General features: G+C 44.0%; 4 protein-coding genes across 6 annotated transcripts; 2 read left to right on the plus strand and 2 right to left on the minus strand.

Moving 5' to 3' along the window:
• The first annotated feature begins 5,837 nt into the window (after window positions 1-5,837).
• LOC119354937 (RPM1-interacting protein 4-like) lies at window positions 5,838-9,441 on the plus strand. The gene is made up of 4 exons (XM_037621703.1): window positions 5,838-6,762; window positions 7,510-8,001; window positions 8,112-8,285; window positions 9,180-9,441. Exons 1-4 carry the CDS (start codon window positions 6,757-6,759, stop codon window positions 9,201-9,203), a joined length of 696 nt encoding a protein of 231 aa, XP_037477600.1. The 5' UTR covers window positions 5,838-6,756; the 3' UTR covers window positions 9,204-9,441.
• Window positions 9,442-9,965: 524 nt separating this feature from the next.
• On the minus strand, window positions 9,966-12,688 carry LOC119354938 (violaxanthin de-epoxidase, chloroplastic-like). Of its 2 annotated transcripts, none has more exons than XM_037621704.1 (6): window positions 12,547-12,688; window positions 11,930-12,130; window positions 11,596-11,768; window positions 11,343-11,439; window positions 10,868-11,259; window positions 9,966-10,784 (listed from the first exon to the last, which is right to left on the minus strand). In XM_037621704.1, the coding sequence occupies exons 2-6, from the start codon at window positions 12,116-12,118 to the stop codon at window positions 10,271-10,273; spliced, it is 1,365 nt and encodes a 454-aa protein (XP_037477601.1). In that variant the 5' UTR covers window positions 12,119-12,130; window positions 12,547-12,688; the 3' UTR covers window positions 9,966-10,270. The 2 variants fall into 2 exon arrangements, with proteins under 2 accessions (XP_037477601.1, XP_037477602.1); XM_037621705.1 differs by having other exon boundaries at window positions 11,930-12,177; window positions 12,547-12,652.
• Window positions 12,689-38,178: 25,490 nt separating this feature from the next.
• LOC119354939 lies at window positions 38,179-44,662 on the plus strand. Of its 2 annotated transcripts, none has more exons than XM_037621706.1 (12): window positions 38,179-38,364; window positions 38,442-38,535; window positions 38,648-38,711; window positions 38,819-38,920; window positions 39,035-39,099; window positions 39,364-39,447; window positions 39,841-39,968; window positions 41,623-41,839; window positions 42,767-42,822; window positions 43,118-43,225; window positions 43,804-43,987; window positions 44,192-44,662. In XM_037621706.1, the coding sequence occupies exons 1-12, from the start codon at window positions 38,282-38,284 to the stop codon at window positions 44,312-44,314; spliced, it is 1,308 nt and encodes a 435-aa protein (XP_037477603.1). In that variant the 5' UTR covers window positions 38,179-38,281; the 3' UTR covers window positions 44,315-44,662. The 2 variants fall into 2 exon arrangements, with proteins under 2 accessions (XP_037477603.1, XP_037477604.1); XM_037621707.1 differs by having other exon boundaries at window positions 38,180-38,364; window positions 39,889-39,968.
• Window positions 44,663-44,918: 256 nt separating this feature from the next.
• LOC119354940 (stearoyl-[acyl-carrier-protein] 9-desaturase 5, chloroplastic-like) lies at window positions 44,919-48,525 on the minus strand. The gene is made up of 3 exons (XM_037621708.1): window positions 48,221-48,525; window positions 46,076-46,577; window positions 44,919-45,771 (listed from the first exon to the last, which is right to left on the minus strand). Exons 1-3 carry the CDS (start codon window positions 48,334-48,336, stop codon window positions 45,211-45,213), a joined length of 1,179 nt encoding a protein of 392 aa, XP_037477605.1. The 5' UTR covers window positions 48,337-48,525; the 3' UTR covers window positions 44,919-45,210.
• Window positions 48,526-71,472: the final 22,947 nt, after the last annotated feature.

Genomic DNA, 71,472 nt, shown 5'->3' on the forward strand with positions numbered 1-71,472 from the left:
GAGGACGCCAACTATGGCGTTTCTTCAACGGAGCACTTGAAAATTTGGGGAGGCCTATCCGGACTGGGTCGGGAAGTGCGACGTCGTCAATATAAAACAATTCTGAGGTCCACTCTTCGGAATCTTTCTTTGGTGTGCCGGATAGGTATCCGGTCTCAGCAATGCGCCATATTTCGGCCCAGCCCACTTCAAATATCGATCCCACGTGGTTGCGTGGGACAAGACAAAACAACCTTCTCCACATATCAAAATGGGCCTCACAACCCAGGAATGATTCGCATAAAGTGACGTAACCCGCAATGTGCAGAATGGAGGCTGGGGTAAAATTGTGTAGCTGGAGGCCGAAATACTCCAGAAGCCCTCGGAGGAATGGGTGAATTGGAAATCCCACGCCCCTCAGCAGATAGGGGACGCAGCACACTCATTCTTCCGTGGAAGGATTGGGGAAATCCTCCGCCTAGGTTTTGCCGTTGAAGGAAGCCAAGCCTGCTCGAACAGGGACCAGATCCGCAGGGGGGAGAAATCGATGCGTTTGCAACTTCGCCAATCGACTGTGGGACACGGAGCACCTCTCCCACTCGCCTTTCTCCGGGTTGGAATGGGAGGAGGAGCTGGGAATGTTGGCCATGTTGGAATGGTCTTTCCTGGCAATCTCGGAGGATTTTCTCCGCATGGTGCCGAATGGATCTGAGACCCAATCTCTTTAAATAGACGCTCTTTCTTGCATGGCCATGGTGTTATTTTGCAAAGAATACCCTGACCATCTGCATTCACCCGACATGTGGCAGTTGAAGTCATCTATGCACATAAGCCGAGGGGCGCGACCTTGAATTAAAAATCGAATACGTTACTTGGAAGTCGTCGGAGGAGGAACCCGCCTTGCAATGCCGAAGACAATCTGACAATCTGTGCGCCGAACACCTCGTCATTGAAGCCTGGTTCGGGGGCTACTGAGGGAGTCCTGGACTAAGGGGTCCTCGAGCGTCCGACCTGTTAGCCATGGGCCGTACTAGTGGACTGTGAAGATACGAAGACTGAAGACTGCACCCATGTCCGGATGGGACTCTCCTTGGCGTGGAAGGCAAGCTTGGCGACTAAATATGTAGATTCCTTTCTTTGTAACCGACCTTGTATAACCCTAGATCCTTCCGGTGTCTATATAAACCGAAGGACTTAGTCCGGAGGTGGATACTCATTATCATAGCCATACAAGCTAGACCTCTAGGGTTTAGCTATTACGATCTCGTGGTAGATCAACTCTTGTAATACTCATATTCATCAAGATCAATCAAGCAGGACATAGGGTATTACCTCCATAGAGAGGGCCCGAACCTGGATAAAACATTGTGTCCCCTGTCTCATGTTACCATCGACCTTAGATGCACAGTTCGGGACCCCCTACCCGCGATCCGCCGGTTTTGACACTGACACCCTCCTTAAGCTCTATAAATATATCCGGATCCTCTTCAAATCCGGGATCCAAGTCCCGAATATGGTCCTCTGGCTGTGGAGCGGGACTATGGATCCCCGCGATGATCTTTCTCCATTTCTGTTAAAAATAGCTGGGTTAAGTTCAACTATGTACGACTCGAGAAGAGGATTAAATAAGGCTACTAATCGAAAAGCTCACCCAGTCACCAGGGTTGTACATGGAAAGGCCTTCTCGGCATTTAAGATGAGTAAAATCTTCTTTCTCCCCTTTGTAAAGGTCAACCAACATGGCGGCCAAGGCGGCAAAATTGTCCGGACCCTTGCGCCTGCAGCGTGATGCGTCATCTTCTCCGTTGTAATGCCACATGGGGAGTCCTCTGGATTGGAGCGGCTGAACGCCTCGCGTTATTGAAATCGCCATTACCTCAATTATAGATAGTCCAGATTGGGCGAGTATTTTTATCTTGCTCATTAACTTCTTAATATCCGCACTGTCTTCCTCGTCGAGGCTTCGGGGGCGCCAACTGGAGCGCTTCTTTAATGGAGCGTTGGAAAATTCGGTAAGGCCCCGACGGATTGGGACTAGAAGAACCACGTCTTCAATATAAAACCATTCTGAGGGCCACTCTTCGGATGCCTTCTTCGGAGTGCCGGATAGGTATCCTGTCCCGGCGACACGCCATACTTCGGCACCGCCCACCTTGAATATGGATCCCTTTTGGGAGCGAGGGACGAGGCAGAAAAGTTTCCTCCATAACTCAAAATGGGCCTCGCAACCTAGGAACAGCTCGCAAAGAGCGACGAAGCCCGCGATGTGCAGAATGGAGCCCGGCATAAGATTGTGCAGTTGGAGGCCATAATACTCCAGGAGACCTCGGAGGAAAGGGTGGATTGGAAACCCAACGCCTCTTAATAGGAAGGGAACGAAGCACACTCGCTCCCCTTCAGTAGGATTGGGGAATTTTTCCGCCAGGGCTTCGCCATTGATGGAAGTTAACCCCGCCCGAACAGGGACTAGATCTGCGGGAGGGAGATACCCCTGCGTCTGAAGCTTGGTCAGCTGGGCATGGGATACTGAGCAGCTCCCCCAATCGCCTTTCTGAGGGCCGTGGGGGCGTGAGGAAGAACCGGGAATGCCAGCCATGTTTGCGCGATTTCCTATGGCAAGCTCTAAAGATTTTCGCCTAATGTGGAATGGCATCTGAGATCCAATCTCCTTAAATAGGCGCCTTCCCTACGAAGTCAGGGTGTTATCTGTAAAAACACTTGGACCCTTCATATTTGTCTGACACGTGGAAGCCGAGGCGATGGTGGCGCAGAAGCCGAAGGGTATTATATTTAATGTGAAGTCGAAGCTTTCCGAAGTACCAGGGGGAGCCCACTTTACGAAGCCGAAGATATAGAAGCCGGATATTGCGTCGTCGCCGAAAAGTCAAATACGGTTCTTTTGATCAAATTGCTTTGAAGTATTCGGAGGAGGAACCCACCTTGCAATGTCAAAGACAATCTGCATGTCGGACACATCGTCATTGAAGCCTGGTTCGAGGGCTACTGAGGGAGTCCTGGATTAGGGGGTCCCCAGGCGTCCGGGCTATGTGATGTGGGTCGGACTGGTGGGCCATGAAGATACAAGATAGAAGATTTTCCCCCGTGTTCGGATAGGACTCTCCTTTGCGTGGATGGCAAGATTGGCGTTCAGATATGAAGATTCCTTTCTCTGTAAACCGACTCTGTACAACCCTAGGCCCCTCCGGTGTCTATATAAACTAGAAGCTTTAGTCCGTAGAGACGATCACAATCATACAGGCTAGACATCTAGGGTTTACCCATTACGATCTCGAGGTAGATCAACTCTTGTAATCCCTATACTCATCAAAGTCAATGAAGCAAGAAGTAGGGTATTACCTCCATCAAGAGGGCCCGAACTTGGGTAAACATTGTGTCCCCTGCCTCTTGTTACCTTCGATCCTCAGACGCACAGTTCGGGACCCCTACCCGAGATCAGCCGGTTTTGACACCGACACCCGTCCTTTGCGGAACGCTTTTACGCGTTATTCTCGATCTGTGTCCATCTGCGGCTCTTTGTGGCTGTGGCCTTAGCGGACTTGGGCGTGATTGCCTTCCGCCGTACCTTCGGGGCGGTGGAGCTCGAGCAATGGGATGAATTGCTCGAGTGTATTGCCCTCCATCCCCCCTCCCTTGAGGCCGACTCGTTGTCTTGGCATCTCGAGTCAAGCGGCAGATTCTCGACTAGTTCCCTACACCAGGCGATTGTTCCCACCCCTGGCCTGGTGGAACTATTGGTGCTTTGGGAGATCAAACTCCCCTTGAAAATCCACATATTTCTCTAGCAATGGTTCCGAGTCCGCCTCCCCTCGGGCACGGAGGTCCGAAAACGTAATGGCCCTGGGGATGGCCTCTGCCCCATTTGTTTGGTACCGGAAGACTGCAATCACATCTTCTTCCGGTGCCCTGCAGCACAGTTCCTATGGAGTTGCTTCCGTGAGGTGATTGGCGGCAATTGGTGCCACGACAACCTCCCGGACTTATTTAGGGAGGTCCTTAGGCTCCCCGGCGCTAGTCGCGCCCCCACTTGGGTGGCTTTGGGTACCCTGGCATGGACCATATGGTGTACCCGTAATAAACTAGTCATCGAACGCATGATTCCATGGCATGTGACTGATGCAATCTATAAAATGTGTGGCTCCTTACAGCTCTGAAGACCGCTTAGCAAGCGGCGCGACCGAGACATCATTGACGACATCATTGCGGGTCTTCGTTCCTCGGCGTCGGCTTTTGCTCCACCACCTCCCGGGCCGGATTAGCTCTTTTTTAGCTTTGTTTGGGGCTTGTCCTGCTGTGCCCCCAGTGTGACTTTATGACTTGATTGTACTTTGTACTGATGTGTTGGATGATTGGTTCGTTGCTTTATAATATAAAGCGGGGGGAAATCATTTTTTCTTAAAACTAGCGGTGCAACAGAAAGTTCGCGTGTAGCTCAGGCTACATGGAACCTCTTATCCTCAACCCTCCAGACTTTCGGAGGTCTCCTCGCCGCCACAAAAAAACTTCCTTCACCGCCGCCCTATCCACCGGCCGCCGTCGGTGGAGGCCTCCAAAGACTAATGGCGGCGGCCGAGCTTCCCACCTCGACGCCCCCACTTTCCCCTCTCCCCCTACCCCTCTTTCTCTCCCATGCCACTGATCTGCGCTGCATCTTCCGGCCGATCGCGGCTCCTCCATTTGATGCCGAGTTGGTGAATATCTTTCGGCTGGTCGTGGCTCCTCCATTGATGCTACGTTGGACGAAATCTCCTTGTGGACGCACGACCGTTGCAGCAGCCGCTCTTCGAGATCGCCTCTCATCTGATCCTGCGCGAGGTCGCGGGATCCCGGGATACTCCACCCACAGGGCGGCCCAAGAGTAGCAGACGAAGCAGGCAGGTGAGGATCCAATGCAGCAGCCACAACGCACTGCAGCAAAGCACCGGTGGCCTCGTCATGCTGGGAGCGGCCGGATCTAGCCTCCCCATGTCCGGCAGCTGTGACGACATGTTAGGAACCATGGCTACGGTTCGGTTCTATCCAGGTTGGGTCCATGTGGCGACTCGCAATGGTTGGGCATCGGTTCGGGGCCTCCATCTTAGGATACGTCATGTGACGGCGCCCTCCATTGGTGGCTAGCGCGGTGAAATGCAATCTAGAATGACAACTTGATGCAAAGGGTATGATTGTGCAGCGGTGATAGTGGAATTCTAGCCCATCGCATGTAGCTGATGGGATCGCAAAAAAGTTGTGACGATAATAAATGATTGACTTTTATTTTGTGGTGCTTCTCGAGCTCCGGAGTGAAAAACCTAGGCCTGACCCAATTTGGTTATACCTGGCAGTGGTGATGTTGTACACCGTTACCTTGTTGAAAGCATTGCTCGGGTATGCTCGGACCTGTTTTTCAGAGTGAAACCCTAGATTCGGCTTTAGTAGTTGGATCCGATGACGGCGGCGCCTGAGTGTCGTTCATATAGGCAGTGTGTCAAAAGATGGTTGGTGCGGATATGGTTATTGATGTAGTTGGTGGATCGCTTCATGGTTTGTTTTTTGCTTTTTCCTCGCTTAGGTGTAGCTTTGGTCTTATATGACTTTATTTTTTGTCAGTGTTTTGTGTGTGTGCATTAGTGTTGATTGTATGCATCCCAACTATACAGAGGCCGAACATGTGTTCATTTTGTTTGTATTCGCTTCATGCTTAATTTGAGTCAAAAAATTTGATTATCCTAAACGAAAGGGAGAATGCCTTTTTTTTAGGGAAGGAGGGATAAAGCCAATTTGATGCGATGCGAGCGAGACATTAATATCTCCGTACCAAATTGAAATATTAAAATCAGACAGAGAAGCTTTCAAGACTTCGAACTGACAAGCAGTGGCGCTCCTTCCCTCGTCAACGGCTTTGTCTTCTTCCTTTGCTCTCCTTCCCTCCCCCTTCTTCCCCAACCTCCCCTCCCCGTTCTGAATTCCCATCTCCTTCTTGCGTTTGCTTGTATATATCACACACCAAACACCCTTCGGAGGCTGCGAGGTCGGAAGAAAGAGGAGCCACCTTTGACTCCTCTCTCTAGTGGTTTTTGTGGGGATTTCGGGTGTTGCGAGAGGATTAATTAGTGGATTTGTATTCTTGGAGATACAAGTTCTTGGAGAGGCTGCTAGTTCTTGGAGAGTTTTTCCTTTTCTTGTCCTGAGAGAGATTCATGCCCAGGAGTTCACCCTGAGGAGCTGGTATTGTTCTTTCTTCTGTCTGAGGGTTAGCGTGAGAGGATCCACCTTTGAGTTGACCGACCAGAATTCTTGAAAGAAATTTTGTTGGTTTTCGCGTGGATCGGTCGTTAGGTTCGTTGATGTTGGCTCAGTTCTACTAGCTGGAAGGGCGGCTGGGGCACCTTGTGTGGAGAGAATTTTGGTGCTTCTCTCAAGAACCGTGGGGACAAATTAGCCCCCTCGTTTCTTGATTTCTTGTGGGGGATTCGATTTGCTTGTTTCCTCCAGGGTGCTGCCTTCAGTCATTCTTATTTTCTTGATAGATTGGATAGTTTATCCTCTGTAAAAGAAAACCACAAGCTTTGACTTTCAATCATTCTTGGGAGTTGGGACTGGGAAGGTTTGGATTGGAAGGGGATATCTATTGGTCCTCCGTTGTGGTGAACTCGATCTAGATTTCTTCTGTTGCCTCAATTTCTTTTGGCACTCCTTGTGCTTTCTTGTGGAGGAGTGTGGCCTGTTTTCCCAAGAATTTGAGAGAAAGGAGGGGACCCAGCATTTTCTAAGAGGCCAATGGCGGTGAGTGGTTCATTTCTACTTTTTCTCATACCAAGTCATATTCTTAGTGCTGGAGAAATCTTTAGTTGTTGGTGTCTTGGTCCCCTGGGCTCCTCGTAAAGCATAATGCATTTTCATATGACGGAGGGCATATGTGTTATCCCTTTGTTACGTTAGCTAATTAATTAGGCATAGAGAAGCTTCTCATTTAAGCTTAGTTAGGAATATACTCTTATTTATACCATTTCTTGTTCAGGTTGGAGTAGTATTTTCATGTTTGTGCAAGTTCGGTCTGAGACATTTCTGTCCGGGAACCGCAGGGAGTCATCTATATTGGTCAGCAAATGCTGTTACATGTGGATACAATCATCCTGGCCTAGTTAACACAAAATACTAAAATCTAATTTTTGGGCTTGAGCCAGATTAGTGGCATAACCTATACTGATTTGAATTGCCAACTAGCTTATGCAAATTTCTTATTAATGCAATTCGGTTAGCATGCATCATGAAATACATAGTTCTTTTGTATGAGCATCTATCAGTTGAGGACTAATAATAATCTCATGTGTATACTTGTTAAGTCCTCAGCATAGTTTTTTAAGGGTAAATCCTCGGCGTAGTTGGAACGTTCTGAAAGATTTGTTTGTATTTGTCAAATGGTAATGCCTGATAACCGGTGGATTCTTCATTTCCTTGTGAACCATAGATCATGGTACTCCTGAAAATGATGTCAAGATGTATAGTAATTATCTCATCTTGTTTAAACAGCAACCACGCATTCCTGCATTTGGGGACTGGGAGAACAGCGAGGACGTCCCTTACACCCAGAAGTTCGAGGGTGCACGGAAGAACAAAAAAACAGGCGTTTACTCCAATCCAAACGAGCCAGGACATCAGCAGCCCGACCCCCCTCGCAGGTCACCGCTGAACCCATCAGCATATACACCTGAGCCCCGAGAACAGGCTCCAAGGACTCCACTCCATGGAAGAAGGCCTGGAGCCGACCCCCATCACCGTGAACCCGCGCCACGACGGCACGCAAATCCTCCGCGGGAGCAAGGGGGCAACGGTGGCAGCACTCCCAGAAGCCCTTACAGAAATGCTGCAGGGTCTGCTTCACCGATGCAGTCAAACAGTTCAGCAAAGCCGAGGAACAGGGCAGCTGGAATGCACACTCCAGAGAGGAGGCCTTCGTCCGAAGCGCAGGGCCAGCACACTCCTGGAAGGGGCAGAACGAGGCAGAGCAACCAAAGCTACAATGTACTACCACATTCTATTCCTTTGTTTCTCTTCTTTCTTATTGGTCCGGGAATATATGTGTCTGAACTTTGGAGATGATGAGCTGTTTGCTTTTGCATTTCTGAATCCAGCCTGACGATGAAGTGGCTGTTCCACCATTTGGTGAGTGGGATGAGGCGAACGCGGCATCAGGCGAAAAGTATACGGGTATCTTCAACAGGGTGAGGGATGATAAACTATCGCCCGACTCTTCTGCCAGGCAGCAGTCATCTGGCAATCGCAAAGACGAAAATAAGGTGCAACAGGTATGTAAAAGCAACTCTTTGAGTAAGCTGTCCTCAGCTTCTGCTACCATCGGTTTGCTTATCTTTGCTTGACTTCAGAATTTCGACTGCATATCACTTATGCAAATTGGAAAAAAAAATCATGAATGCATCTTCGTAAGGGAATTGGTAGCCTTACTATGATATAGTGTATACATGGCAAAACAAAATAGGAATAAGCAATTTGGTAATAGAGTTCTGTGGCCGTCAGCAAGACAGCAGGCAATTATGTTTGTATTCTTATCACAATTTCTTGCAGCACATCTAGCAGAATAAAAATGTCTACAAAATGTGCGAATGCTGCTTGAATAAATTGATCAAGTACCACAAAACAGCCCAGTCACATGATGTTAAACCTCATCCTCACTCTAAACAATGGGTACTTCATGCATAAATATTGCAATGATGATTCGTAATGACCTTTCAATCCACTATACGCTAGATCGCTAGCAGATGGAATAGTAACCTTTTGTGAAAAAAAATTAATGAATAAATAGTGTGTTTTTTTGCGGGGAATAAATAGTGTTGTTAGCAACTTCAATGTGTATGGTACAGCCAAATTCTTACACAATTTATCATACTTAATATGCACACTTGTTATACTAGTAAAAAATGATAATATTTTGTGCAATCTGCTTTATTTGTATTGGTTATTACGGCCTTATGGGTGATCTCAATAATTTGGAGTTTAAACATAATGCTATCAGTGATGTCATTATTGGATCACCACTTTTTGCATAAAGGCAAAAAATGTGTTTGTATCTTTCTAGTGGACAATATGCTCAGCACAAATAGCATTATCTGTTTCTATTTCATTTGCCACATGATATTTCAAAGACATTTTTTCGTTGACTGAACTTTCCCTCTTTTCTCCAGACATGTCCTTGCTGCATACTTTGACAAAATGGGGATACGGTCACAGAGAGTTCTGATAAACTTCCTGGGTTACTTGTGGAACAAATAGCCGTTCTTGTGAAGAATTTGTCACCAAACTATATATTCTGTATACTTTTCAATGCTTATTAGTCATTACTATTGGTGTGAGTGTGTACCTATGATTGCATTGTTCTACAATTTATGTTCTATGCTTATTTGGAACATATATATGATGCCATTGAGATGCGTGCATTGTGAAGTATGTATGCCGTGAGCAGTTTTCCGTGTTCTTTTTTCTTTTCCATACCCCTCCCTCGCTGGGAGTCAGGTTCCATTACCACGATGATAACGGAACAGTAACGAGAAGTTTGCACATTGTTGGGAGCGAGATTATATGTATATCTGATCGGTTGTGCTGTGCTTCATAACGGTTGCACTAAAATCAAGTATAAAATTCTTGTAGATTGTATTAAACCCCCTGAGTTAACCCCATATGTTCATTCCCTTGCCAAATGGACGCCGTTGTTTAATTTTTTTATGTCAGTTTTGTTTACAAGAGCATAGAAGTCCAAAAAAAGTTTCTCCGTACCCCCCTGTTTCTATTTGAGCTACCGCTGAAAAGTGATTTTAAACTTGCTGAATACCATCAAGTTTTCTAAAGAGCTTCTTATGGAGAAAAAGTTAACAAGATTATGAGAATTTTTTGATAATAAATAACATTTGGTATGGTTAGCATTTTACATAAATTAAGAACCTAAATTGCCATAAAAAAAGAGGAGAATAACGGAATTTGAACTATCCCCAGAAACAGGTATATAATTAACCCAGAGTATAATAGGAACAGTTGTATACATTTATATACCTCTTTTGGACAAAAAATTTACATACTTACTGATGCTTTACACAAAAGCTAATCTGGGAACATGTTGCGCCAGTGGGTAAAACATTATCAGATTCAAAGTTTTGATTTCTGTTGGAGAATCTGTTACTGTAGGTACTGTCTCGACAATTAGAAGCTACTTTGCTCACCACTGGATGGCACCCTGTTCTGCAATCCTCCTTGCATAGGCAGGAGTGGCTGCTGGGGGTAGCTATCTTAGCTTCCTTATCGGCAGGGAGCGGCTGAAGAGCTCCTCGACCTCGGTCGCCTCCAAGTTCAGCTGATCCAAAATTTCCATCTCCTCTTTGCTCAAACCCTGAAAGAAGTTCATCACATCCTGTTTGACCTCCATGATGCCATCTGCCAACCTCTTAACCAGTGTCTCCTCCTCCCTCTCCAGCTCTTTGACCTCTCCCTCGATCTCCCCTTCGATCTCCTTTACCTCATCAACGATGAGCTTCTCCCCTTTTTCAACAGTCCTCTCGATTCTATCGGCAAGAGGAGGCTCAGCACCACAGGTGTTGTCTGTCCTGATAAATGTGGAGAAGTCCCGCCCTACGCTTTTCGCAGCCCTTTCTAGCTCGGGGACTATTGTCTCAGGTAATTCCTTGCTTCTTGTGTACACAACAGCGCCACCATATCCATCCCATGCATCATTTCTTCCACGGTAGTATACAAATATGTAGTCATCGTCCTTGTTCTCTATTTTCGATGAGAGAATGTACCTACGGTCGAACAAATGTTCAGCTGATAGACTGAAGTACTACAGCAATGGTATAATTTCAGAGTGTGGTGGAGAGGGACATACCAGTCATCCTGATAGTGCAGGTACTCGTTGTCATGGTTATACAATATTGCTGGTTGTGAGGAATCCTGTACGAACCGCTGCACGGCCCCCCTGGTGAAGAAGCCGGTGTCCGGGGTGGGAATTCTCCATGCCAAATTTGCAACAAGCCTGTCTCCCTCGAGACGAAACTCGTGAAGCTGGCAATCGAACGTGTCAAAAGTAGGATTTAGGCCACTTGAAATGTACCACTTGCCTCTAAAATCTTCCATGTTGAAGTTCTTGACAAGGGCAGATGGATCGGGGACGGGGAACTCCCCAACATCAGACTTTTTGGGGACACATTTTTTGCGTGAAACGGCGCACTCGTTGAATTCATCGACCACGCTGTTCTCGAACAGATCCCCACATTTGATCTATGGGATGACAGAGCACAAGAAAATGTTAACTTTTTTCCGAGACATGGAGCTGGATCCATGGTTCTGGAACACTGAATTACCTGGCATTCAGTCTCGTCAGGTCGATTGTTACATGTATTTAAGCATGCCACATTTGCTGCACATGATGGGTTGGCTATGCATTTGGCCAGCTCGATCCTGAAATTGGTACCATTTTGGTTTAAGTGAGGAAGACATGAACATAACAGATCTGCATAACTTAATTGTTCTTTCTAGTATGGAAACAAGAAATTTGGGTTGAATTCAACAGAATAAACCGTATTGCGGCATATTCCGGCTTGTGTAGGGTCACACCTGCATTCCTTGAGCAGGCAAGTGCATGTCTTGAGAGCATCAGTGGCACCGGCAGAAGGGACTAGCAGAACCACACATGCCGCCAGCCCTGTCACCGTGACCAGTTGCAGTTTGCTCCAGCTTTTGATGCTATTGAAAACATCTGGCAGTTGCAGTACTGTGTGTACCTTAACCTGTCAAATGCAAAAGAGAAACAAAATCACGTTGTTTTGTTTGTTTGTTTGTTTCCTCAAAAAAAATGAATGGGAAAATTAACATCATGTCTGTCTCAGCAGCATAACAAGAAGGGAAGCGAACTTGTTATTATTATCAAGAACGAGCAATCAGCAATCACCTCGGACGATCGAGCGGTGCTTATGTGCAGGTGATCGGTCCTCCATAAGCTAGCCCTGACGCAACACCGGTGGAAGTTGAGGGTGGTGCGGCCCCTGCTGGCTGCACCTCTAGAGCCGGGACCGTGGAGAACGCTGGAGGAGGAGCCTTCGGCTGGGAAGACGTGTTTAAAGCACTGCCGCGACAACATTTGCGCAGCAGTCTGCGTTTCCAGGGAAAATTTTGAATTTCAGTATGCCAGAAAACACACTGCAAAGAACCTACGTGCATCAGACTGGAAGATAGTGAAACATAAAATGACAATTCTGAAGAAAAGATCCTTCATCTGTTCCATAAACAATTGGTTACGTTTTAGTGCTGGAGATTGCACAAGAACAACTCTACCACTGCTCATTTTCAGAAATAGCAGGAAGAAAAAAACATCCCCAACTCAGGCAGTAGGCCCGGAGGCAAGGAATCAATCACTTATCCACACCAGATTTCTTTCCGGGAGAAAAAAGAAATCCACGGTCAATAGAATCACTCCCAAAATTAAGCACGCCTGAGAAAGTAGGAAATGCGGAAATGGCAAGAGAAGGCAGGCGAGAGGGCGGCGGGGAGAGGAGGCCGAGAAAGAACCTGAGCCGCCGCCGCGACGCCGACCAGAGCGTAGGAGACGGAGATTGGGATAGTGCGGATGGATGGATGGATGGATAACACGGTGAGGCAAGCTTGGCTATGGGAAGAAGCGCGCGGGAGCGGGTGGGAATGGAGTGGAAAGACGTGGCCGACGTGTGCCGCGGAGCACCAGAGGCACAGGTCGGGTGGAGCTCCGATCCGATAAGCGCAAGCGGGTCTGTCAGATCCCACTCGATCGATCCACTGGGAGAACTAAGAACAGGAACGATTTTTTTTTCTCTCCAATACGCGTGGATGTCATATACTGTTAGAGAAAGAAAATGGGATCTGACAAGGTGAACGCTGTCCGTCGCCGCGGTGTGAACGCCGCATATGACGCCGCCGTGGTGTGAACGCCGCATGGCGTCGCTCCGGCTTGCTGCCCGAAACCAAATCTGTCTATTTAAGCCAGTCACCGTCCCGCAACCCTAGCTCATCCACCCCTCTTCCCCCCTCTTCGCGCCGCCAGCCTGAACCCATCCACCTCCTCCCTCTCCTGCTCCGCCGCTCCACCATGGTCCAGAGGAAGATCACCTACTACGCAATGCTCACGCCAGAGCGTCGGTACGAGATCCAGCGGGAGATCCGGGCGAGACAAGCTGCGCGCGCCGCCCGCATCACTACCGGGCTGCCTCCGGACTCGCCGGAGCCGGAGAAGGAGGAGGAGCAGTTGGTGGAAGAGGAGGAAAGGGAGCTGACTCCGATGAAGGTGGAGGATGCGGAGGAGGCAGAGCCGCCAGAGCAGGAGATGTCGGGCTTCAACATGAAGCAGGCGGAGGCAGAGTTCATCGTCGCCCAATCGGTGGAGATGGCGGAGAAGCAGGTCATCCTGGAGTCCATCTAGAATGAGGCCTATGTGGAGGCCAACCGGGCGTTCCCCCAGCAGGAGTAGGTGGCGTCCGACGTGCTCTTCGCCAAACTCGACGGGGAGTTAGGAGGAGGAGGCCGGAGCGGAGGAGCCGGAGCTGCAGCTACCGCCCATGCTGCGGGAGCCGGGCACTGAGATCGTCGACATCTCCGACGAGGAGTAGCTAGGTGACCGACGTAGTATGTAGGTTTATTTTGTTTGCGTGTCTTTGTGTAGATTTAAGAATCTAGTATGAGATGTTCGGATACAACTTGTGAAATTTGAGGTGTGCTCGGTCACAGGCCGCGCGTCGAGGCGTCCGCGGGCGTTTGAGGGGCCACATTTAACTCTCTTAGAATCACTCTAGAACCCCAAGTGTTGTTTTAATGTGGAAGACAAGATGAATATTGGCTTCACGTGGAAGGAGCAGCTTATATGCTAAGGTTCCCACACGCTATAAGGGCATCTCCAATGGCAACTTGCAAAAAGCCTCCCGCATCCATCCATGGACAGGGGGGCCAGTCCATGGACATGGATACGCGAGGCAGCCATCCAACGCTAGCCATATACATTTCAAACTATTTTTCAACAAACCGGATGAAATTCATGCAAACACAGGCGGATTTCGTACAAACATGACAGTTTCATAAAAATACGACGGATCACTACATTTCGAACATTTAGAACAGAAAAAAGAGATTCGTCCCTAAACCTATCCTACAGCGATGGTGTGTGGCGTCCAAGCCCGTGTCGTCCTTTTTCCGTCGTCTTCATGAGCATCGACGATAAGACCGATGAAGCGAAGGTGCGGTCACCGGCGAGGAAGAGTGAAACACGGGAGACGGACTGGCCCACATGGGATACCAGGCCCCGCCGCCTCTCGTGGCCTACTCATTCTCGGAGGAGTTTGTGCCTTGTCCTTTGCCGATAGACGTGATGTCCATGAGGGAAATGGCGGCGGCTTGGCTGTCCTCGTCCCACCGGGCCGGCTGATGGTTCGTCGGCAGCCTATAGGAGGCGCAACTGGCTATGTTTTCCTCCGTGATCGCCTGTAGCTGCGCCTCTGCGGCTGTCGCTTCCTGCCGAGCAGCGGCTTGAGCGCGGACGGCATCATAGATGGTACGATGCTCCATGACGAAACTTGGGTTCGTCGTGGCCATGGCCGCCACGGCCTCCTCCCTCGCGCGCTTGCCTTAGGTCTGGCCCTCCGCCAACCGATGCTGCTCTAGGAGGAACAGGTTGTATCGTTGTTCCTCCTGAGCCTGCTGGAACGCTGACAAAGGCGCGGGCTGCACCTCCGCCATGACGGTGTTGAACTGCGCATGTGCCTGCTCCATGGTGAAGCCGACGTGCACAGGAGGCGCGGGAGCCGTGGTGGAGTCGTCGAAGCCCGTCTCCATCATGGTGTCGTCCTCTTCGTCGGAGATCTAGGGCGACCTGGCCGGCAAGCCACCCTCGATCCGCCTGACACGATGGTTATGCTAGGAGGCGGCACGTGCGGCCATCGGCCGCCGGGTGCTTCATCTCCAGCGACAGGCTGTCCCACATTGCTTTCCTGCTGGCGGTCATGGCAGATGCAGTGCAAGGAGGAGGATGTGGAGAGGCTGGTGTTGTAGTGTGGTGTTAGCCGGGTGTGACTGCCTTTATATAGCGGATTCCGGTGAGGCCAGGCGCCCGGGTGCCTCAATGCACGGCGCCGGAGTGGGTTTCTCGGCCTGCGAGCCTGCTTAATGGCGGCAGGCAGACTGACAGTGAAGGAAATATGCCCTAGAGGCAATAATAAAGTTGTTATTTATATTTCCTTATATCATGATAAATGTTTATTATTCATGCTAGGATTTTATTAACCAGAAACTTAGTACATGTGTGAATACATAGACAAACAGAGTGTCCCTAGTATGCCTCTACTTGGCTAGCTCGTTAATCAAAGATGGTTAAGTTTCCTGACCATAGACATGTGTTGTCATTTCATGAACGGGATCACGTTATTAGAGAATGATGTGATGGACAAGACCCATCTGTTAGCTTAGCATTATGATCGTTTAGTTTTATTGTTATTGCTTTCTTCATGACTTATACATATTCCTCTGACTATGAGATTATGCAACTCCCGAATACCGAAGGAACACCTTGATGTGCTATCAAATGTCACAACGTAACTGGGTGATTATAAAGATGCTCTACAGGTGTCTCCGAAGGTGTTTGTTGGGTTGGCATAGATCGAGATTAGGATTTGTCACTCCGTGTATCGGAGAGGTATCTCTGGACCCTCTCGATAATGCACATCACTATAAGCCTTGCAAGCAATGTGACTAATGAGTTAGTTGCAGGACGATGCATTACGGAACGAGTAAAGAGACTTGCCGGTAACGAGATTGAACTAGGTATGATGATACCGATGATCGAATCTCGGGTAAGTAACATACCGATGACAAAGGCAATAACGTATGTTGTTGTGCGGTTTGACCGATAAAGATCTTCTTAGAATATGTAGGAGCCAATATGAGCATCCAGGTTCCGCTATTGGTTATTGACCGGAGATGTGTCTCGGTCATGTCTATATTGTTGGAGTTGTGTCGAATATTGTGTACAAGGTAGGTTACAGTTGGACTACGAGTTGTATTGTGTTTACATAGGATGTGGAGTCGTGTCCTAGTAGGACACTTGTATCTCATATATAGGGGGGGTAGACACACGATGTAACCTATGCCAACATAATAGCACCGGAACGCAGGGGAAGCCGGCGGCATGTGCCAGTGTCCAGGGCGACCGGGTGCGGTATTGTAGAGGTGTCATGGGGAGGAGCGCCCATAGTCAAGCCCCGGGGATGTAGCCATATCAGTGAACCTCGTTAACAAATCTTGGTGTCGTGCTGATTGCTTGGTCCTCGGATAATCGACGGTATGCCTCGGATTTATTCTAACAAATGGTATCATGAGCAAGGTTGAAAAGGTCCGGGAGACGGTCGGGTTGATCTAGAGGAAGCGAAGTCGAGCGATCATAGTTGTGGAGTTGAAACCGATCGACGGATCGGAACGGTGGCAATGAGATCTGTTCGGAGTCGATGTTTTGGAATAGCAATCGGAAGCACTTGCGGCGTGTACAAAGCAATCGAGATTGATTCTTCTCGGCGAGTTTGGCGGCGTAGCGCACGCACGTGGCAGGCGGCCCTAGGTGGTTCAGCGCGCACATGCGTGCGTGGCTTGCGAGGGGGGCTGGCCGGGCAGCTGCGGGAGGAGCAGAGGCCCATGCTCTCAGGGTTAGTCGTAGGCCAGGCCCAGTTGTTGGGGAACTCGCTGTTGGTGGCCTGTGAAGCATGATAGCTTGCGGTTGCGAAGCGGACGAAGGCTGAGCCAAAGGGATGCAGAGACTTGAGATTTGTTTGAGAAAAAAATAAGGGACCGAGTCCCTCGTGTCTGGGCCGCAGGCGTGCAACATCAAGGTAGAAAAGCATCCATCGTTGGAAGGCAAGGACATGGGCAAGCAAAGCTAGCATTGAAAATCGAGTCAGAGAGTGACTTCACGTGAAGACCAGAAGCTATCGTTGGATTTGCTACTAGTATAAGATGTGTACTTGGGGATCACAGGAAGAGTGCTCGGATATTTTTTCACGGGTTAGCCGTACAAAGAACCATGGCGCCAATGGGTACCAGGTTTGAGGTGGGGAAGTTCAACGGAACTGAAAACCTTGGGTTATGGCAGCCGCGAATGAAAATTTGTTGGCACAATATGGATGCTTGAAGGCGTTGTGGGATGTCAAGCCAGATGGATGATGAGGACTGTGAGGAGTTGTAGATGGTTGCAGTCAGGGAAGTTCGGTTGGGTCGAACTTGAACGGTATGATGGATCGACGCAAGTCGGTTGGTACAGAAGACGGTGGTGGCATCGGCGACGACGACATACGAGCGTGATGCCGATGGTGACCGACTTCTGGGCGTGGAAACACGTGACGTAGGTCAAGAGGGCTTGTGTGACTTCGACAAGACTATGGCACAGGGTTGATTCAGGATGGTGCACATGAGATCTTGGAGTCGACGGGGCGCAGGGTGGCACGTACAACCACCATGGAGTCATGTTGAAGGTGGAGCTGGATTGAGGGGCTACGGTGTAAGGATCCAGGGAATCGAAGCCTATTCAGCAAGGAGAAAAAGTGAGTGACACGTAATTTGGACTGGAGCCCAGTGGTCTGATGGAAGCGCGAAACTCGTCATCGGTCGGTGATGATCGGTGGTACTCTGCAGTGGGGGTTGAGTGGTGTGGTTTCGTGACCCTTGAGACTCGACCGGGACAGCGTGTTAGGGAACATAGTAATTTCAAAAAGTTCATACGCACACGCAAGATCATGGTGATGCACAACAATGAGAAGGGAGAGTGTTGTCTACGTACCCTCGTAGACCGAAAGCGGAAGCGTTAGCACAACGCGGTTGATGTAGTCGTACATCTTCATGATCCGACCGATCAAGTACTGAACGTACGGCACCTCCGAGTTCAGCACACGTTCAGCCCGATGACGTCCCTCGAACTCCGATCCAGCCGAGTGTTGAGGGAGAGTTTCGTCAGCACGACGGCGTGCTGACGATGTTGATGTTCTACCGACGCAGGGCTTCGCCTAAGCACCGCTACAGTATTATCGAGGTGGACTATGGTGGAGGGGGGCACCACACACCGCTAAGAGATCAAGAGATCAACTGTTGTGTCTATGGGGTGCCCCCTGCCCCCGTATATAAAGGAGCAAGGGGGGTGCGGCCGGCCAGGGAGAGGGCGCGCCAGGAGGAGTCCTACTCCCACCGGGAGTAGGACTCCCCCCCTTTCCTAGTTGGAATAGGATTCGGGAGAAGGAAAGAAAGAGGGGAAGAAGGAAAGAGGGGGGCGGCCCCCCTTGCCCTAAACCAATTCGGTTTGGGCCTTGGGGGGGGCGCCCCACACTTCCCTTGCTGCCCTCTATTTCCACTAAGGCCCATGTAGGCCCATTAAGCCCCCGGGGGGTTCCGGTAACCTCCCGGTACGCCGGTAAAATCCCGATTTCACCCGGAACACTTACGACATCCAAATATAGGCTTCCAATATATCAATATTTATGTCTTGACCATTTCGAGACTCCTCGTCATGTCCTTGATCACATCCGGGACTCCGAGCAACCTTCGGTACATCAAAACATATAAACTCATAATATAATTGTCATCATAACGTTAAGCGTGCGGACCCTACGGGTTCGAGAACTATGTAGACATGACCGAGACACGTCTTTGGTCAATAACCGATAGCGAAACCTGGATGCTCATATTGGCTCCTACATATTCTACGAAGATCTTTATCGGTCAAACCGCATAACAACATACGTTGTTCCCTTTGTCATCGGTATGTTACTTGCCCGAGATTCGATCGTCGGTATCTCAATACCTAGTTCAATCTCGTTACCGGCAAGTCTCTTTACTCGTTCCGTAATACATCATCCCGCAACTAACTCATTAGTTGCAATGCTTGCAAGGCTTAAGTGATGTGCATTACCGAGAGGGCCCAGAGATACCTCTCCGATAATCGGAGTGACAAATCCTAATCTGGAAATACGCCAATCCAACAAGTACCTTTGGAGACACCTGTAGAGCACCTTTATAATCCCCCAGTTACGTTGTGACGTTTGGTAGCACACAAAGTGTTCCACCGGTAAACGGGAGTTGCATAATCTCATAGTCATAGGAACATGTATAAGTCATGAAGAAAGCAATAGCAACAAACTAAACGATCAAGTGCTAAGCTAATGGAATGGGTCAAGTCAATCACATCATTCTCCTAATGATGTGATCCCGTTAATCAAATGACAACCCATGTCAATGGTTAGGAAACTTAACCATCTTTGATCAACGAGCTAGTCAAGTAGAGGCATACTAGTGACACTCTGTTTGTCTATGTATTCACACATGTATTATGTTTTCGGTTAATACAATTCTAGCATGAATAATAAATGTTTATCATGATATAAGGAAATAAATAATAACTTTATTATTGCCTCTAGGGCATATTTCCTTCAGTCTCCCACTTGCACTAGAGTCAATAATCTAGATTACACAGTAATGATTCTAACACCCATGGAGCCTTGGTGTTGATCATGTTTTGCTCGTGGAAGAGGCTTAGTCAATAGGTCTGCAACATTCAGATCCGTATGTATCTTGCAAATTTCTATGTCTCCCACCTGGACTAAATCCCGGATGGAATTGAAGCGTCTCTTGATGTGCTTGGTTCTCTTGTGAAATATGGATTCCTTCGCCAAGGCAATTGCTCTAGTATTGTCACAAAAGATTTTCATTGGACCCGATGCACTAGGTATGACACCTAGATCGGATATGAACTCCTTCATCCAGACTCCTTCATTTGCTGCTTCCGAAGCAACTATGTACTCCGCTTCACATGTAGATCCTGCCACAATGCTTTGTTTAGAACTGGACCAACTGACAGCTCCATCGTTCAATGTAAACACGTATCTAGTTTGCAATTTAGAATCGTCCGGATCAGTGTCAAAGATTGCATCAATATAACCGTTTACGATGAGCACTTTGTCACCTCCATAAACGAGAAACATATCCTTAGTCCTTTTCAGGTATTTCAGGATGTTCTTGATCGCTGTCCAGTGATCCACTCCTGGATTACTTTGGTACCTCCCTGCTAGACTTATAGCAAGGCACACATCAGGTCTGGTACACAGCATTGCATACATGATAGAGCCTATGGCTGAAGCATAGGGAACATCTTTCATTTTCTCTCTATCTTCTGCAGTGGTCGGGCATTGAGTCTTACTCAACTTCAACCTTGTAACACAGGCAAGAACCCTTTCTTTGCTTATCCATTTTGAACTTCTTCAAAACTTTGACAAGGTATGTGCTTTGTGAAAGTCCAATTAAGCGTCTTGATCTATCTCTATAGATCTTGATGCCCAATATGTAAGCAGCTTCACCGAGGTCTTTCATTGAAAAACTCTTATTCAAGTATCCCTTTATGCTATCCAGAAATTCTATATCATTTCCAATCAGCAATATGTCATCCACATATAATATCAGAAATGTTACAGAGCTCCCACTCACTTTCTTGTAAATACAGGCTTCTCCAAAAGTCTGTATAAAACCAAATGCTTTGATCACACTATCAAAGCGTTTATTCCAACTCTGAGAGGCTTGCACCAGTCCATAAATGGATCGCTGGAGCTTGCACACTTTGTTAGCTCCCTTTGGATCGACAAAACCTTCCGCTTGTATCATATATCACTCTTCTTCCAGAAATCCATTCAGGAATGCAGTTTTTGACATCCATTTGCCAAATTTCATAATCATAAAATACGGCAATTTGTAGGATCGAAAGTATGTCTAGAGGGGGGTGATTAGACTACTTGACCAAATAAAAACTTAACCTTTTCCCAATTTTAGTTCTTGGCAGATTTTAGCTATTTTAGGACAAGTCAAGCAATCATCACACAATTCAAGCAAGCATGCAAAGAGTATATTGGCAGCGGAAAATAAAGCATGCAACTTGCAAGAATGTAAAGGGAAGGGTTTGGAGAATTCAAACGCAATTGGAGACACGGATGTTTTTCCCGTGGTTCGGATAGGTGGTGCTATCCTACATCCACGTTGATGGAGACTTCAACCCACAAAGGGTAACGGTTGCGAGAGTCCACACAGGGCTACACCCACAAAGGGTAACGGTTGCGCGAGTCCACACAGGGCTCCACCCACGAAGGGTCCACGAAGAAGCAACCACCCACAAAGGGTCCACGAAGAAGCAACCTTGTCTATCCCACCATGGCCATCGCCCACACAGGACTTGCCTCACTAGCGGTAGATCTTCACAAAGTAGGCGATCTCCTTGCCCTTACAAACTCCTTGGTTCAACTCCACAATCTTGTCGGAGGCTCCCAAGTGACACCTAGCCAATCTAGGAGACACCACTCTACAAGAAGTAACAAATGGTGTGTAGGTAATGAACTCCTTGCTCTTGTGCTTCAAATGATAGTCTCCCCAACACTCAACTCTCTCTCATAGGATTTGGATTTGGTGGAAAGAAGGTTTGAGTGGAAAGCAACTTGGAGAGGCTAGAGATCAAGATTCATATGGTAGGAATGGAATATCTTGGTCTCAACACATGAGTAGGTGGTTCTCTCTCAGAACATATGAGTTGGAATGGTGTATGTGTTCTGATGGCTCTCTCTTCGAATGAAGAGGAGGTGGAGGGGTATATATAGACTCCACACAAAATCCAACCGTTACACACAGTTTTCCAATCTCAGTGGGACCGAATCAACAAACTCGGTCGGACCGAAAATGTAAACCTAGTGACTGTTAGAGATTTTCGGTGGGACTGACATGCAACTCGGTAGGACCGATATGGTAAGGGTTTGGGCATAACGTAATCTCGGTGAGACCGATTACACAAACTCGGTGAGACCGAATTTGGTAATTAGCTAACCAGAGAGTTGGTCAGGCAAACTCGGTGGGACCGATTTGCTCTTTTGGTGAGACCGAAAAGTTACAAAGGGGAAACACTGAATTTACATTGCAATCTCGGTGGGACCGATTCGCTCTTTCGGTGAGACCGAAAAGTTACGAAAGGGAAACAGAGAGTTTGCAATCCCATCTCGGTGAGACCGAGATCCCTACCGGTAGAACCGAATTGCTAGGGTTTGGCAGTGGCTTATGACAAGTGAAACTTGGTGGCGCCGGATAGGAAGAATCGGTAGGACCGAGTTTGGCTTAGGGTTTAGGTCATATGTGGATATGGGAAAGTAGTTGAGGGTTTTGGAGCATATCACTAAGCACATGAAGCAAGAGGCTCATTAAGCAACACCTCATCCCTCCTTGATAGTATTGGCTTTTCCTAAAGACTCAATGTGATCTTGGATCACTAAAATATAAAATGAAGAGTCTTGAGCTTTTGAGCTTGAGCCAATCCTTTGTCCTTAGCATTTTGAGGGTTCCACTTTCACATCCATGCCATGCCAATCATTGAGCTTTCCTGAAATAATCATCTTGGAATAGCATTAGCTCAATGAGCTATATGTTGTTATGAATTACCAAAACCACCTAGGGATAGTTGCACTTTCACAATTGCTAACATGATTCAGACAGACTTAAGCATCGCTACGGGTGAGAAAGTCTTTTCGTAGTCAATCCCTTGAACTTGTCGAAAACCTTTCGCAACAAGTTGAGCTTTGTAGACGGTAACATTACTGTCAGCGTCAGTCTTCTTCTTGAAGATCCATTTATTCTCAATGGCTTGCCGATCATTGGGCAAGTCAACTAAAGTCCATACTTTGTTCTCATACATGGATCCCATCTCAGATTTCATGGCCTCAAGCCATTTTGTGGAATCTGGGCTCACCATCGCTTCTTCATAGTTTGTAGGTTCGTCATGGTCTAGTAACATAACTTCCGGAACAGGATTACCGTACCACTCTGGTGCGGATCTTACTCTGGTTGACCTACGAGGTTCAGTAACAACTTGATCTAAAGTTTCATGATCATCATCATTAACTTCCTCACTAATTGGTGTAGGTGTCGTAGAAACCGTTTCTGTGATGAACTACTTTCCAATAAGGGAGCAGGTACAGTTACCTCATCAAGTTCTACTTTCCTCCCACTCACTTCTTTCGAGAGAAACTCCTTCTCTAGAAAAACTCCGAATTTGGCAACAAAAGTCTTGCCTTCGGATCTGTGATAGAAGGTGTACCCAACAGTCTCCTTTGGGTATCCTATGAAGACACATTTCTCCGATTTTGGTTCGAGCTTATCAGGTTGAAGCTTTTTCACATAAGCATCGCAGCCCCAAACTTTCAGAAACGACAACTTTGGTTTCTTACCAAACCATAGTTCATAATGCGTCGTCTCAACAGATTCCGGTGGTGCCCTATTTAAGGTGAATGCGGCCGTATCTAAAGCATAACCCCAAAACAATAGCGGTAAATCAGTAAGAGACATCATAGATCGCACCATATCTAGTAAAGTACGATTACGACGTTCGGACACACCATTACGCTGTGGTGTTCCGGGTGGCGTGAGTTGCGAAACTATTCCGCATTGTTTCAAATGAGGACCAAACTCATAACTCAAATATTCTCCTCCACGATCAGATCGTAGATACTTTATTTTCTTGTTACGATGATTTTCAACTTCACTCTAAAATTATTTGAACTTTCAAATGTTTCAGACTTATGTTTCATTAAGTAGATATACCCATATCTTCTTAAATCATCTATGAAGGTGAGAAAATAACGATATCTGCCACGAGCCTCAACATTCATCGGACCACATACATTTGTATGTATGATCTCCAACAAATCCGTTGCTCTCTCCATAGTTCCGGAGAACGGCGTTTTAGTCATCTTGCCCATGAGGCACGGTTCGCAAGTACCAAGTGATTCATAATCAAGTGGTTCCAAAAGTCCATCAGTATGGAGTTTCTTCATGCGTTTTACTCCGATATGACCTAAACGACAGTGCCACAAATAAGTTGCACTATCATTATCAACTCTACATCTTTTGGCTTCAATATTATGAATATGTGTATCACCACTATCGAGATTTAGTAAAAATAGACCACTCTTCAAGGGTGCATGACCATAAAAGATATTACTCATATAAATAGAACAACCATTATTCTCTAATTTAAATGAATAACCGTCTCGCATCAAACAAGATCCAGATATAATGTTCATGCTCAACGCTGGCACCAAATAACAATTATTTAGGTCTAATACTAATCCCGAAGGTAGATGTTGAGGTAGCATGCCGACTGCGATCACATCGACTTTGGAACCATTTCCCGCGCGCATCGTCACCTCGCCCTTAGCCAATCTTTGCTTAATCCGTAGCCCCTATTTCGAGTTGCAAATGTTAGCAATATAACCATTATCAAATACCCAGGTGCTACTGCGAGTATTAGTAAGGTACACATCAATAACATGTATGTCACATATACCTTTGTTCACTTTGCCATCCTTCTTATCCGCCAAATACTTGGGGCAGTTCCGCTTCCAGTGACCAGTCTGCTTGCAGCAGAAGCACTCAGTCTCAGGCTTAGGTCCAGACTTGGATTTCTTCTCCTGAGCAGCAACTTGTTTGTTGTTCTTCTTGAAGTTCCCCTTCTTCTTCCCTTTGCCCTTTTTCTTGAAACTGGTGGTCTTATTGACCATCAACACTTGATGCTCCTTTTTGATTTCTACCTCCGCGGCCTTTAGCATCACGAAGAGCTCAGGAATAGTCTTATTCATCCTTTGCATATTATAGTTCATCATGAAGCTTTTGTAGCTTAGTGGCGGTGATTGAAGAACTCTGTCAATGACACTATCAACAGGAAGATTAACTCCCAGTTGAGTCAAGTGATTATGATACCCAGACATTTTGAGTATATGTTCACTGACAGAACTATTCTCCTCCATCTTGCAGCTATAGAACTTATTGGAGACTTCATATCTCTCAATCCAGGCATTTGCTTGAAATATTAACTTCAACTCCTGGAACATCTCATATGCTCCATGACGTTCAAAATGTCATTGAAGACCCGGTTCTAAGTCGTAAAGCATGGCAGACTGAACTATTGAGTAGTCATCAGCTTTGCTCTGCCAGACGTTCATAACATCTGGTGTTGCTCCTGCAGCAGGCTTGGCACTTAGCGGTGCTTCCAGGACGTAATTCTTCTGTGCAGCAATCAGGATAATCCTCAAGTTATAGACCCAGTCCGTGTAATTGCTACCATCATCTTTCAACTTTGCTTTCTCAAGGAATGCATTAAAATTCAACGGAACAACAACACGGGCCATCTATCTACAATCAACATAGACAAGCAAGATACTATCAGGTACTAAGTTCATGATAAATTTAATTTCAATTAATCATATTATTTAAGAACTCCCACTTAGATAGACATCCCTCTAATCCTCTAACTGATCACGTGATCCATATCAACTAAACCATGTCCGATCATCACGTGAGATGGAGTAGTATCAATGATGAACATCACTATGTTGATCATATCTACTATATGATTCACGCTCGACCTTTCGGTCTCCGTGTTCTGATGCCATATCTGTTATATGCTAGGCTCGTCAAGTTTAACCTGAGTATTCCGCCTGTGCAACTGTTTTGCACTCGTTGTATTTGAACATAGAGCCTATCACACCCTATCATCACGTGGTGTCTCAGCACGAAGAACTTTCGCAATGGTGCATACTCAGGGAGGACACTTGTACCTTGATAATTTAGTGAGAGATCATCTTATAATGTTATCGTCAATCAAAGCAAGATAAGATGCATAAAAGATAAACATCACATGCAATCAATATAAGTGATATGATATGGCCATCATCATCTTGTGCTTGTGATCTCCATCTTCCGAAGCATCGTCATGATCACCATCATCACCGGCGTGGCACCTTGATCTCCATCGTAGCATCGTTGTCATCTCGCCAATCTTATGATTCCACGACTATCGCTACCGCTTAGTGATAAAGTAAAGCATTACAGGGCAATTGCATTGCATACAATAAAGCGACAACCATATGGCTCCTGCCAGTTGTCGATAACTCGGTTACAAAACATGATCATCTCATACAATAAAATTTAGCATCATGTCTTGACCATATCACATCACAACATGCCCTGCAAAAACAAGTTAGACGTCCTCTACTTTGTTGTTGCAAGTTTTAAGTGGCTGCTACGGGTTTAGCAAGAACCGTTCTTACCTACGCATCAAAACCACAACGATAGTTTGTCAAGTTGGTGCTGTTTTAACCTTCGCAAAGACCGGGCGTAGCCACACTCGGTTCAACTAAAGTTGGAGAAACTGACACCCGCCAGCCACCTGTGTGCAAAGCACGTCGGTGGAACCAGTCTCGCGTAAGCGTACGCGTAATGTCGGTCCGGGTCGCTTCATCCAACAATACCACCGAACCAAAGTATGACATGCTGGTAAGCAGTATGACTTATATCGCCCACAACTCACTTGTGTTATACTCGTGCATATGACATCTATGCATAAAACCAGGCTCGGATGCCACTGTTGGGGAACGTAGTAATTTCAAAAATTTCCTAAGCACACGCAAGATCATGGTGATGCACAACAACGAGAAGGGAGAGTGTTGTCTACGTACCCTCGTAGGCCGAAAGCGGAAGCGTTAGCACAACACGGTTGATGTAGTCGTACGTCTTCACGATTCGGCCGATCAAGTACCGAACGTACCGAGTTCAGCACACGTTCAGCCCGATGACGTCCCTCGAACTCCGATCCAGCCGAGTGTTGAGGAAGAGTTTCGTTAGCACGACGGTGTGGTGACGATGTTGATGTTCTACCGACGCAGGGCTTCGCCTAAGCATCGCTATAGTATTAACGAGGTGGACTATGGTGGAGAGGGGCACCGCACACGGCTAAGAGATCAAAAGATCAACTGTTGTGTCTATGGGGTGCCCCCTGCCCCCGTATATAAAGGAGCAAGGGGGGTGCGGCCGGCCAGGGAGAGGGCGCGCCAGGAGGAGTCCTACTCCCACCGGGAGTAGGACTCCCCCCTTTCCTAGTTGGAATAGGATTCAGGAGAAGGAAAGAAAGAGAGGAAGAAGGAAAGAGGGGGCCCGCCCCCCTTGCCCTAAACCAATTCAGTTTGGGCCTTGGGGGGAGCCCCACACTTCCCTTGCTGCCTTATATTTCCACTAAGGCCCATGTAGGCCCATTAAGCCCCCGGGGGGTTCCGATAACCTCCCGGTACTCCGGTAAAATCCTGATTTCACCCGGAATACTTCCGACATCCAAATATAGGCTTCCAATATATCAATCTTTATGTCTCGACCATTTTGAGACTCCTCGTCATGTCCTTGATCACATCTAGGACTCTGAACAACCTTCGATACATCAAAACATATAAACTCATAATATAACTATCATCGTAACGTTAAGCGTGCGGACCCTACGGGTTCGAGAATTATGTAGACATGACCGAGACACGTCTCTGGTCAATAACCAATAGCGGAACCTGGATGCTCATATTGGCTCCTACATATTCTGCGAAGATCTTTATCGGTCAAACCGCATAACAACATACGTTGTTCCCTTTGTCATCGGTATGTTACTTGTCCGAGATTCGATCGTCGGTATCTCAATACCTAGTTCAATCTCGTTACCGGCAAGTCTCTTTACTCATTCCGTAATACATCATCCCGCAACTAACTCATTAGTTGCAATGCTTGCAAGGCTTAAGTGATGTGCATTACTGAGAGGGCCCAGAGATACCTCTCCGATAATCGGAGTGACAAATCCTAATCTCGAAATACGCCAACCCAACAAGTACGTTTGGAGACACCTGTAGAGAACCTTTATAAGCACCCAGTTACGTTGTGACGTTTGGTAGAACACAAAGTTATCCTCCGGTAAACGGGAGTTGCATAATCTCATAGTCATAGGAACATGTATAAGTCATGAAGAAAGCAATAGCAACAAACTAAACGATCAAGTGCTAAGCTAACGGAATGGGTCAAGTCAATCACATCATTCTCCTAATGATGTGATCCCGTTAATCAAATGACAACCCATGTCAATGGTTAGGAAACTTAACCATCTTTGACAACGAGCTAGTCAAGTAGAGGCATACTAGTGACACTCTGTTTGTCTATGTATTCACACATGTATTATGTTTTCGGTTAATACAATTCTAGCATGAATAATAAACATTTATCATGATATAAGGAAATAAATAATAACTTTATTATTGCCTCTAGGGCATATTTCCTTCACAGCAGAGGCTCGACGTGGTAATAGCGGCGAGGCGTGCGGTTAGCACGAGGCATGAAGACGGACCAGGGCTCTGGTGGTCATACATGTGGTGAGACAATTGTGAATTTGACTCAAGGTGACTACATGCAATGGTGAAATTCCTTCAAGTTTCAGACAGACGGTCAAGAAAGGAGCGGTGATGTTGAGTTCAGGTAACTCTTATGTGTGACACCCAATATGTGAGTTGTTCATTTCCACGCAGGTCAGTGATCAGTGTGTGATTGCATTGGACGGATACTCTGGAAGTTGGGAGCACAAACTAGAGTAACAAGGAACTTCATTTGCTCGAGTGTTGACTGTGGTCAAGAAAAGGAGGGACTACAAGTTGCAGGTGGAGTCGCACGGAGTCTTTGGAGTAGCAGTGGTGCTCATGGGATAAACTCAAGTTCAATGTATGGAAGTTTGACGCACGGACGAATCCAAGGTGGTGGAAAATATTCGCCAAGGAGGAGTTTGTTGGAGTTGTGTCGAATATTGTGTACAAGGTAGGTTATAGTTGGACTATAAGTTGTATTGTGTTTACATAGGATGTGGAGTCGTGTTCTAGTAGGACACTTGTATCCTAGGCCTCCCATATATAGCGGGGGTAGACACACGATGTAACCTATGCCAACATAATAACACCGGAACTCAGGGAAGCCGGCGGCGCGTGCCGGCGCCCGAGGCGACCGGGTGCGGTATTGTAGAGGTGTCATGGGGAGGAGCGCCCATAGTTAGGCCCCGGGGATGTATCCATATCGGTGAACCTCGTTAACAAATCTCGGTGTCGTACCTCATGTAATTGCTTGGTCCTCGAATGATCAACGGTATGCCTCAGATTTATTCTAACAAGTGGTATCAGAGCATGATGTAACCTATGCCAACATAATAGCACATGCGCGCAAGGGGGAGCCGGCGACGTGTTCCGGCGCCCGGGTGGTCGGGTGCGGTATTGTCGCGGTATCATGGGGAGGAGCGTCCATAGTCAGGCCCCGGGGATGTAGCCATATCGGTGAACCTCGTTAACAAATCTCAGTGTCGCGCCTCGTGTGATTGCTTGTTCCTCGGATGATCAACGGTATGCCTCGGATTTATTCTAACATACATAGTTCTCAAACCCGTAGGGTCCGCACGCTTAACGTTCGATGACGATTTGTATTATGAGTTATGTGTTTTGGTGACCGAAGTTTGTTCGGAGTCCCGTATGAGATCACTGACATGACAAGGAGTCTCGAAATGGTTGAGAGGTAAAGATTCATATATTGGAAGGTTATATTCGGACATCGAAATGGTTCCGAGTGATTCAGGTATTTTATCGGAGTACCGATGGGTTACCGGAACCCCCCGGGGGAAATCATGGGCCTCATGGGCCATGGGAGAGAAGGGGGGACAGCCCACAAGGGGGAGCCCCCCCCCAAGGGGAGTCGGAATAGGAAGGGGAGTGGGCACTGCCCCCTTTCCCTCTTCCTCTCCTCTCCTTCCCTCTTTCTCCCTCTGTTTGAAGGAAAATGTGGGGGCCGAATCCTACTTGGACTAGGAGTCCAAGTTGGACTCCCCCTTGGCGCGCCTCTCCTAGACCGCCGGCCTCCTCCTCCCCCCTTTACATACGGGGGCGGGGGCACCCCAAAGACACAACAATTGTTCTCTTAGCCGTGTGCGGCGCCCTCCTCCACAGTTTATTTCTCTGGTCAAAGCGTCGTAGTGCTTAGGCGAAGCCCTGCACGGATCACATCACCATCACTGTTGCCACACCGTCGTGCTGACGGAACTCTCACTCGACCCTCTACTGGATCAAGAGTTCGAGGGACGTCATCGAGCTGAACATGTGCTGAACACGGAGGTGTCGTACATTCAGTACTTGGACCGATTGGGTCATGAAGACGTTCGACTACATCAACCGCGTTAATCTAACGCTTCCGCTTTCGATCTATGAGGGTACGTGGACACACTCTCCCCGTCTCATTGCTATGCATCTCCTAGATAGATCTTGCGTGATTGTAGGATTTTTTTTGAAATTGCATGCTACGTTCTCCAACAGTGGTATCAGAGTCAGGTTTATGCGTAGATGATATGCATGAGTAGAACACAAAGAGTTGTGGGCGATAATAGTCATACTGCTTACCACCAACATCTTACTTTGATTCGGCGGTATTGTTGGATGAAGCGGCCCAGACCGACATTACATGACCGCATTCATAAGACTGGTTCTACCGACGTGCTTCGCACATAGGTGGCTAGCGGGTGTCTATTTCTCCAACTTTAGTTGAATCGAGTTTGACTACAGCCGGTCCTTGTTGAAGGTTAAAACAACACACTTGACGGAAAATCATTGTGGTTTTGATGCGTAGGTAAGAACGGATCTTGCTAGAAGCCCGTAGCAGCCACGTAAAACTTGCAACAACAAAGTAGAGGACGTCTAACTTGTTTTTGCAGGGCATGTTGTGATGTGATATGGTCAAGACATGATGAGATATAAATTGTTGTATGAGATGATCATGTTTTGTAATGGTTATTGACATCTGGCAGGAGCCATATGGTTGTCGCTTTATTGTATGAAATGCAATCGCCATGTAATTGCTTTACTTTATCACTAAGCGGCCGCGATAGTCATAGAAGCAATAGTTGGTGAGATGACAATGATGCTACAATGGAGATCAAGGTGTCAAGCCGGTGACGATGGAGATCATGACGGTGCTTTGGAGATGGAGATCAAAGGCACAAGATGATGATGGCCATATCATGTCACATATTTTGATTGCATGTGATGTTTATCTTTTATGCATCTTATTTTGCTTAGTACAATGGTAGCATTATAAGATGATCCCTCACTAGATTTCAAGGTTTAAGTGTTCTCCCTAAGTATGCACCGTTGCTATAGTTCGTCATGCCGAGACACCACGTAATGATCAGGTGTGATAAGCTCTGCGTTCACATACAACGGGTGTAAGATAGTTTTGCACATGCAGAATACTCAGGTTAAACTTGACGAGCCTAGCATATGCAGATATGGCCTCGGGATACTGAGACCAAAAGGTCAAACGTGAATCATATAGTAGATATGATCAACATAAAGATGTTCACCATTGAAAACTACTCCATCTCACGTGATGATCGGACATGGTTTAGTTGATATGGATCACGTGATCATTTAGATGACTAGAGGGATGTCTGTCTAAGTGGAAGTTCTTAAGTAATATGATTAATTAAACTTTAATTTATCATGAACTTAGTCCTAATAGTTTTTGTATATCTATGTTGTTGTAGATCAATGGCCCGTGCTACCGTGCCCTTGAATTTTAATGCGTTCCTAGAGAAAGCTAAGTTGAAAGATGATGGTAGCAACTACACGGACCGGGTCCATAACTTGAGGATTACCCTCATTGCTGCACAGAAGAATTACGTGCTGAAAGCACCGCTAGGTGCAAGACCCGCTGCAGGAGCAACTCCGAACGTTATGAATGTCTGGCAGAGAAAAGTTGATGACTACTCGATAGTTCAATGTGCCATGCTTTGCGGCTTAGAATCGGGACTTCAAAGATGTTTTAAATGTCATGGAGCATATGAGATGTCCCAGGAGTTGAAGTTAATATTTCAAGCAAATGCCCAAGTTGAGAGATATGAAGTCTCCAACAAGTTCTATAGCTTCAAGATGGAGGAGAATAGTTCCGTCAGTGAACACATACTTAGAATGTCTGGGTACCATAACCACTTGACTCAGCTGGGAGTTAATCTTCCTGTTGATAGTGTCATTGACAAAGTTCTTCAATCACTACCACCAAGCTATAAAGGCTTCGTGATGAACTATAATATGCAAGGGATGGAAAAGACAATTCCCGAACTCTTCGCGATGCACTCTTCGCGATGCTAAAGGCTGTGTAAGTAGAAATCAAGAAGGAGCATCAAGTGTTGATGGTTAACAAGACCACTAGTTTCAATAAAAAGGGCAAAGGGAAGAAGGGGGACTTCAAGAAGAATAGCAAGCACGTTGCTGCTCAAGGGAAGAAGCCCAAGTCTGGACCTAAGCCTGAAACTGAGTGCTTCTACTGCAAAGGGACTAGTCACTCCAAACGGAACTGCCCCAAGTATTTGGCGGATAAGAAGGATGGCAAAGTGAAAGGTATATTTGATATACATGTTATTGATGTGTACCTTATTAATGCCCGTAGTAGCGCCTGGGTATTTGATATTGGTTCCGTTGCTCATATTTGCAACTCGAAACAGGGGCTACAGATTAAACGAAGATTGGCTAAGGACGAGGTGACGATGCGCGTGATGACCCACAATTATAGCGGATCAGTTCTAGCTCTTTTCGATAAGTAAGAGTGTCGAACCCAACGAGGAGCAGAAGGAAATGACAAGTAGTTTTCAGTAAGGTAGTGTCTGCAAGTGCTGAATTGTAAGTAGCAGAGTAGTTCGATAGCAAGATAATTTGTAACGAGCAAGTAACGGTAGTAGTAACAAAAGTGCAGCAAGGTAGCCCAATCCTTTTGAGGCAAAAGACAGCCCAATCCTTTCAGCAAGGTAGCCCAATCCTTTTGAGGCAAAGCATTCTTGAGGGTACACGGGAATTTCATCTAGTCACTTTCATCATGTTGGTTCGATTTGTGTTCGCTACTTTGATAATTTGATATGTGGGTGGACTAGTGCTTAGGTGTTGTTCTTACTTGAACAAACCTCCTACTTATGATTAATCCTCCCGCAAGCATCCGCAACTACGAGAAAAGTATTAAGAATAAATTCTAATCATAGCATTAAACTTTTGGATCCAATCGGTCTCTTACGGAATAGCGCATAAACTGGGGTTTAAGCTTCTGTCACTCTTGCAACCCATCATCTAATTGCTACTCCACAATGCATTCCCTTAGGCCCAAATATGGTGAAGTGTCATGTAGTCGACGTACACATGACACCACTAAGGGAATCACAACATACGTACTATCAAAATATCAAACACATATCAAATTCACATGATTACTTGCAACATGATTTCTCCCGTGACCTCAAGAACAAAGGTAACTACTCACAAATGATAAACATGCTCATGATCAGAGGAGTATTAAATAGCATAATGGATGTGAACATATAATCTTCCACCAAATAAACTATATAGTAATCAACTACAAGATGTAATCAACACTACTAGTCACCCACAAGTACCAATCTGTAGTTCCGGTAATAAGATTGAACACAAGAGATGAACTAGGGTTTGAGAGGAGATGATGTTGGTGAAGATGTTGATGGATATTGCCCTCCCCAAGATGGGAGAGTTGTTGGTGATGATGATGACGATGATTCCCCCCTCCGGGAGGAAAGTTCCCCCGGTGGAATCGCTCCGCCGGAGGGCAAAAGTGCTCCTGCCCAAGTTCCGCCTCGAGGCGGCGACGCTTCGTCCCGAAAGTCCTCCTCTTATTTTTTTTCTAGGTCAAAATGACTTATATACCAAAAGATGGGCACCAGAGGTGGGCCGAGGAGGGCACGCCTGGGCTCCTTGGTGCGCCTGGGTAGGTTGTGCCCACCTGGTGGGGCCCCTCTGGTGTTTATTGGCTGCGGTATTTCTCAAATAATTCATAAAAAATCTCCGTAAAGTTTCACCTCATTTGGAGTTGTGCAGAATAGGTGTCCTGACGTAGCTTTTCCAGGTCCAGATTTCCAACTGCCGAAATTCTCCCTCTTGGTGTGTTCCTTGCAAATTATGAGAGAAAAGGCATTAGAATTACTCCAAAAGGCGTTATTATGGATGAAAACATTATAAATAATAGTAAGAAAACATGATGCAAAATGGATGTATCACTCTCCCTCGACACTTTGCTGCATCAAGAGTTCGAGGGACGTCATCGAGCTGAACGTGTGCAGAAATCGGAGGCGCCGTACATTCGGTGCTTGATCGGTCGGAACAAGAAGAAGTTCGACTACATCAACCGCTTTATCAAATTCTTCTGCTTTCGGTCTACGAGGGTACGTGGACACACTCTCCCTCTCTCGTTGTTATGCATCTCCTAGATAGATTTTACGTGAGCGTAGGATTTTTTCTGAAATTGCATGCTATGTTTCCCAATATCTTTACTCGTTTTGTAATACATCATCTCGTACTAGCTCCTTAGCCACTTTTCTTGCAAGCTTCTTGTGATGCTATATTACCGAGAGGGCCTAGAGATACCTCTCTGGTACACGGAGGGACAAATCCCAATCTCGATCCATGCCAACTCAACAGACACCTTCGGAGATACCTATAGAGAATCTTTATGATCACCCAGTTATGTTGTGATGTTTGATAGCACACAAGGTATTCCTCCGGTATCCGAGAGTTGCATGATCTCATGGTCGAAGGAATATGTATTTGACATTAAGAAAGCAGTAGCAATAAAATGAACAATCATATACTATGCTGACGGATGGGTCTTGTCCATCACATCATTCTCCTAATGATGTGATCCCGTTATCAAGTGACAACACATGTCTATGGTTAGGAGACCTTAACCATCTTTTGATCAACGAGCTAGTCTAGTAGAGGCTCACTAGGGACACGATATTTGTTTATCTATCCACACATGTATTTAAGTTTCCGGTCAATACAATTCTAGCATGAATAATAAACCTTTGTAATGAATAAGGAAATATAATAATAACCACTTTATTATTGCCTCTAGGGCATATTTTCAACAAATGCGGCCAGCTGGCACCGGGCGGGAACACACGTGCGATGGGGAGGGGTATTTGGTGGGCCAGGATGGTCAGAAAACGGCCTTGGGATCGGTTCGGACTCCAGCAAACCTTTCCACGTTTGTCTTCGGTTTGCAGGAGAAATCGTGTCCGGACCGCTCCGTGAATCAATACAGGTCGGCGTTGGATGGCTTCCGCTGTCCGGACAGCCTGATACAAACGATTGCTGGAGATTTACGGGTCCTCCTTGGAGATGCCCTAGAGGACAAATGGCTATTTGAAGTTAGGTAAAGCTAGTACATGTGCAATAATCATAAATTTCCAGTTTCTCGAAAGCTTGCTCATGTTGAGTTGACCGATGAAAAATTGCCAAGTTTGAGGATATCATGCAAAGGCCTACAAAATGACACCATATATTTGGATAAAACTTATGTAGTAACATAACGTATCAACACCAAGAAATTTCTAAGCTGAGTATAAGAAGTTGGACTTTTCCCATTAGCAACAGAATCAATTTTGCTAGGGTTGATAGTGAATCCATCTTTGGTTATAACATGATCCAGATACTCCACTTTTTCAACAACAAAAACACATTTACTCGGTTTTTAGCAGATAAATGTTGTCTGAAAAGGATTTGGGACTAATTGCAAGTGTTTGATATGAGAGGTTGTGTCTTTACCGTAAATTAACACATCATCAAGGAAAACCATCATGAATTTTCTCGAGGTTGTCCAAAATGCATGACCATGTATACAAAGTGCCAAAAATACGTCCTAACAACAATTCTTTTCCAAATATGAGGTAGACTGGTGGAAACATTCTCACATGATGATAGCCATACCTCAAATCTAGTTTAGAGAAAACTTTGGCTCCATGTAACACATCTATGAAATCCTCTATTATAGGAATAGAAAAAACAATCTTATCTGTTTGAGCACTTAACTTCTTGCAATCAACACAAAGTCTCTAGTTGGAATCTTCCTTCTTCAGCAAAAAAGTAGGACATGCATATGGAATCTGGCTTGGTCTATTGATATCATGAGAAAGCAAATCATGTAGTTGTTACTCCATCTCATCATTTTGCTTGTGCAGAACCTTATGTAGTCTAGCGTAAGGAGAAACCAAGCCAGGCACTAGAGCAATTCTATGATCACAATCTCTGGGAGGTGGTAGCTTTGTTGGTCGGCAGATTAACACCACCGTCATGCGAAGAGGAAGGAGGGCGGGATTTCGGAGGAGATCCAAACCACCTCGTCGCCCAACCACTCTAGGAACAGACCGCTCTGGTACTAATTGTCAGATCACATTTGATAGACTGACTCGAGAACTAAAACCAATAACAATTCAAGAATATATCTGGCATAGGGTTCAGGGTTTGCCCATACTGATAAATACCTCAATATGTATTTATAAGTGATATGATAATTGTGAATGATCGATAACCCTTGTTATAGACATATTTGGTAGTAGAGATTGCCCGGGATTAGATAGAATTATTTCTATCTTATCTCTAGGAGGCGTCTTGCCCTCCAAGTTTTGTACTCAATATATACTCACCCTCGAGGCTTAATAATACATCCAACAATTCCACCAATCTCCCTCTCTATCCTTTCTACAACCCTAGAGATATAATATAGTCCCTTTTATACTCAACTCACTAGGTTACACAGGCCATTTGGTTACTTCCTGGGGCAAACTTGTCTGGCCTGGCACCTCCATGAGATTTGCATGTGCCATGTTTGGTTTGTGTCCTTGAAAATCTAACGCTAGCCCGGCTCGGTAAGTTGGGAGTATCATTAACGCGGGCTAAGACTCGAGACCACCATTAGCCTTGTCCAGGCAGCCGAAACAGAGCACTTTTAGATCGCCCTAGGAGAAGAAAAAGACAAACAATAGCCTGATATGACGTCCGTAACATAGGTATCTTGCATGGTCGTGAAAATGAGCAAAAGCTGCATGGCCAGGCACAAAAGCAGTAGCGTCCCATGCCCAAGCCAAGCACGAGAATTCATCAGGGCATGAGCTATGGAGGGTGCTGCTCCCAGCCCTCCACCTAGACAATCAAAGATGAGATTAATTGTATTGACTTATTTTCATCCACGAACAAAACGTAAAGCAATGCTCCATCGTGGTTCCTTCTTCTCTTTCCTTCCCATTGTTGTGGTCATCTACTTCCTCCTTTCCTCTACCTTTTCCCCTTCTCTTTCTTTCTTCTTCTTTTTCTCATGAAGTAGCCAGCTCCTGAGGGCACGAGCAACGGAAGCACTACAATGGTGATGCCCCATGCTCCACATCGGATCTAAAATTCTAGGGCCGTCATTTTTATTTGATTTCACCCAAAGGCATCACTATGTAGACCCCATCTCAGTGAGCCCCATCTCCTTCTTTCTCCCACGACGTATCTCTTTCTCTTTCCCTTTCCTCTCTTTCCTCCTTTTCCCTTACTTTTTTCATGGAGCGGTTGGCTCCTCTGTAAGAACCCGTTTGCCCTATGAGACACCTACTTTAGCTCCAGTGTGGCATCTGAACCGACATAGACCATGGGACATTAGGTTTGAGGCAGCCCGTTGGTCATGCCCTCAGAAGGTCGTTCGAGTCTTGGTCTGACACCCAAGCCTAGTTGGCACGCAGGGTAGCCGGTTGAAGCTACCCGTTGGGCCATGCCGTCCTTTCCAGGGAAGGACCAACTAAGCCCACAACAACAGTGACTCTCAGGGAGTCATTATATTTTCTGCTTGCAGGACCTTCTTCTCGTGCCGAGAAGCTCTCGAGGCAGAGTTGGGCGCGTGCATGGAAGGCTTATCCCTAGCGATCCAGAGAAGCGAACTTCGGGTCATCATTGAGATGGACTCACTTGTGGCAGTCAAGATGATCAAAGGACGAGAACAAGATAGGTCGATTTATGCTTCCTTAGTTATTAGATATCTCATGTCACTTTGTGAATGTTGTATTACTCATGTTAGCCGTCATGTTAATAAGGTTAGTAATAGCTTGGCAAATTTTGCACGCATAGAGGGAAGAACAATGACTTGGCTAGGATCTGGTCCCTCTGTTGCGGTAGAACTAGCAGCGGCTGATTGTATCTTCTTGGTGGTTGAGTAATACAAATTTCACTCGCAAAAAAAAAAACAGTGCAATGAACAACGACAAACAATGATGAAATGAAGTGTAATTCAAATATCCCCGTCAATCCTGACCATCCAGAGAAGTGGATGACGACCGTTGGATGGCCGGAGGTGTTCTCGCTGGAGCGACAATTGTGGGTGTAGAGGATCTGACAGGGTCGGGGCTGAACTGTAGTTTGCTGGAGTAGGGAGGGGCGGGATGCCACCCGTCGCGGCTCTCGTCTCCTTTTGATCTCTTCCCCCATTTCGAAAGCAAATTTCTAGGCGGGACAGAGAGGCGGAGATGGCTGCGGCCATGGCGGAAACCCTAGCGCTGGCCCCGGTGGAGGACCCCGAGGCGCCCCTCGACGCGGCCGCCATCCGAAGGTACTACCTACTTGCTGTCCCCTCCGCCCTCTCCTCCGCTCCATCGATTCACCTCCCAACTCCCTTCGTTCGTTCAGCCGGTTCAAGCAGCTCTCCACGCTGTGGGGAGGGGACGAGGAGGAGCCGGTGGATGCTGCGGCGGCGGAGGATGGGCTGCGCTCCGGGTGCGAGGTGGGTGTCGGCGGCTTCGTGTCAACAGCCAGGGGTTCCCGTGCTCTGCTAGGTTTCTTACTTCAGCCCACGAGACAGGTTAACATCTTCGTTTCTGCTGTGTTGTTTCCAGGCGGATATGCAGGCGGAGGATGCGTGGGACTCCAGCGCTGCTGAGCTAGAGAGTCGCTGTTTGGGTATGCGTCCGATTCCATTTGATTTTACTGCTATCTTGACGGTTCATAGAGTGTGGTGCACAATGGCTCTTTTGGTTTCAATGTGACAGTGCGATTGTTGTATGTAGACTTGTACATTGAGTGGTTGAGAAAGGAGGTGAGCTTGACAGAGGAGGAGAACTGCAAGTTATCTGCCGAGATTAGTGTCATTGGAGAGACAGTGTTCAAAGGTTATTTATCTTGGGTTTTTCTTGTTTATAAGCCCATGCTAGTTGCCAACACTTTGCTAGCCAAGTCGTAGCACCGTGTTCTTTCAAATAACAAAAACGACTTTTGTTGTTTAGACATGATTCCGCTGGATGCTGAGATTGAATCACTGGAGTCTTCACTGAATACACTTGGTTCAGAGGTTGTTCTCAAATTCTGGACCCTTTACTGCATCCAATTCCTCGTCAAAATAAGACTGTTTGCAAAACAAATATTCCAAGGAAGTTAAATTTGTCGATTCAAAATCAGTAGTGTTTTTCTTTTCTTGCGAGTCGTGACAATCTTAAATGTCTGCCATCATGTTTATGTAATATTTGACATGTCATCTACATTAAGTAATCTTTTACATTCCCTTCAACTTTCTTTTCTTAACATATTTACAATATTTCACCCTCCTTTGATGTAGGGTTTGAAACATTCGGAAGCAAGTCCTATCTCAACTGATTCAGGCTTCAACCAAATAGATATTGAGAAGGACTGCAAATATGAGGTGTGTTAGATGTTGTATATAATTGGCATATTCCAAATATTGTGCTATCTATGCTGAATTGCTTATTGCTTAACAATTTCAATGGTCTAAGTGGAGACAAATCAATGGAAAGTTTAGGATAATAGTAATGCAAATTCGTAAATGTAACTTATATTCCTTGTTGAAATTATTTTGTGAAACCTAGATAGTTACTTCATGGGTGTGTTGGTGGTGTCCTCTTGGACAGTTACATTGTAATACAGTCAACCTATTCTGCCTATTTATGTTATAGAGCATCTTCCACAAACAAAACCTCACACAGAAAGTAGTAACAACGATAATCACAGACACATATGGAGCTAATACACATGCAAACGGATTTTCATCTGAGTATATTTTTTCCTTTTTCTTCAGCTTACAATGCTCTGTGTTGTTGAACACACACCTTTAACAAATTTCCAGGAACTGAAACTAGATCATCAAATAGGAAAAAGTGAGATGGACTTGAAGCTGCTACAAATACAAAGTATTTCAATGCAAAGGTATCAAGCTAATGCGCCTTAATCTCTCTACTGATTGTAAATCTGTTTAAAGCATCTTAACATCAACAATGGCAATGCTACTTGTTTGCCATGATGGCAATGATATGGTTATTCAGAACTCAACATAAATCCTGATTGTTATTCAGAACTCAATAAATGTCCCTGATTGTTCTTGATGATAAGAATACCTATGTTTATAAAGCGGTAAAGCGAAGCGAGGCGCTAGGGGGGCGCCTCACTGCTTAAGCGATAAAGCGTAAAGCGAGGCGACGCTTTACACAGACTCTGAACCTGATGGGCAGTATAATAGAGCACCATTTAGTGAGACATATATATGTTGATTCTAATCCACCAGTGAGCCCATATATTCTGATCCATCCACTAAGCAGTAAGCAACTAGCCAATTGCTATAAGAGAGGCAGTAGCACCTAACAGCAGAGGAGTTGTGCATAGCATAACACACAACAGAGCAGAAAAGGCTGGTGCAGATCTGAGGAAGCTGCTGCCAGAGGAGAGAGGAAAGAGCTGAAAGCCTGGATATTTGCACGCTCTGGTTTTGGTTCTCTCTCTTTCTTTCCCCTCCTGTAACTGTTTCACATGTGAGCCCAGCCCTGTTTCCCTGCCAGGAATCTCTGTACCCTGCCTGGCAAGTCTAAGGCGTCCTCTCTGCCTTAAAGCGCCAATCAGGACGCCTAAGCAGGCGCTTCAGACGCTTTAGTGTCTAAGGCGGACGCCTTAGACACATGTCTAAAGCGAGTTGGACGCTTTGAGCCTGGAGGGCGCTCTAACGCTTAAGCGTCGCTTAAGCGACGCTTTAGGGACGCTTTACAAACAGAGAAGAATACTTTAATTTATCATATGAATGAGGTTTCTCAACTTGACTTTGCATTTAAAATAGTTTGCTCAACAAGGAATTTCACCATTTTATCTGCTTTAGAATTTGCTAACAATTCTGCCACCATTAGTTTTTACTCCCTGTTTGTGTTCATTAAGGACAAAATGTAAATATGCTTGGTTAGCTATCATCTGTTAATGCATTGAGATGAACCCATGTAATGTGCACAGCACACCACCACCACCATTGTTCTCTTCATTTGTAGTCTCTGTTTATATTATTTTCAACCTTCTCAGTTTCAGCATCTATCTTTGGCAAAACCTTCTCATTCCAACACATGATTAATTTTCTATCTTTGTTGAACGTGGCATTTGGATTAGATATGCATGCCTTCCTCGCGTTCTGAGGATCACACTGCTATACACATGTTTACCGGTTCCGCCATGAACTCTTGACCAATCTCCTGATTGTTGTGCTCTTCTTTTAATGTCCAGTCCTTGAGATTATCTGTGAACTCTCAATCGGTTATCAATTTGTAACTGGCTTTCTGTTTTCCCATCTTCACATTTAGAAGTTATAATCACAAGCATATGTTCCTTATTTTTTGAAACCTACATATGTTTCTTACCATTGAATCAATTTTTCTTTGTTGACTTTTTTACTGATTCCGTTGTCCTTACCTGTTGGCTTCCTTCATCATCCCAGCTTGTTAAAATTGTACCACTCTGAGCTTTTAACTGGGGCTGTCTCATGTTTAGATTTTAAGCTTGTTCTGCTTAAAAACTTCGTACTTCATGACATCTCCCTCTCTCTATCCAGGGATGAAGAAATGTGGCAGCTTCAATCTCTGGTTTCAGGACCAAAGGTCTTAGAGTGTAAAGACAACTGTCTCAGGGTGCTCCTGAAGGCACCTATACTGACCTCGGAATGTGTAATTCTTGGACAAAAGTTGGATTGTGTTGTTGATTCTTCTGTTTCAGATCATGAGTTACTGATAGAAGTTGATGAAGGAAGCATGGAACTGAATAAAGTCCAGGTGCTCTCTTAACCATATTTTTCTCATTTTGTAGAAACTCTTTACCTCTGGTGAACTAATTGATCATCATTTTTTATTTTTACCTATGGTAGATATTTGGTGTAATACCTGATGCATTTCAGGATATTGTTGCATTTCACGATTAAAAATCTCACGGTACAAGTAGTGAATAATGACATAACCAAGGATCATAAAACTGCATGGCTGGGTGTGGCTACAGTAACCTGTGCGATGTTAGCTGTTTTCCACCTTGATTTTCCTATACAGTGATCAATCCTATTTGACACTCCCAATTTCATGTAAAGTAATCAACTGAGATGATTATAAAATATTCTCATGTACAAGTGTTCAACGGTACATAAAGGCTCGGGCAAGCTGTAACATTTTTGTAGGCTTAAAGTATTTTTATCAGACATTCCTAAACTTACTGAAAATAATAATAATGGTAAAGCAGTGAACTACTCTTCCATACCCCTGATCATTGCAAAAGTTTTTTTGTGCTTATGCTTGCATAGTTACCTGACAATCAAGGCAAAAACTGATGTTGTCTTAGAATCGATTTTGTATGCATATGGATTAGGAAGGAGACACACCAGTATCCACCATATTTTATTAGATGTAACCTATGAGTGGATTTAGATACTCATTTTGTATTATGCTGTTATTTCATATTCTTTCAGTAACATTCACAATACAATTTTGTGCTTATGCTCATTCAGTGGTTCCAGCATTTGAATTCCTGCTAAACACCTCAAGCCGTGTCAAACTTTTCTTCTTATTCCTGTTTTTTGTACTTCATTCAGTTCTTTGCTGGCAATGTTATGGTGCTTGATAACAAATTGCCAATTGCCATACTTTTAACCTTTTAAAGTCCATTCAGGAGAACTATGTTGTTTCATGTTTTACCAATCATATTTGTCTTTTCAGATCTTTCCTGCTGATGTTTGTGTAGATATACTGATTGAGAAGCTCAAGTCCTCCAGGTATGTTAGAGATACTTGCTATCTGACTTACAGAGCTGGCTTATTGTTCTTCCAAAAAAGGGGTCGCTTGTTTAAACATTTAAACAACTTCGAATCTTCATTAAGGTTCAGAAGTGCCACCACTATTGAACAACATATAGAACACCAAGAAACTTCACTTGTCTTTGTCATTTCTTTTGTGTTATTTTAGCATACAATTCACGACTCACAGTTGTGCGAACTGTACTCTGTATTACTTTCAATCATTTTTGTGTGCTTAACTGCTTATGCAAAAAAACGCTATCTGCTTTTGAAGAGAGGTCATTTCCGCTCCATCTTTGGGATGGCTCATTCGGCAATGTCAACAACAGATTGTAATCAACACTCTAAGACGATCGTTGGTGAATGATGCCAATAATTCCAGGTGACATTATTTTGCATCTGCTAGTATTGCGCTAATAATTCTGTATCTTTTTTACTGTTATTCCCTTTTGTAAGAATAATTGCAAGGAATCTATAATTTCTAAGCTTCTTCATTGAATTTAGAGCTTACACTGCAATGATTCATAGCACTCTTTGTATGTTATAGCACTGTATGTTCTGCCAACATTACTGGAGCCATTTACTTGGTTTTGTATCAAACAGATTTTACTATGAGAGACACGTTCCTTTCTAATAGAAAATGATATGCAGCTGGCCGCTTGTTAGAGGAAAAAAACAACAACAAACATTGCAATTTCACATTAAACAAGAAGCACAATTTAATCATGAATGTCCTTACTATTTGGATTTGATGACCCCCTTAATTGAGTAATGATAAATATTTCTCAAAAGAGGTAGTGATCTACATTTTATCTGACAATTGAAGCCAGGCTCATGTGATGCACATAGGCAACAAAAACTAATTGTAGGTGCTCAGCATGAATATTATATATGCTCATAATTTTGTCCCTTTGTGTTCAGCATTTCGATAATGTGACAAACTCTTCTGTTTTCTTGCAGGCATTCTTTTGAGTACTTTGACAAAGATGAAACAATCGTAGCTCATTTGGTTGGTGCAATTGATGCCTTCTTCAAGATATCTGCAGACTGGCCACTGTCGTCCTATGGTCTGAAGTTAATCTCAATCCGCAATTCAGGGACTCAGCCAACGAATATAACTTTACATTTGCTCTGTAAGACCAAGGTAAAAATGGCTAAGCCAATATTAGCAGAAGAAGTATGAAAATAATGATCTGTTTTGCATAGACGCCTAGTTTCCTTTTTGTAGTCAATAAGCATGGGTACCAGCTTCTAGACCAAGGCCATGGCTACCAAAACAAACATAATAGCATGGGTACCAGCTGTTGAGTAGCAACCTAATTCGCGGTCTTGGTCCTATGGTTGCCAGGAACTTGCCAATGGCTTGGAGCTTGAGACTCGTCGGCATCTGGTAAGATTTGTAGACGCCGTTGAGGAGATTCTTGTTCGGGAGATGCAGTCAGAGCTCCACTCCAGCAGGGTTTCTGCTTAGAATCGAGGTCTGGGCTCGGCTTCTCATCAAAGTTGATGGCAGACAGGAGCTCATTTCAGATTACCCTTATACTTTTCGTACAGATTTGGTGCCACTTGACCTTCTACGCATGTGGAATCGAGTGCTGTTGCTGCTAGGTATAACAGCATAGATTTAGTCCTTTCTTGTATTGTAGTAAAAAAAAAAGGTGTGCGCAAAGCTTGAACCGTCGAAAGATCAGGCGGAATTGTGGTTGTATTGGTTCTTTATACCAGACTGTTAAACTGTGTCCTCCAGTGTACTGTTCAATTGACTGACGCTGTGAAAAAAAAAAGGAAAGAAGAAAAATGCAATTAGCTAGACTTCAAACTGTGTCCTCCAGTTCAATTGACCGACGTGTGGCTTGTGCGAATTCAATTCAAACTGAGAGAAAACACATGAAACATGATCTCCGTCTAGGCAAAATAATTCCAAGTTCGAAATAGATCTGTAATAATGAACTCGAGGCAGAAACACAACAAGATGGAAAGCAGAGAAGAGCAGAACATGATCAAGCTTGTTGAACTCATTGCATTTCGATCAGAAAAAATGGCTTTAAAGTTTGGAATCTCATGATGCACCAACATATAGGTCTGTCTGTATACAAATATCCATTTATTACTTTGAAACTTATACAAGCCCTGTAAACTTCAACGGTCACATAAAATATTCAACACAACAAAAGGTTGCAACGGAGCCCTTCATGGCCAGCCAGCATCTCACACCACTTTCACTAGCCTCTTCCTCACTGTCATCCAACAACTTACAGGACAGCACATAAAACATTCTACCCTGCTATTAGGAAAACCTACACTGACCCGAAACACGAAATAATAGGATGGATGCAGTCTCATTAACCTTGTGTTCCTTCCTCTTTATTAGAGCTGCACTTTGCGGTCGTAGACCCAGCTGAATGGAACCACAGGCCCCTGTTTCGCCCTTGCCTGCGCTCTTTCGTCCAGCCGCCTGAATCTCGTTGCCAAAGTGCAAACATAGTCCTGCGACCGCCTTCCTTCACCGGACAGTCCAGTGAGATCTGCAACTTTCCACCTCTGGACCAAGAACTCGAGGATGTCGGCGTAGTCTTTCGCTGTGTAGACCCCAAGCCGCTGCGCCACCGAGCTGAAGTGCTCGAATAGGTTGTCGTCCTCACCATCGTACATGAGATGAGCAGGCATTGAGATTTTCTTCCTCATCATGTCAGCAAATGCAAGCACCGTGTAGTCAGGATCTATTTCAAAAAGCTTTTCAACTATCTTGGTGTAAGCCGTCTCATGGCGCTTCTCATCAGCTGCTATTGTACCACATATCTGGGCCAGTTTAAGGTCCCCAAATTGCTTGGCATGCCTAGCAGTATTGCCATGGGATATGAAAGTAGCTCTCTCTTGGAATGATGTGTAAAGGAAACCCATGTAGGGATTGTTCTCAGTTCCTGGATCCTGTATTGACATGGGATACACTAAGAATTAATGGCAACGTTCAATCCAAAAACAATTGCATGTTACAATTTACAAGTAGCAGCACAAGAATATAGGTTAAAACAGAATATAGTTGCATGTTACAATCCAACCCTGCTACAATGAAGCACTATCTACAGACAGCACAAAGTAAATGGTAGTTTGTCGATTGAACACCATACACTTTTGTTACATGTTGGTTTTGAGAATATTGGTGATTTTGCTTTGAGATTAGCAAAGTTAATGATCATACACTGAAGCTTAAAAGATAGATAATAGTTCTTACCATTCCAGAACCAATAAGGTACTGTATAGTCTTCTCAATTTGTCTCATGTCAACCCGTCCGGAAAGGTACATGTACTTGTTCAGAAGATCACCGTGCCTGTTTTCTTCAGCAGTCCATGCTCTTGTCCAAACAGCCCAGGCAGTTGGGCTTGCGCCAGTTTCATCTAGGACACCATCAAGGGTGTTGAGCATTGTTTGGTACGTAGGAAGGGCTTCCTCAGTAACCATGTCACCAACTAGGCAAACAAAGTAGTCATCAGGGATTTCCTTTGCCCGCTCCCTCAGTTCTTTTACTTCATCATAAAATCCCTCGGAAGAAGGGTCTGGTAGGAAGTCCTGTGGCTGCCATGACTTCTCAACTGGCTTCAGAAGGTTCAATAGGTTGTCCCTAGCCCAAGATTGAAGTGAATCAAAGATCTCCTGCTTTTGTGCTGGTAGCGAATGCATGACTTGGAGATGCACCTCGCGTGGGGGAGCATAGGGCTTTTTGGCAGTTTTGACCCTAGGAAAGGTAACATAATGACTTAGTACAATCCAGAAGGAGCACTGCACAGTACATATGGATGTACAGTACTTGTTAAGGTGAATGGATGCAACTCATATTAATCTATCTACCATAATATCTCTATTCCAGAAATTTCCAGGCTTCTGTCAAATTAGAGTGGCAAAGGAAACACAATGAGCCTATCCCTTTAGACCATGGTGAAGAAAGGCTCCTGATGTTTGCATAGAAACTTTTAACACAAAACAGTGTTTACCAAACATGCTACTACCATATATCAAAAACATATAAGGTTCCGGTGAAGTTAGATTAAGTAGTTTGAGGTGCCACAACTGCATCTACATACATAAACAGGGCAGAACCAACAATGTTTTAAGGTTTTACAAGCTATTATCCGGAATAACTTGATGGATAATTTGACTAAACAGAGTAACTCGATGCAAAACTTGACTAAGGAAAACACAATCAACGCAAAATCCGCCCAAATTATCTTATACATTAAACTGGATGACAAACAAAGAGTCGGTGCCCTTTTTTTTGTACTCGCATAATTTCTATATTCATCTTTATGAATCCAGCGAACAGTCTGACCACTCAAAGTTCATTGTATTATTGATTACAATACCCTAAAACGTCATTGGTAAATTTCTGTTCACTGGAGAGTGTAAATTTCTGTTCTTAGACTACGACTTATTTAAACTGATACTACAAGAACACAAGAGTAGTGTTTGTGCGAGCTCCCAAAAACTAAAATGCACAAATCATAATCGCAGATCAAGCCTTTTAATGTTCACTATCAGTCTATCCCCATCAACATGTTTGAACAAGTTCAGATCTCAGCAGCTAACAAGTTTATGGCTTCATGCATGACATAAACCCCCCGAAGACCACTGGAAAACAACTTTGAACAAGTACAGCCTGCATAAATTTAAATTGACCATCCAAACAACTCTGAAATTTTACGGCCTGCATAAATTGACCATCGAAATGACTCTGAATTTCGGCGGCCTGATTAAATTGACCATCCAAAGAATTCTGGATTTGTACAGCCTGCTTACATTGACCATCTATTGTTTCTGCACAAGCAATTCCTTCTAATCAACAATATAGGATTTTTGTTATGACAAATAACTAGTTAATGTGAAATTGATACTGCAAGAATTCATGCAGTCAATTTGAGAACCAGTAGATATATCGTCGTTACAAAAAAACTGAGATAGGCAGAAACGGGGAACCGGATTTTGCGCATCTGCAAACGGGCTAGATCGCCAAATCGATCCATCCAGACCGTAAGCAGAAGCTCGGCATCAAATGGATCAGCAAATGAATTTAAAGACACACGGAGCAAAGCCCTGGATCTCAACAAGAAAAGAAGGAGAACACGGAAGCCAAACCGCAACGAGAAAAAAAGATGGAGTGCATTTTTTTTCTTGTCGTGATTTGATCCGATCCATTGGAATAAGTGTTTGCCCTATTTTCCAGGCAGCCAATTCTAGATCACAAATCTCGCCACCCCAGATCACAAAAATAACTCCCGGGTCGACGGAAACCCTCCCACCAACCCAGATCACACTGTACACGAAACCATTTCCGCCATAATCAAGGAGCAGGATTCGCAGGCGTGGGCGGGAGGATCTGCTTACTCGTTGATGGTGGAGGCCATGACCACCACCGGCGGTGCCCCATTGCCGGCCCTCCTCTGCGCGACGGAAGGCGACGGCGAGGCCTTGTGGGACGGGAGGCAGGCCCTGAACGCCATGGACGGTCGACTCACTCACCTCACCACGAGCCGCCCCGTGCGAGATCTCGATGAGGAGGACAGGTGGATGGATTCTTGTTTGCTACAGAGGCCGGGATTCCTCCTGCACCGCTTCTTGGGCGCTCCTGGTTGTCTGTCTCTACCTGTACCTGGGTGGGCTGGCTGTGGGGGGTTATACAAGGGAAGGGGTTTGTGAGAGGGATCCGCTATTAAAAGAGGGAAGAGAGAGAATTTCTTGTCGATCGGGGAGAGAAAGAGGGATCCGCCATTATTTTTGTTTACGGCGTCGAGTTATTCCAACCTCTTTTGCTGGCCTGCATTGAAATTTTTGACCTCGCTGGCCCCCATGGCCAAAAATAAACTTGACGTTGTCGATAGATAGTGAGGTGTTTTGGATCCCGACGCCTACAAGCATCAAACTTTTTTTTTTGAAATCAGCATCAAACTTAATAAGGTTCATAGTATTTTAAAGTTCCAGAACATTTCAAAAGCAACCTCACATATACACACCTGGACATACTATATTTTTGTAAAAAAAATGGACTTATTATGTGTATGTAATGTTTCGTATTTCTTTTTACACGGACTGTATGCATTATAGAGCCACATATTTGTCTTCTTTATGTACTTCTATATCTATACCTAATATTAAAGGACGAAAATTTCATAGTTTCCCATAGGTCATCTTTTTATATCCGTTGATTTTGTGTTAGTGCTAAAGATAGACGGTTGAGATTTAAAAATAAAGCTATATAACGTTACTTCAAATATAAGACACATACACAACCCAACACGTACTCGTCTATGAAGATTCCTTTTTTTAACAATTTATGGGAGTCCGACCTGCACACAAGCGCGCACACACACAAAACACATAATTCAAGTATGCAACAAGGGGAGGTTAAGAGAAAGGACACAAAATGCACTAAGGTAAGAACAACCAGAGGCGATTGCATCTGGCGTGAGCACTTGGAGACAAAAGAGCACGGGCGAGTGCTTCAAGGGGTCGGCCAGGAGCGAGCAGCACATAAACGTAAAGGCCGAAGTGTGGGCCGTCGGGCTCGTTAGAGGCGCACATGTACCCAACGGACCACTCACCTGACGATGATGACGTGGCTAATCCTTGTGAACAGTGAGATTATGCATGCAAGCACAACACGATGATGATGGATGGAGCTGTCACACAAGACCCCGGAAATCGTAAAGATGCAGCAAATTATCGGCGCCATCGTCGTAGGGTCGTCGTGTCCACGTGAAGCTCTCCAACATAGCCGTCCAAAGTGCGCCAATGACGCTACCCACTACCTGTTACGTCCACATGCCATGACTTCGGATGACGAAGCCCGGCCCATGCATGGTTACGCTGGAGTTGCTTCACCAACTTGCACATCAAGCGAAACACTTCACCATGCGAAAGCCGCTGAAGAGAAGGATGAGGAGCACGGCACCATGACGTCGCGTCGCCGCTTGCCATCCACTTCATCATGCCGGATGCCGATGACGCTACCCACTACCTGTTACGTCCACATGCCATGACTTGGGATGACGATGCCCGGCCCATGCATGGTTATGCTGGAGTTGCTTCACCAACTTGCACGTCGAGCGAAACACTTCACCACGCGGAAGCCGCTGAAGAGAAGGACGAGGAGCACGGCACCATGACGTCGCGTCGCCGCTTGCCATCCACTTCATCATGCCGGATGCCGATGAAGATGGAGACAAGGAGCTTGGAGTCAAGACACACACTCTCCACTTTATCAAGCCGGTGTAGGGTGGACACCGTCCAGACTGTTCCGGTCCCTCACCGAGCCACCTTTTGGACTGGCTGCCGGTGGTCCAGACAGGATGGGACCGACCACCCGGTCATGTTTTCAGGGATTGACGGGCAACGACGAAGCCCGGGATGGACCGAGCGAACCGGCCAATCACCACCGGTGGCGACGTGCACGGGTGCAGCGGCAATGTAGGTGACGTGCACAGGTGTTGTGGCAAGGTGGGCGACATGCGCGAGCACTGGCGGGCCAGGTGGGCAGCGTGTTGTTTGAAGTGCGATGAGCCGCGCCTATGTTAGCCATGAACCTGCAATTGTTCATTAATAGTTTTTCCGGTTGCATGCAAGTAGTGTAGTGCGTGCATGAGCCTACATTTTTCTTTGTGAGGGCCCTGCCGAGATTAGTGGATCAAACCTGACATGAAGTTAGTCTAGAAAACTATTGATTTTCGTTTTGTTTTGAAAATAACACATATAGATAACAGATTAGTTGAAAAAGCAAACAACATATAAGTTGACCTCCGGAGACACACACCATTAATAGATGTATATACTTCACTAAGAAAATATGTATATACAACTCTGCCACATGCATGTGTACCAAATACAATATGATTTCTTACATAATCAGTAGACAAACATCCAAAAGAGAAAAACGAATACAAAGAATTGCGAAAAACCAATAGCAGAGAAGCACAACACACGCACTATGAGTTTCCTAATTGATTTCTATTGCCTCAAATTGACTATTTTTAGGATCACCTCACTTGATTTCTGTCTAGCACATAGACGCTCAATCATTTTCACACGACTAAGCAAGACTCGAACAATATGAACCTTAGGTGACAAAATTGACAAAAAAACCGCAAGAAAGAAAAAGGAGAAATGATCACACACGTGAAATATTTCTATCAATACAAATACATGACATGCGGTGATATGAATACTTACCGGTATGGTAGACAGACGGCAAATTGAAAGAAAGCCTACAATAAATCTATATATATTTCATTAGTATTTAATTCATATTTTTATTTCTAAAAACGTAGACACCAGCTAGGTTAAAATTAAGGATTGAACTACAAATATGAGAATATTAATTTAAATATTTAAATATTTAAAGTTCTCATAATATATGTCTAATTTTTTCGATCTGTTTTTACAAAATAAAATCCCTCAAAATCAAATAACAAAATGATTGTTGAAAACATTTCATTCATGTGTTCTACATATCTTGGTGAGGCTAAATTTTTCATGAATTGTGGATGTAAATAATTCTCAGTAAATCTTAGTACGGGCCAATTTTTCTCTACCATTGTCACACACAGGCTTGAAAGTTTCTATAATTTTTTTACTCCGGATCATAACCCATGCATGTTCTAAGTTTCATGTTTTGATCCTCAAATCATGAGTCTTTTTATTTTGTCATCAGCAACCGTTGTCACTTGACATAGTTCCTCGACCTCATCAACCATGCTCCATAGGAACTGGTATACGCACGGGCAATTGTGCTAGTATAAATAAATGCATTTCTTGTGTGCTTCTATATGCACCAGAGAGAAAACAATAAAAATTTCAAAACTCTTAATGTGTTAATTAAAAAAAGACTAAAATCTAGGTCAATTTTTGTTTTTGGCATTCTCAGAGTCTCAAGTCTCTGCACTAGATGGATAAGAGAGAGAAAATTGGTATACTATATTTTATAGGAATAATAATATAGGTTTTATGTCTTTAGAAAACATTGAGCACAATCACAGACATACACACAAAGCATAATATTGACGTAGAGATCAGACGAGAACGTCCCTTTCCTTACTAGAATCCGATGTGATAGAAGGAGCAGCTCTAACTTAAGCCTAAGTTGATCCTTAGTTACAATTCAAGATGCCTACAACACAATAAGGTAGGCAAAGCCACTAGTTTACTTGCTTGAAAAAGGCAACCTTGGCCAATTCACATTACCTCTTGTTATTTCAATCCTTCCATGTCCAATGCACCCATTAAAGCAGCTACAATGAGTAAGGAAGTTAGCAACACCACTTAACTCATGCTTCCGTTCGACTAGTTGTTTCGTAACTCTTATTTCCAAATCTTCTCTTCATCTGATCCTTGAAAGCAATTCCCCTCATTCTTGTCAAGGAGAACAATTCATTCATTGGTTAGTCTTCCATTTAGGTCGCTTATGTGAATCACCTAGAATGATGTCTCGGAATTCTTCAGTGAGAGGTTGCAGCTCTACGGGGACATCGCGGTCTCCGTTTTGAGCGGCGGTCTCTTTTGCCAATATGGCAAAGACTACCTGAAACTATTCTAAGGCTTTGTGAATTTGGATCTTTTTAAGGAAATTGTTATTCTTTGCAAGAACCGATTTGGATGTGTCTCCTATTATCAATGGACCAAGGATCACCTTAACTCTTTCTTTCTCAAAAGAATAGGTATTCAAACCCATCATGGACTGCATTTCTTTCGTATAGCCAAGGTTACGATGGAGATGTCAATCTCTGGTTGAAATGGTAAACCACATATGTCAATCTTTGCCTAACTCAAATATAAAGTAGAAGGGGGAGCGTTAGCATGAGGTGGTCACCATGTGATTCTAAGCCTTCACTGTACACCAGTAAATCATCGAAGAATATGAGTACAAACCTTCTCAACAGTGGACTAAATACCATGTTCATTAAATTGTTGAACGTGGCCAGTGCGTTGGTCAGACCAAATGGCATGACCTTGAATTCGGAATGGACTTGGTGGGTCTTGAATGTAGTCTTATACACATCCTTCTCTTCCATACTGATTTGGTGGTATCCAAAGGTCCATTTTGAGATAATGGTGGCACCACACAATTGGTCAAGGAGATTGTCTATTAGTAGAATGGGATACCGGTTCTTCAAGTTTGTGTATTGAGAGCTTTATAGTAGACACAGAGCCCCCAGGTCCCACCCTTCTTCTTGACCAATAGGATGGGTGATGCATAGGGGTTAGTTGAGGAGTGAAGCCTTGCTGTAACAATTCATCCGCCATATATTTATTTCCCTTTGATGGAAGTAGGAGTACCGAGTCCGGTATTCGCTAGTTTTGCTTCTAACATAACAAGGGAAGCAGAGATTTCCTTTCACCTCTTTTGTGTTCTTGTCTATTGCACTTCTTGTGACACACAATCCTGGCAGTTGTACTTCTAGCACCATTGACACCATATCATCATTCTTCCTCATGCAAATTGTCCCCAAATAGTACTGATACGTCCATTTTGCATCATGCTTTTATATCAATATTTATTGCATTATGGGTTGTTATTACACATTATGTCACAATACTTATGCCTATTCTCTCTTATTTTACAAGGTTTACATAAAGAGGGAGAATGCCGGCAGCTGGGATTCTGGGCTGGAAAAGGAGCAAATATTAGAGACCTATTCTGCACAGCTCCAAAAGTCCTGAAACTTCACGGAAGTAATTTTCAGAATATATAAAAAATACTGAGCGCAAGAAGTTCCGGAGGGGGCCACACCCTGCCCACGAGGGTGGGGGCGCGCCCCCTACCTCGTGGGCCCCCTGGTGGCCCTCCGATGCCCATCTTCTGCTATATGGAGTCTTTCGATGAGAAAAAAAATCATAAGCCATATTTCCGAACGAGACTCCGCCGCCATGAGGCAGAACCTTGGCGGAACCAATCTAGGGCTCTAGCGGAGCTGTTATGCCAGGGAAACTTCCCTCCGGGAGGGGGAAATCATCGCCATCGTCATCGCCAACGATCCTCTCATCGGGAGGGGGTCAATCTCCATCAACATCTTCACCAGCACCATATCCTCTCAAACCCTAGTTCATCTCTTGTATCCAATTCTTGTTTCTAAATCCGGGATTGGTACCTGTGGGTTGCTAGTAGTGTTAATTACTCCTTGTAGTTGATGCTAGTTGGTTTATTTGGTGGAAGATCATATGTTCAGATCCTTTATGCATATTAATACCCCTCTGATTATGAACATGAATATGCTTTGTGAGTAGTTACATTTGTTCCTGAGGACATGGGAGAAGTGTTGTGATTAGTAGTCATGTGAATTTGGTATTCGTTCGATATTTTGATGAGATGTATGTTGTCTCTCCTCTAGTGGTATTATGTGAACGTCGACTACATGACACTTCACCATTATTTGGGCCTAGAGGAAGGCATTGGGAAGTTATAAGTAGATGATGGTTTGCTAGAGTGACAAAATCTTAAATCCTAGTTTATGCGTTGCTTCGTAAGGGGCTGATTTGGATCCATATGTCTCATGTTATGGTTAGGTTTACATTAATACTTTTGTTGTAGTCGCGGATGCTTGCAATAGAGGTTAATCATAAGTGGGATGCTTGTCCAAGTAAGGACAGCACCCAAGCACTGGTCCACCCACATACCAAATTATCAAAGTACCGAACGCAAATCATATGAACGTGATGAAAACTAGCTTGACAATAATTCCCATGTGTCCTCGGGAGCGCTTTACATCATATAAGAGTTTGTCCAGGCTTGTCCTTTGCTACAAAAAGGATTGGGCCACCTTGCTGCACTTTATTTACTTTTGTTACTTGTTGCTCATTACCAATTATCTTATCACAAAACTATCTGTTACCTATAATTTCAGTGCTTGCAGAGAATACCTTACTGAAAACCGCTTATCATTTCCTTCTGCTCCTCGTTGGGTTCGACACTCTTACTTATCGAAAGGAGTACGATAGATCCCCTATACTTGTGGGTCATCAAGACTCTTTTTTGGCGCCGTTGCCGGGGAGTGAAGCGCCTTTGGTAGGTGGAATTTGGTAAGGAAAAATTTATGTAGTGTGCTGAAATTTACTGTCACTTGTTACTATGGAAAGTAATCCTCTGAGGGGCTTGTTCGGGGTATCTTCACCCCGACCAGTAGAGCAAAGAGTTACTCCTCAACCTACCGAACCTACTGAAAATGAAAATGTCTGCTTTGAAATTCCTTCGGGTATGTTAGAAAAACAGCTAGCTAATCCTTTTGCAGGAGATGGAACAAGCATCCTGATGAGCACCTAATATATGTGGATGAAGTTTGTGGAATATTTAAGCTTGCAGGTGTGCCCGGAGATGTTATTGAGAAGAAGGTCTTCCCTTTATCTTTGAAGGGAGATGCATTGACATGGTATAGGCTATGTGATGATACGGGGTCATGGGACTACAAACGATTGAAATTGGAATTTCATCAGAAGTTTTATCCTATGCATCTTGTTCATCGTGATCGCAATTATATATATAATTTCTGGCCTCGCGAAGGAGAAAGCATCGCTCAAGCTTGGGGGAGGCTTAAATCAATGTTATATTCATGCCCCAATCATGAGCTCTCAAGAGAAATGATTATTCAAAAATTTTATGCTCGGCTTTCTGATAACAATCGCACCATGCTCGATACTTCTTGTGCTGGCTCTTTTATGATGAAGACTATTGAATTCAAATGGGATTTATTGGAAAGAATTAAACGCAACTCTGAAGATTGGGACCTCGACAAAGGTAAGGAGTCAGGTATGACACCTAAGTATGATTGTGTTAAATCTTTTATGGATACCGATGTTTTTCGTAAATTTAGCACTAAATATGGACTTGACTCTGAGATAGTAGCCTCTTTCTGTGAATCTTTTGCTGCTCATATCGATCTCCCTAAGGAGAAGTGGTTTAAATATCATCCTCCCATAGAAGTAAAAGTAGCTGCATCTATTAAAGTTGAAGAAAAGACTGTCACTTATAATGATCCTATTATTCCTACTGCTTATGTTGAGAAACCACCTTTCCCTGTTAGGATAAAGGATCATGCTAAAGCTTCAACTGTGGTTCGTAAAAGCAATATTAGAACCTATACACCTCCTGAGCAAATTAAAGTTGAACCTAATATTGCTATTGTTAAAGATCTCTTGTCTGATAATATTGATGGGCATGTTATTCATTTCCGTGATGAGACTGCTAGAATTGCTAAACCTTGTGCTAAAGATAAACCTAGATCTTTGGTAGGCATGCCTGTTATTTCTGTTAAAATATGATATCATTGTTATCATGGCTTGTGTGATATGGGTGCTAGTGCTAGTGCAATACCTATTGACTTATACAGAGAAATTATGCATGATATTGCACATGTTGAGTTAGAAGATATTGATGTCACAATTAAACTTGCCAATAGAGATACTATTTCACCAATGGAAATTGTTGGAGATGTTGAAGTCTTGTGTGGGAAAACTAAATATCCTGCTGATTTTCTTGTTCTTGGTTCCCCACAAGATAGCTTTTGTCCCATTATATTTGGTAGACCCTTCTTGAACACAGTTAATGCTAAGATAGATTGTGAAAAGGATGTTGTTACTATTGGTTTAGGTGATATGTCTCATGAATTTAATTTCTCTAAATTTCGTAGACAACACCGTGAAGAGGAATTGCCTAGTAAAGATGAAATTATTGGTCTTGCTTCTATTGTCGTACCTCCTAGTGATCCTTTAGAACAATATTTGCTAGACCATGAAAATGATATGTTTATGAATGAAAGAAGGGAAATAGATGAATTATTCTTTAAACAGGAACCCATCCTGAAACACAATTTGCCGGTTGAAATCCTAGGGGATCCTCCTCCACCCAAGGGTGATCCCGTGTTTGAGCTTAAACTGTTACCTAATACTCTTAAATATGCTTATCTTGGTGAAAATAAGATATATACTGTTATTATTAGTGCTAACCTTTCAGAGCATGAAGAAGAGAGATTATTGAAAACTCTGAGGAAGCACCACGCTGCTATTGGATATACTCTTGATGATCTTAAGGGCATTAATCCCACACTATGTCAACACAAAATAAATTTGGAGAAAGATGCCAACTCAGTTCGTGATCACCAACGACGGCTGAATCCTAAGATGAAAGAAGTGGTAAGAAAGGAAATACTAAAGCTCCTTGAGGCAAGTATAATTTATCCCATTGCTGATAGTCAGTGGGTAAGTCCCGTCCATTGTGTCCCTAAAAAGGAAGGTATTACTGTCGTTCCTAACGATAAAGATGAATTAATTCCGCAAAGAATTATTACAGGTTATAGGATGGTAATTGATTTCTGCAAATTAAATAAGGCTACTAAAAAAGATCATTACCCCTTACCTTTTATTGATCAAATGCTAGAAAGATTATCCAAACATACACATTTTTGCTTTCTAGATGGTTATTCTGGTTTCTCTCAAATACCTGTGTCAGCTGACGATCAATCTAAGACCACTTTACTTGCCCGTTCGGTACTTTTGCTTATAGACGTATGCCTTTTGGTTTATGTAATGCACCTGCTACCTTCCAAAGATGCATGATGGCTATATTCTCTGACTTTCGTGAAAATATTTGTGAGGTTTTCATGGACGATTTCTCCGTCTATGGATCCTCTTTTGATGATTTCTTGAGCAACCTTGATCGAGTTTTGCAGAGATGTGAAGAAATAATCTTATCTTGAATTGGGAAAAGTGCCTCTTTATGGTTAATGAAGGTATTGTCTTGGGGCATAAAGTTTCTGAAAGAAGTATTAAAGTTGATAAAGCCAAGGTTGATGCTATTGAAAAGATGCCATGTCCCAAGGACATCAAAGGTATAAGAAGTTTCCTTGGTCATGCCGGTTTTTATAGGAGGTTCATTAAGGACTTCTCAAAAATTTCTCAGCCTCTGACTAATTTATTACAAAAAGATATACCATTTGTGTTTGATGATGATTGTGTAGAAGCATTTGAAATACTTAAGAAAGCATTGATCTCTGCACCGATTGTTCAGCCACCTGATTGGAATTTACCCTTTGAAATTATGTGTGATGCTAGTGATTATGTTGTAGGTGATGTTCTAGGGCAAAGAGTTGAGAAGAAATTAAATGTTATTCAATATACTAGTAAAACTCTAGACAATGCTCAGAGAAATTATGCTACTACTGAAAAGGAATTCCTAGCAGTTGTATTTGCTTGTGATAAGTTTAGACCATATATTGTTGATTCTAAAGTAACTATTCACACGGATCATGCTGCTATTAAATACCTTATGGAAAAGAAAGATGCTAAACCTAGACTTATTAGATGGGTTCTCCTGCTACAAGAATTTGATTTGCATATTGTTGATAGAAAGGGAGCTGAGAACCCCGTTGTAGACAACTTGTCTAGGTTAGAAAATGTGCTTGATGACCCACTACCTATTGATGATAGCTTTCCTGATGAACAATTAAATGTCATAAATGCCTCTCACACTGCTCCATGGTATGATGATTATGCTAATTATATTGTTGCTAAATTTATACCACCTAGTTTCACATACCAGCAAAAGAAAAGGTTTTTCTATGATTTGAGACATTACTTTCGGGATGACCCACATCTTTATAAAGAAGGAGTAGATGGTGTTATTAGATGTTGTGTACCTGAGCATGAACAGGAACAGATCCTACGCAAGTGTCACTCCGAAGCTTATGGAGGACACCACGCTGGAGATAGAACTGCACATAAGGTATTGCAATCCGGTTTTTATTGGCCTACTCTCTTCAAGGATGCCCGTAAGTTTGTTGTATCTTGTGATGAATGTCAAAGAATTGGTAATATTAGTAGACGTCAGGAAATGTCTATGAATTATTCACTTGTCATTGAACCATTTGATGTTTGGGGCTTTGATTATATGGGACCTTTTCCTGCCTCCAATGGATACACACATATTTTAGTTGCTGTTGATTACGTTACTAAGTGGGTAGAAGTTATTCCAACTAGCAGTGTTGATCATAACACCTCTATTAAGATGCTTAAATAAGTTATTTTTCCAAGGTTTGGAGTCCCTAGATATTTAATGACTGATGGTGGTTCACATTTTATTCATGGTGCTTTCCGTAAAATGCTTGCTAAATATGATGTTAATCATAGAATTGCATCTCCTTATCACCCAAAGTCTAGTGATCAAGTAGAATTGAGTAATAGAGAGCTCAAATTAATTTTGCAGAAGACTGTCAATAGACCTAGAAAAAAATTGGTCCAAGAAACTTGATGATGCATTATGGGCCTATAGAACTGCATATAAAAATCCTATGGGTATGTCTCCATATAAAATGGTTTATGGAAAAGCATGTCACTTACCTCTCGAACTAGAACATAAGGCTTATTGGGCCATTAAAGAGCTAAACTATGATTTCAAACTTGCCGGTGAGAAGAGGTTATTTGACATTAGCTCACTTGATGAATGGAGAACCCAAACCTATGAGAATGCCAAATTATTTAAAAAAAAGTTAAAAGATGGCATGACAAAAGGATACAAAAGCGTGAGTTTAATGTAGGTGATTATGTATTGTTATACAACTCTTATTTAAGATTTTTTGCAGGAAAACATCTCTCTAAGTGGGAAGGTCCTTACGCTATCGAGGAGGTCTATCGTTCCGGTGCCATAAAAATCAACAACTTCGAAGGCACAAATCCGAAGGTGGTGAACGGTCAAAGAATTAAACATTATATCTCAGGTAATCCTATAAATGTTGAAACCAATGTTATTGAAACCGTAACCCCGGAGGAATACATAAGGGACACCTTCCGGAATGTTTCAAACTCCGAAAAGGAATAGGTATGTGGTACGGTAGGTAAACCGACTCCAAAATAGTTCTAATAGCAATTTTCTTCCGTTTTGGAATATTTGAAAAAATAGAAAAAATAAGAAGCAGTCCGGGAAGGACACGAGGGCTCCACGAGGGTGGAGGGCGCACCCTACCCCCCTGGGCGCGCCCCCTACCTCGTGGGCACCTCGTGTGCTCTCCGGACTCCGTTTTCTTGCACGTTATGTATTTTGGTCGGTAAAAATTCATTATATAACCTCCCGAAGGTTTTGACCACCGTATCACGCAAAATCCTCTGTTCTTGTTTCGAGCTGTTTTCTGCCAGGGTTGTCAACACCAGGCATCATGTCGTCCCCCTCCTCCTCCAACAATGAGGGCAACGATGCTTGGCTAATGAAGATAGAGCTGAAGAGAGAAGAACCCATGGAGATCAACAAGGATGAAGGGATCAAGAAGGCCACAGAGGACCAAGTTCCGGCAACAGAAGACATCCTTCAACTTGATCACAATCTTCTTACCCAACTGAGATCGAAGCTTTCAAGATGATTGAGTTAGCTTGTATACAAAACAAATATCTCACACGTGAAAATATTTTGTTGAAGGAGCATATCATTGTAGTCAAGGGCATTATCCGCAAGTTGGAAGACCTCCTACGCTCGATGTGCGACTATCCATCATCACCAACAACTCCTTCACCGACAAAAGAGATATAATCACATGGGTATGGGCACTCCCCTTGGCAACTGCCAAGCTTGGGGGAGTGCTCCGGTATCGTATCACCATCACTTCTATCTTTACCGTTTTTCTTAGTTCGATCCTTTTGGTAATATCTTGATCTAGTAGAATAAAGTTTTAGTATGATCTAGTTGTGAGTTTTGCTTTATGATCCTTCTATGTAACCGAGTCCGTGAGCTATATATAGTAAATATTAGTGTTGAGTCAAGGGCTTGATTATTTTGCCATGATCTTGAGTGAATAAAAGAAAAGAGAAAGAATAAAAAGGAAATAAAAGAGATCATATAAATCTTATGGAGAGTAATGAGCTCACATATAAAAAGTATGATGAATAAAAGTTGTTGGGAGTTGACAAACATAGTTTTGGTCATCGTTGCAATTAATAGGAAGTAATAAAGAAAGAGAGGTCTTCATATATAAATATACTATCTTGGACATCTTTTATGATTGTGAGCACTCATTAAAATATGACATGCTAAAGAGTTGACGTTGGACAAGGAAGACAACGTAATGGGTTATGTTTTCTTGCATCTGAGATAAATTATATTGTCTTGGATCATACAACATGATTGAGTTTGCCTTTCCCCCTCATGCTAGCCAAACTCCTTGCACCAAGTAGAGATACTACTTGTGCTTCCAAATATCCCTAAACCCGGTTTTGCCATGAGAGTCCATATTACCTATGGATTGAGTAAGATCCCTCAAGTAAGTTGTCATCGGTGCAAGCAATAAAAAAATTGCTCTCTAAATATGTATGACTTATTAGTGTGGGAGAAAATAAGCTTTATACGATTGTGTGATATGGAAGAAATAAAAGCGACAGGCTGCATAATAAAGGTCCATATCACAAGTAGCAATACAAAGTGACGTTCTTTCGCATTAAGATTTTGTGCATCCAACCATAAAAGCGCATGACAACCTTTGTTTCCCTCTGTAAAGGGCCTATCTTTTACTTTTATCTCCTACCATACATAAGAGTCATGGTGATCTTCATCCTTCCTTTTTACATTTTATCTTTTGGCAAGCACAACATGTTGGAAAGATCCTGGTATATGGCTAATTGGATGTGAGTTTTCATGAACTATTATTGTTGACATTACCCTTGAGGTAAAACGTTGGGAGGCAAAACTATACGCCCCTATCTTTCTCTGTGTCCAATTAAAACTCCAGACCCATAAGTATTGCGTGAGTGTTAGCAATTGTGAAAGACTATATGATGGTTGAGTATGTGGACTTGCTGAAAAGCTCTTATATATTGACTCTTTCCTATGTTATGATAAATTGCAATTGCTCCAATGACTGAGATTATAGTTTGTTAGTTTTCAATGAAGTTTATGATTCATACTTGAAATTGTGATTGAATTGTTACTCTAGCATAAGAGATCATATGACAAGAATTATATAAGTTGCTATTCTAAGAATGATCATGATGCCCTCATGTCCGTATTTTATTTTTATCGACACCTCTATCTCTAAACATGTGGACATATTTTTCGATTTCGGCTTTCGCTTGAGGACAAGCGAGGTCTAAGCTTGGGGGAGTTGATACGTCCATTTTGCATCATGCTTTTATATTGATATTTATTGCATTATGGGCTATTATTACACATTATGTCACGATACTTATGCCTGTTCTCTCTTATTTTACAAGGTTTACATAAAGAGGGAGAATGCCGGCAGCTGGGATTCTGGGCTGGAAAAGGAGCCAATATTAGAGACCTATTCTGCACAGCTCCAAAAGTCCTGAAACTTCACGGAAGTCATTTTTAGAATATATAAAAAATACTGAGCACAAGAAGTTCCGGAGGGGGGCCACACCCTGCCCACGAGGGTGGGGGCGTGCCCCCCTGCCTCGTGGGCCCCCTGGTGGCCCTCCGATGCCCAGCTTCTACTATATGGAGTCTTTCGATGAGAAAAAAAATCATAAGGCATCTTTCCGGACGAGACTCCGCCGCCACGAGGCGGAACCTTGGCGGAACCAATCTAGGGCTCTGGCGGAGCTGTTCTGCCGGGGAAACTTCCCTCCGGGAGGGGGAAATCATCGCCATCGTCTTTGCCAATGATCCTCTCATTGGGAGGGGGTCAATCTCCATCAACACATCTTCACCAGCACCATCTCCTCTCAAACCCTAGTTCATCTCTTGTATCCAATTCTTGTTTCTAAGTCCGGGATTGGTACCTGTGGGTTGCTAGTAGTGTTAATTACTCCTTGTAGTTGATGCTAGTTGGTTTATTTGGTGGAAGATCATATGTTCAGATCCTTTATGCATATTAATACCCCTCTGATTATGAACATGAATATGCTTTGTGAGTAGTTACGTTTGTTCCTGAGGACATGGGAGAAGTCTTGCTATTAGTAGTCATGTGAATTTGGTATTTGTTTGATATTTTGATGAGATGTATGTTGTCTCTCCTCTAGTGGTGTTATGTGAACATCGACTACATGACACTTCACCATTATTTTGGCCTAGAGGAAGGCATTGGGAAGTAATAAGTAGATGATGGGTTGCTAGAGTGACAGAAGCTTAAACCCTAGTTTATGCATTGCTTCGTAAGGGGCTGATTTGGATCCATATGTCTCATGCTATGGTTAGGTTTACCTTAATACTTTTGTTGTAGTTGCGGATGCTTGCAATAGAGGTTAATCATAAGTATGATGCTTGTCCAAGTAAGGACATCACCCAATCACCGGCTACACAACTCTCTCAGCTCATTTGAAGTCTTCCATTCGCTCTCACTCTTCGGACTTTTTTTGTGTAGTAGGTTTTCCTAAAGGGCATGAGGAAGAATTCCACCCGACTCTACTGATCAACAGATCGGGAGTGATTTCACAATGTGAGAATGAAATATGCAAAATAGAGTTCGTTGGTTAATAAATGGCATGGGTGTCCCAGGTTTTCCACAAACATAATTGTAGCTACCTCCTTTGTTTTTATTCTACAACTATTTCCGAGTAATCTATTCCAACTTTAGTTTGTTAAGTGTAGTTTTCCCTCATGACACTAATTAGGGTTACTAGTCACTACAAAAAGGAGGACTTTTAGCAATGGTTCACTTATGCCCCGTAAAACTGATTTTCGTCACCAAAAATGTGTTGGTGACAAATTTTGGCTGTCACTCCCACCGTCATCGAAGCCTCGTCATTAAAAATAAAATCTTGAGGTTACCTAATATCATATCTTAGGTGACGAACCCAGTTTTGTCATGAATGTCCATTTTCAGTGAGGGCCAATACTGTCACCTATGATAAGCCGATTTGTCAGCTAAGATCGTTTGGTAACGATAATCCTTCACCAGTAATTGGTTCATCAGTTTGACTAGTCAATGATTATGCCAAATGGGCCCAACAGATGCTGACGTGGTTGATTCCATGTGGGCCGACTAAGGTTTTATCATCGAGGGTGGCCGTCAGTAATAACTAGGGCCTCATATGGGCCCCGAAGATGCTGATGTGGCTGCTTACATGTGGGTCCAGACGTGGGTGACAACATGCATTTCCATCTCAATTACCGTCCTAGGTTGAACACAAAGACAATTCATATATTGTTACATTTTCCTGGCAAATTTGAATTTAAATTAAAAAATTCATTAAAAATAGATTCAAATTCTAAATCACTACAATATGAGAATTCAAACATTACCAATATATCATTCATTAAAAGTGAAACATGAAAATAACAATGAGCAACTGATATGTCTCCAACGTATCTAGAAGTTTTGATTGTTCCATGCTATTATAGTCTCAACAAGACCAATTTATCAACCTAAGGACCTCGCTTAAGTCAACGAACTAAGTCTAGGAGTTAGACCCCTCCTAGGTTTGAATGAAGTATATGTGAGGCAAAATATAAAACACAAGTGTGCAGCTCCTACGTGCCTAATTAAGAAAGGAGATCTCACTTAAGGTGAGAAACTCAATACTAAGCAACTTTTATTTGAGCAAGGTTCGTATCAGAAAACTTTACTGGGCACTTGTGGTTAAAGTTCATCATGATGAAGCAACCAAAATGGCTTGCGTGAGTCTTTTATACGGTTGGCACCATACCATACATGTCACCACATGAGGTCCAAGCCCCTACGAAAATAACACACAAAATAAAATCATCGACCAACCGGCAAAAAGAAATAAATGAAAACATGGTTGCTGTAGAGAATTATTAGCTACAGAGTTTGAGAGATAATTAGCAATAATTACAAAGCAAATGATTAGTTAGACACCTCGTCGACCTCAGATGTCAAAAATAAATCAGATGGAGGTGTTATTGCCTTCATACGGGTGCTCAAACAACCGGCTGCGGTCGTACAGAATGTCGTCATTCGCTCCGGGAGATGCTCGTTGTGGACGCCAGGTGAAATGACCGCTCGTACATGCGCGAGTGATCGTATGGAAGACCGTCTTTTGCTCTGGTCTTCTTCTCTCTTGCCACCACGAGCTCATACGGGCGCTCAAACAACCGGGCGGTGGTATGGAACACCGTCTTTTCTCCTGGAGCTACATGACTTCATGAAAAAAATTGTGCTTACTCCCCACATTAGGCGCATAGCAATATTGCAACAAGAACAACCTACTGACATGCTATAAATTTTACCAATGAAAACAACACAAAACCAACTCATATAGCTACTACTCAAAATAAAACAAAAGTGCCAATGCAACATGAAATGCAACTAGACTCAAGACACAAAGCTAAGAAAGACACATACGGACTTCTGGGTTACCTCCCTCACAGTGCTTTCTTTATAGTCATGTAGTTAGTCTTGGTGCTCCATAAGGTCATCCACCCGGATCCCAATGGAATTCAATCCTGAGTGTTAGATAGGACTCCGACCGGGGTTTGGAGCACCTCATAGCAGGGCTCGGTCAAAGTCGCACTCGCTTATGGTGCATCAGCATCATATATGTAAATTCGTACTCGCTCTTGGGCAACGATGCACTAGGATAAGTGGAGATGCCTGAAAGGTTAGTGGCTGCAACTTCATGGTAATATAAAATTCAAGAGGATGATGAGCTGTAGGTAAGTCACAATCTTCATCATTTTCATCAAGTTGTACATTAATTATGACTAAAATTTTACCATCGATGGGGGTTTGTGGATAGTGTGCATTCCATCCTTCATCCCCATGTTCCTCTGGCTCATTTTCCAAGCATTCTTCTTCTTGTGGCTCGATGATATTTTCTTCATTTTCCTGCATAAGGTTATTTTCATGCGAAATATTAACTTGAGAGAAGGCGGCCATCCGCTTCTGTAACATCCCAAATTTCCAATTTGGAATGTTATACATAGATCATTCTTGAATATCATATTTTATTGTATTTCGTCTCGCGATCCTCGAAAATCCTAAGCAACTCAAGGACCCTCGAAGAGAGTTGAGGATTTCCCCGGTTTTCAAATTTGATTTTATCAAATTTTGAAACGAGGATTTTGGTTTTAATTATTTTTCTCTCTCAAAATATTTGATATTAACATATATGAGAGGAGATAATATGACTTCTCCAAGATAATTGAAATATTGGAGGAAAAATATTAAAATCAAATATTTGTTTTTATTTGGGTTTTATTGCAATTTTGTTTGCATTAGAAAAATTGCACGTTTTCAAAATTGCATTTTAGGGCCAAGAAAATGTTCATCTCGTTCTAAATATTTTATTTAGACGGTGAAAATTTGTTTTGACATTTTTAGAATTTTATTTTATTTCCTAGGATTTTTTTAGTTTCGGCGGAATTATTAAAAAAAAGTGCGCAGAGGCTAACTGGGTCGAAGCCCAGCCACCGGTCCACCTCCCTCGCGACGCCGTCTCCCTCAGGAGACCGACGCTGCCACGCCGCCCCAGACCGGAGTTCGGCTAAAACTCCGCCCCGCCGCCCCTTTGCCCCCTCCCCAAGGCACCCCTCCCCTTTATATACCTACACCCCCACCGCCACCACCACCCGCCACCGCCGCCTCGCCCCGTAGCCGCAGCCGCCGCAGCCCGCTGCCGCGCGGCCGCCGCCTCGCCGCGCCACCACGCCTCGCCCCACCGTCACCGCCGCGTCTCGCTGGACCGACGAGGTAGCCGCCGGTTTATAAAAGAAATCGATCCGGGTTTTTTAGAAAACCCTAGTTCGTTTTTTTGGTTCGCCGGTTTTTTTCCTGGTTTTTCTTTTTAGCGGACATTCGTCCGCACGTTCGTTTTAACGAACGGTTTTCGCTCGTTAGTTACGGACAATGAACGCTCATTCGTTAGCCTATTCGTCAGTTTTCTTTTATCGGATTTTTCCGCGGTTATTTCTGATCGCGATTTCTGATCCAATATTCGTTCTAGTTTATCTTTTCGCTCGTTTGTCGGAATCAGGCGATTCAAGCGCCTAGATCTTCGTCTCAAGACCCTCTTTCCGCTTAACCAAGTTAAACAACCTTTTGCTACTGTAAAATTTGACCTAGGTCCAGATTAGTAAACGGATCTTGTTTTCTTTGCCGTTTGAGTTTCGTTGCTCAGTTCGATTTGATTCTTTTTGCAAACCGGAGTTCTTAAGTTGAACTTTCTGGTTAGATCTTCTTATTTGAGTTTTACCCATGTTTCTTTGCTTGATTGCTTATGTATGCTATTGTTTGTTTGCAACAGAATTCCCGGAGTGTGAAGCATGTTATTTGGAGTCCCTAGGTTTCGCGGATCGTCAGCAAGGCAAGTAACACTTTGATCATACCCCTTTATCACCCAGTTTTTATGCATTAGTTCCAATCCTCAAACATTGCATGGTTAGGATGTCATTAACATGTGGGTTGGGAAGTAGTTGATGAGGTAGAACCTATTGCACTGTTACATTCAAACCCTTGGGAGTTACTTCTACGCGTTGCTTATATTGCTATGCTATGCTCGTAGACATGGTTTGGGTGAGTAAAATCCATGACAGATGTGAGATTGTTAATTAATGGTTCAACTTAAGGTGGCAACTTGAATACACATCTGGGTGGATTGAGGCACCTAGAGTACCCAGTGTTGCCTATATTTTTGGAAATCCCAGAGTACCCGTGTGATCTTCCTATGGACCGCCACCCAGGCTCAAAGGGAACTGAGATGATTCATGCTAGAAACTTTCGTGCGCAACCACAAGCTATTATGGGCTCTAGCATAGTTGAGTAAGTTACGTGAAGCTCTTGAAGAGGTGGATCAACAGGTAGTGGGTTGTAGGTTTGGTATGGTCCGCCCGGAGTAGAGAGTTAATGTTTCTGAAAGACTGTGTCTCGGTCATCCGTTTCTCAAACATCATGTAGTGCGAGAAATTCAACAGAGGCGATCGAGTCTTGTGGGGAAAAGTGCGCAAACCTCTGCAGAGTGTACAAACTAATCATGGTTAGCCGTGTCCCCGGTTATGGACATCTTGAGTATCTAGTACTTGGAGTATCTTAAGTATCACATCACTTTTAACTTAATATTGTTGGGTTGTTAATTACCTTAATTGGGATTGAGTTGGAGGAACCTTCTCAATGATGTTTCAACTACCATGATAGTTAAATAAAATCTATTCCTTTGTTCTAGGGAAAAATTGTCTTTTCGCAAAAACTATAACCATAGAGCTTTCCACCAGCCAAATATGCATGTAGTGATAGCATTATTCTGTTCTTGCTCTACTGTGTTACTTTGCCAGCATATTCCATGTGCTAACCCATTTTTGGGCTACAACGTATTATGTTGCAGACTTTTCAGACGAGGAGTAAGGTTCATTAGGTTGTTGCCGTGCAGCTCAGCTATGCCATTGGAGTTGATGGACTCAGTTTATCTTCCAAGCCTTCCGTTGTTATCGTGTTAGATGGCCTTAAGCCATATTTATTGTAATAAGTTCTCTTTGGAGACATTCAATGTAATAAGTGTGTGATTGCTACTCTGTTATAAATCCTCGAGTACTGTGTGTGTCAGCATTACCGATCCAGGGATGACACTGAAGCACAGAGACTTGACCGTTTGAGGTCGGGTCGCTACAAGATGGTATCAGAGCACAGGCTGAGTGTAGGACACGAACACTAAGCTAAAGCCATAGATCACTGTTCTCTTCTCATTCTGACTCCTCTCCCTTTTCCACTCTTTAGGATGGCGGATGCAAGGAACAAGTTTGCACAACCGGATGAAGAAGCACCTTTTGGACGACACTTGAAGGAAGTCACTAGGTACCTGAATATAGGAATACCAAGCTTCACCGGGACTTACAACACCACTTTACCAGAAGAGGAGCGATGGATGATTCAAGTTCAAGTTCCAGGAAGAACCTTCACGCCAGTCACTAAACCCATAGAGTTTTCATTCGATGCACCAACCTGGAGTCTAGGAAAGAGTATGGCGGCTCACATCACCATGGGACGCATTGGAGAAGTTTACCAAAATGAACTTAAGGATACTATCTACCAAATTTGTTGACGCTGAGATGAGCAATGGGAGATGATCAGCACCAGGAAGGATAGATCAATTGCAGCTTTCATCCAGGAACTAAACCAGCACATTCGACGCCAGGAGAATCAGATGTGCACAGGCATGATAGATCTGAAGAAGGCAATGACTAGGATCACGGAACTGGAGGAAGAACTCAAGGCTACACGTGAAGATTATGAGGAGGAAATCGTCGTACTAGTGGAGAAGAATGACGACCTGATTAAGAAGATCGGAATATTCATGGGAGACCCCACACTAGTAGAAGAAGACGAAGAACCCAAGGAGATTAGTCCGGAGGACTACATCATCATCGACGACACCGACTCCGACCTTAGTGATGATGACTTTGAAGACGAAGCTGGAGCAGATATCATGGAGTCTTCAACCGAGGAATATTTTTAGTAGACCACCACATCAGTAGTAGTATTCCACCATGTAAATAGAGTAGTCCGAGCACTATTGCGATAGTTCTAGATCGATTGTATGCCTTGCTTGATTGATTGAGTGAAATGATTGTGTTTTTCTCATGTGCATATGGGTAGTGCTTTCTCATTAGATCTCATTCTATTCTAATCTCTCCCCTCTAAACCCATCAGATTCCTCCGGTACGTGACCCCGGATTTGCTTTCCCATCAGAGCTCACTCAGTTGATCCAGCAACAGAATACCCTGATGCAGTTGTTAGTTCAGAACCAAGGCAACAACAACAACAATCCACCACCACCACCAGTTGACAACTTGGCCTATTTTCTGAGGTTGCAGCCTCCAGTGTTTTCCAATAGCATCGAGCATATAGTAGCAGATGATTGGCTCTGCATGACTGGAAGGGAGTTAACCACTGCAGGATGTACTGATGCTGAGAAGGTGCATTTTGCCGCACATCAGTTGGATGGACCAGCAGCCTCATGGTGGGAGAATTACACTGTCACCTACCCTATAGCCATGGTGACATGGGACCAGTTTCAGCAAGCCTTCCGTACAACCCATGTCTCAACTGGAGCTATGAGTATGAAGAAGCGTGAGTTTCGCAACTTACGCCAGGGGAACCGTACTGTGGCTCAGTACACGGATGAGTTTAGCAAGTTATCTAGCTATGCCCCTGATGATGTGGCCACAGATGCCGCAAAGCAGGAGAAGTTTATGGAAGGGCTGAATGATGAGATGAGCATGCAGTTGATGGTAGCAACCTTCAACAACTACTAGGAGTTGGTAGATAAGGCTCTTATGATTGAAGGGAAGCAGCAGCAGATTGAGAGCCGTAAGAGGAAGTATGGACAAGGGAGGTATAACTCAGGAGCTCAGCAGAAGCCTCGCCTAACCCCGAACTCGGGAGGACTTGTTCATAACCATGGAGGCCACAACCATAATGGAGGAAGTAACCATAATCATACTGGCCCAAGGAATGGGAATGGGAATGGAGCAAGCAACAATCAGAACCGCCCCAATCCAGCCACACCCACCAAGAGAGACCTAAGCCACATTACTTGTTTCAAGTGCGGGAAGACTGGACACTATGCCATAGAGTGCCCTGAAGGGAAGAATGGAAACGGAAATGGGAGCGCTGGGAAGAAGCCCAATCCATTCAACAAAGGACAAGTGAACCACGTTAACGTGGAGGAGGTTGAAGAGCAGCCAGACGCGGTTATAGGTAAGTTTTTGGTTAATTCATTTACCGCTCTTGTTCTTTTTGATACTGGTGCATCACATTCATACATATCAAGGGAATTCGTGGATAAGTTTAAACTATCGACCCAACCCCTTAGGACCCCTCTGTTAGTAAGTTCACCTGGAGCAGAGTATATGGCTAATCGATGGTGCGACCAGATACCCTTAACCATTGGCAACCATGTTTTTCCGTCTGACCTAATAATCTTGGAGTCACAAGGATTGGATGTGATATTAGGAATGGACTGATGTCAAAGTATGGAGGAAGCATTGACTGTGTTAGTAAGTCAATTTGTCTCACCACCCCGGAGGGAAAAAGGATCAAGTATATATCTAGGCATGCACCTAGAAGTAGCCAAGTAAATACCCTCACGGGAGTTGTTCAGGAGGAAGTGCCTATAGTAAAGGATTACCCAGATGTTTTTCCAGAAGAGTTACCAGGCATGCCACCGGATCGAGACATCGAGTTTTTCATAGAGCTATTGCCAGGCACAGGGCCAATATCCAAGAGACCCTATCGGATGCCCGCGAATGATCTGGAGGAGATTAAGAAACAGATCAAGGAGTTATTGGAGAAAGGTTACATTCGACGGAGTTCATCACCGTGGGGAGCCCTAGTGCTTTTGGTCGAGAAGAAGGATAAGTCCCTAAGAATGGTTATTGATTATTGAGCCTTGAATGAAGTGACGATTAAGAACAAGTACTCATTGCCGATGATCAATGATCTGTTTGACTAGCTGCAAGGAGCTAAGGTGTTTTCAAAGATCGATCTACGATTAGGATACCATCAGCTGAAGATTCGCGAGAATGATAATACCAAAGACAGCCTTCACCACACGGTATGGGTTATACGAATATACGGTCATGTCGTTTGGACTGACTAACGCCCCTGCCTATTTCATGAGCATGATGAACAAGGTGTTCATGGAATATTTGGATAAGTTTGTTGTGGTGTTCATTGATGATATAATGGTATATTCGAAGAATGAAGAG

Source organism: Triticum dicoccoides, chromosome 2A (genome assembly GCF_002162155.2).
Source record: "Triticum dicoccoides isolate Atlit2015 ecotype Zavitan chromosome 2A, WEW_v2.0, whole genome shotgun sequence".
NCBI lineage: Eukaryota > Viridiplantae > Streptophyta > Magnoliopsida > Poales > Poaceae > Triticum > Triticum dicoccoides.

Bases quoted from the DNA above. Each gene is read 5' to 3' on its own strand.
- LOC119354939 (XM_037621706.1), top strand. From the start codon at position 38,282: ATGGCTGCGGCCATGGCGGAAACCCTAGCGCTGGCCCCGGTGGAGGAC. The intron at 38,921-39,034 runs GTTATTTATCTT...TTTGTTGTTTAG, and splicing joins TGGAGAGACAGTGTTCAAAG to ACATGATTCCGCTGGATGCT. The intron at 39,100-39,363 runs GTTGTTCTCAAA...CCTTTGATGTAG, and splicing joins TGAATACACTTGGTTCAGAG to GGTTTGAAACATTCGGAAGC.
- LOC119354940 (XM_037621708.1), bottom strand. From the start codon at position 48,336: ATGGCGTTCAGGGCCTGCCTCCCGTCCCACAAGGCCTCGCCGTCGCCT. The intron at 46,578-48,220 runs GTAAGCAGATCC...TACCTTTCCTAG, and splicing joins ATGGCCTCCACCATCAACGA to GGTCAAAACTGCCAAAAAGC. The intron at 45,772-46,075 runs GTAAGAACTATT...ATGTCAATACAG, and splicing joins ACCTTATTGGTTCTGGAATG to GATCCAGGAACTGAGAACAA.
- LOC119354938 (XM_037621704.1), bottom strand. From the start codon at position 12,118: ATGTTGTCGCGGCAGTGCTTTAAACACGTCTTCCCAGCCGAAGGCTCC. The intron at 11,769-11,929 runs GTGATTGCTGAT...TGCATTTGACAG, and splicing joins GCACCGCTCGATCGTCCGAG to GTTAAGGTACACACAGTACT. The intron at 10,785-10,867 runs GTATGTCCCTCT...GTTCGACCGTAG, and splicing joins CTGCACTATCAGGATGACTG to GTACATTCTCTCATCGAAAA.
- LOC119354937 (XM_037621703.1), top strand. The intron at 8,002-8,111 runs GTACTACCACAT...TTCTGAATCCAG, and splicing joins AGAGCAACCAAAGCTACAAT to CCTGACGATGAAGTGGCTGT. The intron at 8,286-9,179 runs GTATGTAAAAGC...TCTTTTCTCCAG, and splicing joins ACGAAAATAAGGTGCAACAG to ACATGTCCTTGCTGCATACT.